Source organism: Carassius gibelio, chromosome B21 (assembly GCF_023724105.1).
Source record: "Carassius gibelio isolate Cgi1373 ecotype wild population from Czech Republic chromosome B21, carGib1.2-hapl.c, whole genome shotgun sequence".
In the NCBI taxonomy this organism is placed as follows: Eukaryota; Metazoa; Chordata; class Actinopteri; order Cypriniformes; family Cyprinidae; genus Carassius; species Carassius gibelio.
In genome coordinates this window covers 5,266,035-5,319,708 of record NC_068416.1, presented here as the reverse complement: position 1 = coordinate 5,319,708, position 53,674 = coordinate 5,266,035, and the positions used below count along the sequence as shown (strand labels likewise).

The 53,674-nt window shown below is 37.8% G+C and overlaps 1 protein-coding gene across 4 annotated transcripts; it reads left to right on the top strand.

Annotated features, from left to right (window-relative positions):
- Window positions 1–4,344: 4,344 nt before the first annotated feature.
- On the top strand, window positions 4,345–53,268 carry LOC127986631 (gamma-aminobutyric acid receptor subunit gamma-2-like). Of its 4 annotated transcripts, none has more exons than XM_052588945.1 (10): window positions 4,345–4,699; window positions 11,154–11,296; window positions 16,749–16,816; window positions 18,037–18,257; window positions 19,488–19,570; window positions 25,518–25,655; window positions 42,997–43,149; window positions 45,872–46,077; window positions 47,628–47,651; window positions 49,555–53,268. In XM_052588945.1, exons 1-10 carry the CDS (start codon window positions 4,581–4,583, stop codon window positions 49,831–49,833), a joined length of 1,434 nt encoding a protein of 477 aa, XP_052444905.1. In that variant the 5' UTR covers window positions 4,345–4,580; the 3' UTR covers window positions 49,834–53,268. The 4 variants fall into 4 exon arrangements, with proteins under 4 accessions (XP_052444905.1, XP_052444904.1, XP_052444907.1 ...); XM_052588944.1 differs by having other exon boundaries at window positions 49,552–53,268; XM_052588947.1 differs by lacking the exon at window positions 47,628–47,651.
- The last annotated feature ends 406 nt before the right edge of the window (window positions 53,269–53,674 follow it).

Sequence of the window (53,674 nt, the reverse complement as noted above, 5' to 3'; positions counted from 1 at the left end):
TAGGGAAACAAGATGCAGCAGGAATGTTTTATTTTTATTTTTTATGTCTAGCCCAGATCTGTATTTGGCAATATTTCTGAACTTTGTAGACAGTCCCTTTTACCTCATGGCTTGTTCGTTTTCCCCGATATGCAGTTTCATCTTTTAGAGTTTATTTAAAGACGTGTTCATTATCAAATCATGTCCAAGCAATTAATCCTTTAACTGTCACTCATATTTTTGAACATTGACTTTATAGTGCACGATTCAAACTTAAATTTTTATTATTCAGGAATGAAAACATTTTGTAACATGATATTGATGTACCATTTACATGGTAATGCAATGTCTGATTTTAAAATGGGTTTTAAAGGATGAATTTTAAGATTTAAGTTTTCAGTTGATATATAATTTCTCATGATTTCTAAAATGTGATAAAGGCAACAAAGAAGTGTTGATTTTTTAACAAAGGTCAATATTTTTGAGGTTGCACTCTTGTCATAAATTAGTCTATTACTTTTCCTACATAATTTTTAACAAAAAACATTGATAAAATATATATTTGGGAGTCTTAGACCTTTCCAACGATATATAGTTTGTCAAGATTAGATTAGATTTAATTGTAATATGGTGAAGTAAATGTAGGCGTCCCACAGAGTGGACGGGTGACAGTTAACAGGTTAAAGTTGCCACAGTTGGATTCAATCTTCTACGCTTCAGACAATATGCTATCTTTACAAATACATGTTAAATTTTCCTACTAAACCTAACCTAACCATCTATTAGTTGCTTATTACTAGTAACTATGACTTTTCTCTCAATAAATTCTTAATTTGCTGCTTATTAATAGTTAGTATGGTGTTGTTAGGTTCAGGTATTGGGTAAGATTAGGGATGTAGAATAAGGTCAAGTAGAATAAGGCATTAATATGTTCTTAATTAGCACTAATACATGGCTAATATTGTAGTAATATGCATGCATATAAGCAACTAATAGATGAAAAAAAAAAGGATTTTATAAAAGGCTGCAATATAGTTAAATGAAAACACAGGGATCTGAATGCTTCCTGAATGTATTGTATTTAGTTCATTTAATTTACTTGAGTCTCAAATAATCAGTGCTTTATTTTTTAACATGATCTTAAATCGGATTCAACCAAAGTTCAGAGAAACTTGTGGCCAAGTGTTCGAGCATGAATCACCTTATACCCATCCCCATGATATTAAAGCTTTATAATTTCTTTCTCTCCCTTTCAGATAATCTTTCATAAATATTTAACATGTTTCCCTGCAGAGATGATGATATGAATGATTTACGAGCTGAGTTTTAGAGATGCTCGACTCTTCACGAGTTTGGAGAGGAGCATAGCACAAGAACGAACTCTAATGTTCAGCTACAAGGATTTATTTGTTTGTATATCATTTCCATTAGTTAGCATCGGAAAATTCCAGTCCAGTCCAGTTGCAGGAAATCAAAAAAAAAAAAAAAGTCAGTGATCGTTTTTATTAATTCGGTGCAACAGATAAACACCTCGTTTCATTAATCCAAACATCAAAATTTGCATGATTTCTTTTTTTTTTTTTTTTTGCCAGTTTACATTACATTGGCAGTGTTGCAAAAGTCGATCAGCAGCACAACCTTGAGAATGAGATGACTGATTTGCTGAAGCATGGTGCATTTGTTCAGTAGTTCCCACCAAATGAGATGCACCAGCGGCAGAAGACAAATAAAGAGTCACTGGCTGAAAGAATTCACCTTTGAAGCACACTTCGGCCGAGCACAATCTCTACCCAACAGTCAAAGCGGCATTACATCACAAAAGCATGGACTCAGAGAAAAACTGTGAGGGTTTAGGATGCCATTAGGTCCCTAATTGTAAAAACTATACATATATCCATACATGAACATATAGGAATTATTGCAACATTTAAACATTTAATCATTTACAATGAACAGTTTTACGTAATGCTACAGCCCCAAAAGTGTCAAGTATGATCATTTGAAAGAATATAAACTGGTTTCACCAGTGAGCAGTTAGTGTCTAAGATGTGGACTGATTATCTCTTTTTTTTTACCACACATTGTTGTATTATTCATTAGAAATATATTGAGCCACGTGACAGCATATCCATCCATCTCATTGATCAGTTTGTCTTCAATGGGGAAACAAGTAACACAGATTTTCATTCTCATATATATTTTTGACGCATCATTTTACCCATAAAATCGATTTCAAATCTGAAATATATTAGGGCTGTGAATTGATTTAGAAAATGTAATTGTGTTAATAACAAATAAATTGGGCTATAAATACTTGGACATAAAGGTGTTTTTCTCTGAATAAGCTGAAAAGTGTATCTTTTTATATTTTTAAAACAGCAGTGTTTGGCACTGTGCAAATTCTGCAGATTTTTACAGCTTCACAGTTTGCATATGAAACTTGTAAATGTAGTTGCATTAAATGCTCACTTGATCCATTTTTTTTATTTGAAACTGATTCGAAATACACAATGTCAATAAGAAAGCTGCAGAATAATGTGCAGTCACTGTAGAAATAAAAACAATTTTTCAGCAATGTTTCCTTGTTCTGCAAACCTTTGGAAACAAACAGTGGATGGGATGAAGGCATTATCATTTATTTATTTACTTTTTATTATTATTATTATTATTATTATTATTATTATTATTATTAATCCGCAGAATTCTTCCGAGGAGAGATGCTCATTTATTTCTTCAGTTGGGATGTGTATGTCATAGTACATCATGTTTTAGTACGCTTCTCTTTCTCTTTCTATTTTATTTAAACAGTTTTGTGCAAACTTTCCCTTTTACCTCTCCTTTGAAACTAAAAGCGAGATACATGATTATATGAATACACAGAAAAGTTCAACATTTTAATATGCAAGTAACGGTCTCACCAACAGCTTAGTAAATTTGGGCAGGAGATGGCGACATGCATTTGATTTAAATGATTTTTGATAATCTAACAGATTAGAGGGAAATGAATGCATGTGCTAACCAAGCATGACCACAGGCACGACACGTCCCGCGGCTAACTTCTGCGTTCAGCACTAATACTGAGCGTTCATAAGCTGACATCAGTGGAAAGTAGAACAGGCCAGGAGCGTGAATTATAATCTGTTTTCTATTTTCTTCCTTCCCAGTGGCTAAAAGAAGTGGATGGACCATTCAACCACAATGTCTCACTTAAAAACATTAGCTAATTCATTAGACACATTATGTTATATAAGGGATATTCTAATGTTTTCTCCATCGCTAGAGGATAAGTTAACTATAATGTAATCATTTGACCAATTTATCTCTTTATTTTTAGGAGGGTTGCAAAACAGTGGTGAATTAATAATAAACAAACACATGCATGCATAGATTAATAGATATTGTGCCACCCTAAATATAGTGTCAAGTGTTTTTTTATTCTTCCTTTAGTTTGCCCAGAGATGTCACAGTGGAGACAGTCGAGGAGCTGTCCATGGTGCTAGAATACAATCCCCTCCACTAGATGCTTACTAGATGTGTACATGGTGCTGAAACTGAGTTTCTTCTTATAAATAGCTGTTGTCATTAAAATTATGTCACTCTAGCTCAGTTTAGACTCATATGTGATATCTGTAAACCGTACGCAGCGATTGGCCGCCGATGTCACGTGGAATTACCATGCTCTTCTCTTTCCTCATGCTGTGAGGAATGACAGCTTCCTGTGCTCACACCATTACAGTCTCTCTCTCTCTCTCTCTCTCTCTCTCTCTCTCTCTCTCTCTCTCTCTCTCTATATATATATATATATATATATATATATATATATATATATATATATATATATAATCTCCACATCCATTTACAAGAAGCTAGAAAGAAAATGAAATGCAATAAAAACTAATAATTAAAAAAAAAAAAAAAAAATGCATCAACATATGAGCAAAACATTCAAGGTACAAATGCAGAGAGCCAGCCTCTTAGTCAGAGAACAGCGTATTTTAATTCTAACATTAATAAATGCCCCAATACGTTAACAAAATAGCCTACATGAAACAGTATCTCATCAATTCTGATTGAATAAGTCGCGTTCGACGACACTAAAATACCGCGATAAAACACGCACATTCTAGTCGCTCGGGTTGTTTGTTCCCTTTTAATAAATATCATTGTGTTTAAAATTAATAATAATAAAACTATTACCAGCAAAAATAAATAATAATAAATAAGACTCCTTGATATGCATGAGTTGATGCTTTGTGTAAGACGTTGTTTGCGTGTTAGTTATAATAGTATCTGTATATAATGGAGAGCTTGTGATAATAGAAGCATGTGAGCTTGGGTTGCATCTCTACCACGCATGTGTTGTATTGCTGCAGCGACGTGCATCAGATCCGCTTTCACACTCTTCATCTGCATTCAAACATTTAGCAGTTGTTCCAGAGCCGGTCTTGCTTTTTTTTTCAGATAGCTGCCAGTAATATTTCAGTAGAGAAGGAGCTCGCGAAAGGCAACGCGATCTGCTATGTGTCACAGCGAAGAAAGGCAGTAAATAAAGGGGACGCGTCCGTCTGCGTGAAGAGAGAGAGAGAGAGAGAGAGAGCAAGATGGTGATCATGGCTTCTTCTTCTCATCGTTCCTCTATATGCTTGAATGCGATGATGATCCCCGCGATCTCGCTCAAGCTCTGTCTGTGGGCTCTTCTTATCGCCCATCTTCCTCTGAGGTAAGAATATCAGACGAATTTATCATGTTAACGTGCTGAACCTTATGTGTGTGCGGTGATTGGTGCTGCTCTATTTCACATGCATTCCTCTAATCTGTCCTCCTTGGAGTCTAGGAGTGCATGCATGTTTTCAGATCGCCTATTGTGACATTATGAAGATGAAATTTGATTAATATCTGTCGATATTTTTTTTTTTTTTTTTTTTTTTTTTTTTTACGTTGCTGGTGGCGAACCCCTTTATAAATAAGCTCCAGAAAATCACTAAATGAGGCAGAGATGTGTTAATCTATCGAGTAGTCCGTGTGATAATAATTATAATAATAGTAATAATTATATAACTAATACTAGTCATTCAGTGACCGTGTTCGGTCGGGAGGTGTGTCTTGATTCAAACAGCCATTAAACCGAATTCAGGACAGAATCAGGATAGATGTGAAAGCATGCTTTTATTTAGTCAAAGGCTAAAGTTCAAAGCTTTGCTGTGTACGTGACGCCATTTCAGTCAAGACGCTTGTTTGAGAAGATTTAAGTCAGGGATTGACTCCTCCTCTCCACCTGCTGATGAAGAATCAGGGATAATTCTGGCCTGTAACTACACAGTCTGAGCGTGGACAAGTCACACAAGCACTAGAAGAAAATAATGATATTAAAGTACTGAAATAAAGGAGGTTTTATGCGTTATGTTTTGTTGAGATGGCTTTACTTTACGTGTGTTTCCTTGAGATCCCATTGCTCTGTGTGCAAAGTAAAACTAATAATCATTTTGAAATGAAGCTATTATTTTGATATGCACACGTACTAATGAATCTTCTGATCACAAAGCACTGCTGGTGCTTGTTTTTAGTTTTGGGGGTATTTTGACCAAGGTGGGATTCTAAGCATACACATTTAAATGAAAACTTTGTGCATTTTGTCACCTTTAGCTTTTAGTTGCATCAGTCACATGGGCTTTCTACGTCCGAGGAGATTACTGGCAAAGGCATCTATTGTAATTATAGTAAAAGCCTGCTTTTGTTCCAGTACTTTGTAATATAATACTTGCTTTCCATTGTCAGGATAATGCTATCAATGTCATAAAATGTTTTTATCGTACAGTACTTCCCAGCCAGTTTCACACAGGGCATCCGTCCAGAAAGGCACCTGTATTTGAGATAGGCTAGCGATAATTGATTGGGAAAGGACAGCTAGACCTTGTGTGCAGTTATTGAGGGGTTCAGACTGTCAATACAGGAGCTGTGCAAACCTAGGAGCATAAATTGTATTTAACCGTGCAGAAATCATTGATTGATTAACAGTGACTTGCTGAAGGAATTGCATTGACAGAGCTGCTAATACTGACACTCAGGGTTATTGCTCTAATCTTCTCAAGATTATAGGTGTTCTACTATTTTGCACCTAAATTACTTTGTTGATTAGGCTGTTTGAAAGATATAAGAGTATATTTCTCTGACCAATAAGGAATAGCAGGTAGGTGTCAGATTCACAGGGATCAAAAGCTCATCAGATGGCTGTCGATGTGGCACGTGTCGGCGGCACCCAAAGACTACATGGCATTTTCATCTGGAGTCGCACCACAGGGACTAATATACACCGACTAGTGTTGAGATGAAAGCTTGCTGCTACCTTTGATATCTCTCATGCTGGTTTAAGAGCAAGGCCTGTGGTAACACCTCAACCTTATCACGGAAGATGTTCTGAACCTAAGCTCACATGTTTGAAAGTTGACTCCCAAATGCATCCGATGTGTCGCAGACGTACGTTATGATATTCAGAAGTGAGTCTCATCTTCCCAAGTGTCCAGAACACAGTAAAAGCACGTTTATTACTGATGCATAAACAGAAATATGTGATATGTCTTTGATTTCCTTGCTTAAAACAAAATGAAAAGGGCAGTATTAAAAGATACTAAGATGTACTAAAAAAAAAAGATTAAAAAAAGTCAATGTTGGTCCAGTTTCATAAATCAGTGGTTCTCGGTGAGTTGCAGCCCAAAATATATAATAATGCATATTGTAGTTAAAAAAGCAAAATAAACAGGCCTGAAGTGAAACCACTCAACAAAAGCTGCAATAATGTTTTTTTTTTTTTTTTTTTTTTTTTTTTTTCAAATAATTATTTTTTAATATTAAAACTGACCCTATTTAAACTCCAAATGGATCTTATGGTAACACATCATTTTAAGGACCAATTCAAACTATTATCTAGCATGCACATCACTAGCAGATTGGCTGTTTATTACTACTTATAAAGCACATATTAATGCCTTATTCTGCATATTTGATCTCTTAATCCTATACCATACATAAACTTAACAACTACCTTGCTAAATATTAAGCAAATAACCAGCAAATTAGGAGTTTATTGAGGAAAAGGTCTAGTTAGAGAATTGGACATCGAATTGGACCGATCTTATTTAGTTAGGATTAAGCTTTAAGACCTGTCAATATCCAGACTGTTTAAAGGTCATCTAATAAGGGAACTGAAGGCCATTACAGGTCAGCTGTTGAATTGTTAATAGCGCCTGGTCTTCAGGACACATCTGATTTCCTCTGTGGGCTACATGCACCAAATGATGTAATTCAGTGGAGGAGCTGCGCCCAATAAACAAAACTGGCATCAGCGTCCCATCATGGGAAATATCATCTCCTTTCCATTATGAGCTATCTTATACTGAGAAGCATCATGAAAGGGTTACGGTGAGCGTGTTCCTGCATCGCTGCATGGGCTGATTGTTGAATCGCAGGTTGGTTATTTCATTATACTCAATAAGGACGAAATGAAACTCTGATGCAATGGCTCTCATGACCACACAGAAGCCATTTGAGCCAAGTTATTTCTTCACACATTGCAAAAATTGAAACATTTTCAGAGCATATCATTGAATACCATTATATTGTACCATTATACTTTGCATGAAGAAAATTAAGGCTTTTTAGGACCTTCTGCATCCTTCAAAAAATATTAAACCAGGTATATGTAGGCGAGCTGATCGGCAAAGACCTTAGTCTGTCTTTAAGAAAGGTTTGGTTAACTCTGCAGAGTTAACATTTTTAGCATGCTAAACCATTGATATTAAATAAAGATCATTTTGAGTTTAAAGGGGTCATATGACGTTGCTAAAAATAACAGTATGTTATATATTTGGTGTAATGCAATGTGTTTATGTGGTTTAGGTTAAAAAAAACACATTATTTTACAAAGTTCATCTTTCTGAAAAGCAAGGTGTGCTCTGATTGGCCAGCTATTCAGTGCATTGTGATTGGCTGAATACCTCAAGCATGTATCGGAAATTGTTATTGTTATTATTGTTCATCTTTCTTTTCCTGCGTCCTCTAATGTACAGATGTGAATTTACATTTCCTTCAGCCTGAGGCTTATTGATTTCACATTTGGTCTGAAAGGGCTTTCACATTTGCCAAAAATATAAATTTCTATATTAAAAAAGAACAAGCAAGACCAGTCAGATGAGAAAAATTCAAAAGTAACACAATTAGTTACTGTTTTAAGAAGTAATGCAATATTGTGGTGCATTACTGTTAAAAGTATCTTTCCCCAACACTGATTCTGAATAAATGATGGTGTGGTAGGCTTCCTCATTAAACATCTTAAGATTTTACTTCTAGTAATTAATTTGTCATTTGACTGTCACTGGTTGTGTTCTTAGGGGGTTGATGAAGACCTACATCTCAAGTACACTGCAGGAATTTTTAATTTAAGACTAATTAAAAATCTTATTTTCCAATCCAGGCATGAGGGTTTATTAATGCTTCAAGCTGTGAACATAGTTCTTCTGACTTTCTTTTCATATTTTTCTAGTTATTATTATTCCGTTTCTTCCCTAAAACCATCTGTACATCAGAAACAGTCACAGAGCTTGGTGAGATTGTTAGAAATCCCGGCTGAATTTCAGGAATTACCCTGATGCTCCTGGGAATAACAGCAATTTCTAAAAGATCAGCTGTAAAACTAATGCTGTCCAGAGGAAAGCACATGATAGGAAATCCTCTTAGGTCTCAGGTTAAAATCTCCATAAATAGTTCAGTATATTGACATGTAGTGTATTTATATATACAGAGAGAGAGAGAGAGAGAGAGAGAGAGAGAGAGAGAGCCGCCATAGAGTAATAATGAGAAGAATAACAAAGTGCAGTAAAAGGTAAAACAGTTATACTTCACACCAGTGTGTTTATAATTAAGACAATGCTTTAAATATAATATGGTATGAAACACTGGTGTGCAATATTGCACAGCCGGAAGCAGATGACACTTGATGCCATGCACATTCAATTTACAGCCATTTTATGTGGAAAATAGAAGATGGATAGCTGTGCTACTGAAAACAATTCAGTATTATTTGTATCTCCTGCAATAATGCAAACTACAGTACTTCTATAATGTTTAATTGTTGTTGTTTGTATCTTTTATGTTGTTATTGTTTTTGCATGACTATTGTATCACTGTGTCATCTACTTGAGTCACTGGTCCTTGCCCTTTGAAAATCACCATTTGAGGCTATATTTATGGCTTTTATTTTTAATATGACAATTTCTGGAACAAGCCTCTGAAATGTACTGTTAATATGTGAAGTATAATATATTGTATTCTAAACTCTTCATGTGTAGTGTTCTCAGTAGAAGAGCAGCTCCAGTGCTCTCCAGCTCTCTGTGATATTAAGTTTCACATTATAGATGCAACAATTAAACTGCTGGGAAAATGTGTGAAATATAATAACTTCATCGATATTAGGCCTGTCACTAATATGCTGTTATCACTATTATTGCAGGCAATTAATAGTTGTTATGATAATTGTTGTGACCAGTGATTAATTGAAAGGCATAAGTTCTCTTGTCATTTCTTTTTAAGGCAGTCCAATTAAACCCACAATCTATTGCTCATTGCTACAAATATACCCCAGAGAATCAAGACTGGTTTTGTTGTCCAGGGTCACATATTACTCAAGATTTCTTGATATACAAAACTTAATTACACTTTATTAGGAGTACCATTTTTGCACAATGCACATTTCTTAATATTAAGCCTAAAAAATTTGTTTTAATGTCACTGTTGAAGACTGTATGATCTTTGAATAATACCAGCCTTTAAATGCAAGATATTTAATTTGTACCTGAAACATACTGTAGCATAATCAAATACACGTCGGTATATCTTTAGTTGGACTTTAGCACTACTTTCTCACCATTAAAGTGCATTAAGCACAAAATTATTTGTTTCAGTTTAGCAGACTTGAAGTATACCAGTACTTTATTCATACTTTATCCAGTACATAAATATGTAAATGTATTTGTATACTTAGCATGAAATAAATGTATTTCAAATACAGATTTTTTTTTTTTTTTTTTTCACTAGGGTCCCCATATTAATGTACAGTGAAGTGTCTTGAGAATGTTACAGTCTGGCCTTTCTGAAATGTTTCGTCAGAGCAGCACAGCTCTGTCATGTTTCTCTCAGAGATGTGCTTTCTGTCTTCTACTGACTCCATGGTTACTGCCTCACACCATCCATTGTCTGATTGCTTTGCCAAGGTCCTCAGCATTCATTTGAGAAGGATCTGGTATACTTTAATAATTCAATCAATTACATAGGATAGATAGATAGATAGATATATAGATAGATAGATAGATAGATAGATAGATAGATAGATAGATAGATAGATAGATAGATAGATAGATAGCAGCTGTGCACTTCTATGCAAACATAAACTCTACTCTTAACCCAAGCAGGTAGTTTATGAAACACATAAACTGTGATTAAAATGATTATAGCCTATTCTCATAGAACACATGAGATAATGCTGTAAATGCAAGACAGAGGCTTGTGTTTGTCGCACCTTCCCCTCACAATCTGATTCTGGGATCACTACCAGGCAGAAAGACGGAGCGAGAGCACATTTCCACTTCTAACGCAACACTATTATTGTACGTCTGTCTGTCTCCAGCCTCCTCCATCACACCCACACTCTGCAAAGGCGTTATCTTTGTCCTCCTCTAGATGACGCTCTTTTTTTATGGATCTAGTTAAATGGCCTTTTAAAGAACTTTGTTGGGTTTCATGGTCACATGTCCAATTAAAGCCCAGGAGAAGCATTGCTTTTCATTTTTTGTCATTTATAATTGTTATTTTAGACACCTTGTGTTTGTGTGTAATTTATTTCTCTGTTTTGATGAACATTGCTAACATTTTCATGTGGAAGACATTTTTCATTACCATACATTACAGTATACTCGCTTGACAGCTTGTTAACAGTAACATGGATAAGAGCCAAACCATATCAGATGGACGTATATTATGTTGTCAATCCAGTCAACATGAGCTTACACTCTAGAGACAACAGAAATAAATGTGCATTTACGAAAATGTAAGACATTTAAAAGATTGACAAATTAGCAAGTTTGATTCACCTTTTTTAATGTTGTTTTGTTTTTGTTTCCCTTTAGCTCTGTCCAGCTGGAAAGTGATGATGATGAAGTGACAAACAAAACGTGGGTTCTGACCCCCAAAGTGTACGAGAGCGACGTCACACATATTTTGAACAGCTTACTAGATGGCTACGATAACAAGCTGAGGCCAGACATCGGAGGTAGATTCTGTTTCTTTTTTTACATTCAGATCTGAGCTACTGAAGGTAGTTCAGCAAGTGTGTCATTTTGTTTAATAACTGACTCAAATGCATGTTTAATGTCCAAGAATACTGAACCTCTTTACATTTTGATTTAATAGCTTTAATAACACAGCAAACACCCTCTCAATTCCAAACCGTGATTCATTGTGTTTGTCTGACTGTCGAATCATACCACGTGTTTTGTGGGAATACTGCATCTTTCTGATTTACTCTTTCAGCTGGGGTTTTATTTAAGCGCACTTGTGTTTGAGCTGTGTTTGGTATACTATTTTAATTTTCAAAATCACTTTCCAAAAAAACAAATCTACTTCTTGTCACAAAATTATTTCTTTATGAAGATGTTCATTTGTGATATCCTCTGAAATCTACTAACTAAACTTGTAAGAACCTTCAGTCAATTAAAAAAGCAAGGTATAAACCCAGAACCCTATTTTATGAGCTCAACAAACTTATCAAACCACAATCTCCATTTCATAATGGATCTTCTGACCTCTGTGAAAACGTCCTGATTTTTTATACACAAAATGTTTTGCCCTGCCTCATTATACCTATCACTAACACAATGAATAGATCCCTTATAACTGGTTATGAACTTCCTGGACTGAAAGTAGCCATGATCACATCAGTATAAAAAAAAAAAAAACCTGGCTTTGCCGAAACTGTCCTGGGTAATTTTAGACCAATGTCCAATCTTCCATTTTTGTTTAAGTTCTTAGAAAAAGTAGTCGCCACACAACTACAGTCTCAAAAGGACAGAAACAATTTGCATGATCCTTTTGTTAGTCTGTATTTCTTCCTCTCCACAGTACAGAGACTGCACTTCTAAGAGTAGTGAATGACCTTCTCCTTGCATCTGATTCTGGTGTCATCAGTCTTCTAGTCCTCTTGGACCTGAGCACAGCTTTTGATAATGTTTGCCATTCTATACTCCTGTCTCGTTTGTCTGCAGTTGGCACTACAGAAACTGTCCTGCATTGGCTAAGCTCATATCTCTCAGACAGGCAACAGTATATTAGCATTTATACGCACAAGTCTCGATCCGTCACTTCTTCCCGTGGAGTGCCTCAAGGATCTGTTCTTGGTCCACTTCTGTTTTTAATCTACATGCTTTCCCTGGGTCAGATCATCAAGCGCCATCAATACGCAAATACATTTTTCTGCACAACTCAAATGTCTTTTCTTCTAGTTCTTTAACATCTTGCCTATATGATCTTAAAATATGGATGGCTCAGAATTTCTTAAAATTGAATACTGAAAAAACAGAGATTCTGTTAGTTGGCTTTGTCTTCTTTCATCTTGATTTTTCTATTAATATCAACAGAGTTATAGTACATCCTTCCCCTACTGTGCGTAATCTTGGTGTACTATTTGTTTCTGCACAATGCTTTGAACCCGATATCATCCAGCTTGCCAAGTCCTGTTTTTAACAACTTCGCAATAATTTCCGTTTATGACAATCCCTGAATTTTAAAGATGCTGAAACTTTTATTCATGGTTTGATAACTCAACGCCTGTACTATTGTAACTCTTTGTTAAATGGCCTACATAAAAAAGCCCTTAATCTTGCGTGTATTAATTATCTAGATCTAGAACATAAAATATTCCCTGTCTGCTTTATTTGGTTGATCATGTGACATTTTACATGTACTGTATTTGTGTTCATGTTGTCTATCAACTTAATGTAATGTGTCCTTGGGTTTTGAAATGCTCTACATAAATAGAATATTATTATTATCATTATTATTACAGTATTTATTAAACATTCAAGCTAAGCTTCAGTCATTTCTGTGCAGGTAGTTCCAGTAATCATCTGAGCCAAATGCTAATCATCGGCCAAAATTTGAAGGAGGAGTAAAAAATAAATGGAATACAGTGCATTTCAAAACGGCAGCAACTGCAATGAATGGGGCCTCAATGTAACATACTGACTTTGATATGCATGACATAAATTAAGATCTTAGTTTGTTTCTAGGACAAAGGGTTCGAAAAGTTAAGAATTCTTAAACTTGCGGTGGCACAATAGAGTTGGCCCTAGAGACACCAAAATTAATTATATTTCTATTGAGGGCCTTCCCTTTAAGTGTGCCAAATTTCATCATTCTCCTTCCTATGGTTCATAGGGCTGCCATAGGCAACATTTGGGGAGGAATAATAATTACAGTCCTTTCAGTGCTTGGCCCCTAATAAAAACAAGAGTTGCAAGCAGTTGTATTGGGGGCAAGCACCAAACATTCTGAAATATGTTATCAACGCTAGCTACAGTAAATCTTAACTATAGAAACATGAAAGTACTGCCTAGATGTGGTCTTTTGAGCTTTTTTTGTGCTCTTATGATGTCTAATGGGTTTGAAGGGGTTTATTTGGGTCTGAACTGGTTTGATATGGTTTCCGAAGGGTCGGTTGACGTTTAATGGGCTCTAAAGTGGTTTAATGTGGTGTTCATAGTGTTTATTGATTTTCCGGTCTTCATCTTACTTACTCTATGTCTGTCTGACCATAAAATCTTCAAAATTAAAACTTTTAGACAAAGTTTTATAAGCCGAAAACATCTAACCATCAGCAAACTTTATGTAGTTTGCATGGTAAAAGAGAAAATGATGCCTGCATCTTTGGGCCAAAAACACACATTGGAGAAAAAAAGTTATCGTTCCAGGACCACATGAGATGAGATTTGAGTGCACAGCTTTCTGCAGTTTACATTTTCAGCATGAAAGGAATGTAATTACTTTATGTACTGAACTCAGCATGCATTGCACTCAGAATAATAGACAGGCAAAGATATACTGTTACAGAAAGCCTAGATGAGATGTGATTACACAAACTCCTGATCTCTTCTGCACTTCATCATTTAACACAGGGGTTTGTGACCTCTCATGTTTTTGAATGCAGTCCAAAATATAAAAAAGTGTACTTTAGATAATTATGTTAGTCGATTAATGGAGACAGAAAATGAATAGTGGCCAAATAGCCTCAGTGGAGTTTTTGCATATATTATTAATAAATAAATACATAAATAAATAATTGTGTGTTTGAGGCTTCTTAAATTGGTGCAAAATTTTATAAAATATAAATTTTAGCTTTTTGTGAAAATTACTTTTGCCAATTTACCAAAATCAGTGCTTTTGTATAGAATACAGAGAACTGTCTCAGATTTGTCAAATACTAAATGATGCCTCTGTGATTTGTACACACTTTCAAGCTCAGTCTCACATTTCCACGCTACATCAATCAATCAATCACCTTTATTTATATAGTGCTTTAAACAAGATACATTGCGCCAAAGCACTGAACAACATTCATTTGGAAAACAGTGTCTCAATAATGCAAAATGATAGTTAAAGGCAGTTCATCATTGAATTCAGTTATGTAATCTCTGTTCAGTTGAAATAGTGTCTGTTTTAATTTGCAATCAAGTCAATGATATCGCTGTAGATGAAGTGACCCCAACTAAGCAAGCCAGAGGCGACAGCGGCAAGGAACCGAAACTCCATCGGTGACAGAATGGAGAAAAAAACCTTGGGAGAAACCAGGCTCAGTTGGGGGGCCAGTTCTCCTCTGACCAGACGAAACCAGTAGTTCAATTCCAGTCTGCAGCAAAGTCAGATTGTGCAGAAGAATCATCTGTTTCCTGTGGTCTTGTCCTGGTGCTCCTCTGAGACAAGGTCTTTACAGGGGATCTGTATCTGGGCTCTAGTTGTCCTGGTCTCCGCTGTCTTTCAGGGCAGTAGAGGTCCTTTCTAGGTGCTGATCCACCATCTGGTCTGGATATGTACTGGATCCGGGTGACTGCAGTGACCCTCTGATCTGGACACAGACTGGATCTGGTGGCCACGGTGACCTCGGAACAAGAGAGAAACAGACAAATATTAGCGTAGATGCCATTCTTCTAATGATGTAGAAAGTACGGTGTTATGTGAAGTGTTCCGGTTCCAGTTTACCTAATTAATGCAGCCTAAAAATCCTTTAACGGATTTGGATATTAAAAGCATATTAGTATGTTATGTGTATGCCAGGTTAAAGAGATGAGTCTTTAATCTAGATTTAAACTGCAAGAGTGTGTCTGCCTCCCGAACAATGTTAGGTAGGTTATTCCAGAGTTTAGGAGCCAAATAGGAAAAGGATCTGCCGCCCGCAGTTGATTTTGATATTCTAGGTATTATCAAATTGCCTGAGTTTTGAGAACGTAGCGGACGTAGAGGAGTATAATGTAAAAGGAGCTCATTCAAATACTGAGGTGCTAAACCATTCAGGGCTTTATAAGTAATAAGCAATATTTTAAAATCTATACGATGTTTGATAGGGAGCCAGTGCAGTGTGGACAGGACCGGGCTAATATGGTCATACTTCCTGGTTCTAGTAAGAACTCTTGCTGCTGCATTTTGGACTAGCTGTAGTTTGTTTACCAAGCGTGCAGAACAACCACCCAATAAAGCATTACAATAGTCTAACCTTGAAGTCATAAATGCATGGATTAACATTTCTGCATTTGACATTGAGAGCATAGGCCGTAATTTAGATATATTTTTGAGATGGAAAAATGCAGTTTTACAAATGCTAGAAACGTGGCTTTCTAAGGAAAGATAGCGATCAAGTAGCACACCTAGGTTCCTAACCGATGACGAAGAATTGACAGAGCAACCATCAAGTCTTAGACAGTGTTCTAGGTTATTACAAGCAGAGTTTTTAGGCCCTATGATTAACACCTCTGTTTTTTCTGAATTTAGCAGTAAGAAATTACTCGTCATCCAATTTTTTATATCGACTATGCATCACTAAATCGCATGTGAAAATACAAAAAAATAAGTGTGTATTCTCTAATTCTAAAGTTTATTCTAGAGTTGTCAAGCAATAAAAAAAGATGAATCTAATAAATCACAAATTAATCGTACATCAAATTTGGCTATGCAGTGACCACAAACTATTACATTATATTGCATAGATCAATTAATGGCACGTCATTAAAATATCAAGCAAAACATTTTCTAAAGAGAAGCTGGTTTGAAATTATACATCTACAGATTTAGTGTTGACAAACATTTTCTAGAAACTTCTAGAAACGTACATAGATTACCATAAAATCTCATTAAATCTAAGTTTGTCATAATTTACTCAGTGTTATGTTGTACTTATAACTTCATTTCTTCTGCAGAACACAAATAGTGATATAACACAACTAATGATTTAATGAATATCCTTTGAAGTCGGTATATAATGACAGTATGTTATCATTTACTTTAACAAGAGTGTCAAATAATATGTACATCTGGCTTTTTTTCATGTGCTCTGATTGTTTTTTGTTAAAAAAAAAAACAAAAAACTTACTCCATTGTTATTACCTTAATAAACCTTGTCAAATTTACTCTGAACTAACTGAACTAACTGTACATTTTCTCTCCTCTGCTGTCTACAGTCAAACCAACCGTGATCCAGACTGACATGTTTGTCAACAGTATTGGTCCAGTAAATGCCATCAACATGGTAAGAGATATCCTCTAACACATTTTTATGAATGTAAAAGTATAAAGTGTTTCTTTCAGGAAATGCATTTTTATTTTATAATGTATCAGTATATTTTTTATACACAAATGTTATTAACATTAGAAACTAAAAAACCTGTGAAGCTGAAATTCTTACACATACTGTATCTCAGAGTGATATTACAAATTGCAATCCAGTCTATTTTTTTTTTTTTTTTTGTAGCCAATTTTATTTTATTTTTTGTCTATTTTTTGGATGTTTATGAATGCTTGCATGCTCACATACTTTTTTTTAATTGTGTGATATAAATTCACAGTTGTGAGTTATGAATATGTAAATGTCAGATATGAACTCGTAATTGCACGAAAGAAGGTTCGGAGTCAATTCTGACTTTTCTCAGAATTTTGAGATATGAACCTGCAAATGTGAGTTATAAAGTCCAGTTCTGAGAGAGAGAGAAAAAAAATACTATTTTCTTAAAAATTATCTCACAATTCTGACTTTATTTCCCAGAATTGCAAGTTCATATCACGCAATCCTGACTTTAGAACTTTAAATTGCAAGCCAGAATTGTGCAAAACAGATTCGATTTTTGACCAATGACCGTTTTTTTATATATTCAGTTATTGAAACGGGCTTCTATACATACTCATTGAGAATATCTGCAGTAAATGAATATTGAATGTCCAAACAAAGGTCATTCTGGGAGATATCCAATTAAAGGAGTGAATACTGTTCAGTATTCTCTGTCAGTCCCAGGACTGAGGCGACTATCTAATTGCAGCTTTTTTTTTTTTTTTTTAAATAAGAAGATAATTAAAGAACAAAGTGACCCTAAGGAAACTACACACATACAAATGAACAAATAATTAACAGATATCAACTGAAACATATGACTATACAGTTGTAATAATATACAAACTTCATAATCTCTGGAAGAAGGAGGCAGGAACTGGCGGACAATCAAATCAAGATTTAATGACAAAATAAAAACAAAACAGCACGACAGCCCCTCACGGACGACTGCCATGCACAAACAAAACCAAACACAAAATAAAACATTTTTTCCTGTATGGTATGCATCTGTACGAAAAGGAGTTGATCCAATTCCCTTCTCTTCGTAAAGTTGAACGCTTATTCTCATTGGGACTAAGGGCTATGCATTCAAGCACTGGTTTTCACACAAATATCTGAAAGGTCTGCCCTTTCTGATTCCTTAGGAGTACACGATTGACATCTTCTTCGCCCAGACGTGGTATGACAGGCGGTTAAAGTTCAACAGCACCATGAAGGTCCTGCGTCTCAACAGCAACATGGTGGGAAAAATCTGGATCCCTGACACGTTTTTCCGCAACTCTAAGAAGGCAGATGCCCACTGGATCACCACACCTAATCGCATGCTTCGGATATGGAACGACGGGCGTATACTGTACACTTTAAGGTACATGCAATTTTTAATTGTGAATTATCATGCATTAACTGAGCGTACCCAGATAGCAAGCACTGAAGCAATGCAAAGTCATCGCTGAAGGCAAATTGCACTGAATTAGTTACAAAGCAATGTTGGTTGAATATCAGTTCTGCTCTCTCAGGTAATGTTAAAACAGTGTTACGTTTTTAATACTTGCTGATGTTAATTCTAGATTCTTGTTGATTTTGAATGATCATTGAAATTAACAAAAATAATAAACTGTGATGTTAACAACAACAACAACAACCACAGCAGTAGTGTCACAAAATCAACATTATACTGTGATTCTAAATCACTGTTTTTTTAAGACTGAAAAACAACTCAAATTTAACATTTCAATAGTTTGTTGTTAAAGTGCTGACCAGTTAAAGACAAAAAGAAGCCTGTGAAATAAAGAAAAAAATACAGTAAAAGTGGAACCAAAAGGAAACTAGTCCTAAAATACTGTATATGTATAAATATTAATGCTGTAAAATGATTAATAGCGATTAATCGCATCCAAAATAAAGGTATTTGTTTACATAGTATATGTGTATACTGCGTATATTTATTATGTACATGTACGGTAAATACAAACACATGCACGCATATATTTAGGAAAAATGTTGATAATATAAAAATATATAATATAAAAAAGGAATATGAATATATAAATGTATAAACGTAAATATTTGTAAAATATATACTGTATCTGTGTTTATTTATATATACATAATAAATATACACAATACACATACATATATAATGTAAACAAAAACTTTCATTTTGGGGGTGATAAATATACATATTATACTATACATACAATGACAATGCTTCAGGACTCAAATTTTACAGTATTATGAATGCAAGTGCCCAAAGTTTCAAGTCTTAAAGATGTTGTTTACTACCACATTATTTATTTATGTTTGTTTGTTACTGATGAAATGTCACCAGAGAGCAAGTCCATTTAATCGTTAGTATTGTTAACTGTTTAATTGATTCACCATGCAACTCTAGTATTATTTGCTTTTAGGAAGAATTCATCCAGTTATAACAATTATGATGCATGACTGCTGTTTATAGCACTTGATTTGTCAGTCGTTTCATTATTGTGCTGCTGTATGTACATCAGCGAATTCTAGCACCTTCCATATAAATGAGGGGTGTGCTAATGAAATGGCTTTTAAAAAGGAATGTAATTAAGGACATTTCTGTCTGTAGGTTGACCATTGATGCAGAGTGCCAGCTTAAACTGAATAACTTTCCGATGGATGAACATTCATGTCCCCTGGAGTTCTCAAGCTGTAAGTCTGGCCATACGCCCTACATGCAAATCCATCCACATCTCTTCCATTCTTTATTGCTTTTCCTCAACAGTTTTCTACACCTCATGTCTGCTTCCGCACTCAGATGCAGCTGAGAGCATAGAAACCATTTTTAGGATGCTAATACAGACATTGCACTTCTATTTTCGTCCTGAAATATTAAGGACGGATAATGAGGAGAGTGAAAATGTGGCCAAATGTGGAGAGACGTTTCTTCACATGCTCACACGAGCAAGCTGTGCCGGGAAGAAACCACCCCCATGGAATTCTTCCTGTCCTTTGACTTCTGGAGAAGATGTGGGGGAAATGGTTTATGATGGTAATAATGAAGCAGCAGATGTACCATGGACAGTCTAATGGGATAGCATCATCTGTAGTTTCAAAAGAAATGAAAAAACATAGTGGTTTTGTGTTATTTTATGAGAGTTTGCAAATTGTTGTAGATTATCTGTGGGAAGAAGCTAGTGAGCTTGTGTCTCCTCGTGCTTTGAAAACCACACTTCTTTCTCAACCCACATGGACTGACAGTGAGTTTGTGGAAAAGGACTTAAGATATCAATGTCTTGAAGCCATAAAACATGGAAACCCAACAAGTGTGTGTGTGTGTGTGTGTGTTGTGAAAAAGTGTTTGTCCTGATTTCTTATGTTTTTGTGTACTCCTCTATACTAACTTGTTTTAGAAATAGAAAAAAAAAAATCTAACATAAAACAAAGGCAACCTTAGTAAACACAAAATACAAATACATACTGTTTTTTTTTTATTATTATTATTATTATTATTATTATTATTATTGAAGCCAAAAAAAGTTATTTGATATCAGCTGGGCCTTTGTGAAATGTCCCCTGTAGTTACTAATTCCCAAATAGATGAAACTGCATTTATAATGGGGTCCAACCGGACTAGCGGGGACTCGTCCAAGAGTCACAAAAGACCCAATGACAACATGGAAGACCACTGATTCATTCTTTCAGTTGAGGCTTCAGGGCATCTGGTTTATGAAGCCAGACAACGATCCAAAGTGATTGGGATGTGGTGACAAGACATTACACTGGCAATTCATGCTCAAAAACCACTCAGTGTGCTGATTGTGCTGAACTGAAGCAGTTCTGATATAAGAGTGGTCCGAAAAGCACTGTGAAAGACCTTGACCAGAAGCAGTCGGTTGCACTTATTGCTGCTAAAGATGGCCCAACCAGATTGTAAGTTTCAGGGGGCAATTACTTTTTCACATGAGTGATGAAATTGCTTAAAAAATGTCTGTATGTAATCATGTTGCCTTTGTGTTAAATTTTTATTCATTTTTTTTTTGATAATCTAAATGATATACACACAAAAACAAAGGAAATGATATATTCATGTGCATGATATATTCAAAGGCATATTCACTGTGTATGTATATAAAAAGATATTATATAAATATATTCAGAAACCTAGCCTTCACTGCACTTTTTGCTGGAGTGGTACAAATCACTACTGCTTCTAGGCATCAGCTTGCATAGTCTAGCAGAGTGATGCCTCTGTGCTGAGCGTCCTAATGGCTTGATAAAGTCCATACAAATTCACTTGAATTGGACCTCAATCCGAGGGAAAGGACACAATGGTGCTTTAGAGGCAATGGGGGTTTTTTGTGTTCACGGGAAGTTGCACACCATCTGTGAACGTTACTGCAAATGCCTGGCCAGTAAAATCCTGTCATAGGATTATGGCGAGCTGCCATGAATGACACTTCTGAAGGCTCTGTGGTGGTAACATCTGGGTCACGATGTCTTTTGTATTTATGCTTTGAGTCACGTGAGGTCATTTATATTTGCAAAACCATATATTTTTATTTTACCACATTTTTTACCTTCCCCTTCCGCACCCTCACGCCTCTTCTTTCCCTTGAGCAGCATTTACACTCATGTTTCCTAATAATTGCAAAAACCCATGCCAGTTCGTCCACCAAATTAGCAGACGCCTGAAGTGAGGTTTTGACCCCTTGAATCATGATGGTCACTTGGGGTCAGTACACTGCATCCCTGTGCATGCCCTCACCTTGCGGTTATTACCCAATACCCCTGCTGCACTCAATGGTATTTAGTTCTGTCTGGCAGTTTCCACTTTTATAATGGGGCATTGGTCTTCGCTTCACAATCACCCTGCAACATTATGAAGGTCAGTGTGATTGTGAGGAGAGAGAGAGTGAGGGAAACAGGCAATGCTTGATGCATTTACTACCCCATTGGGTGGTGGTCATTAATGTTAAAGTGGGCAGAATGCTAGAACTAACGAGCTGTAAAAATAATCATAATTTTTAGCTTTTCGGTGAAATATTGTGCTACGAACATCGTTAACAGCTTTAACTTGTCAATGCTGGCAAATTACCAAAGTGGGATCGTGCTTGGCTAGCTGTGCATTAAACAATTTTAATGCATTTTGTGGAAACAACGACTAGGGTTGTAAGTAGATATCCCAATCTCTGTGGTCTAGACAGCTCTGCAGGAAGGCTATCTTGATTGTTATTCTGGCCTACAAGCCGTCATTAGCACTTAATGGGGCAGCTGTGGCCTAATGGTTAGAGACTTGGACTAGTTACCTGAAGGTCACAGTTTTGAGTCTTGGTGCTGGCAGGATTTGCAGGTGTGTGTGGGGTAGGGTGAATGAACAGTGCTCTCTTCCACCCTCAATACCCATGACTGAAGTGCTCTTGAGCAAGGCACTGAACCCCCAGTTGCTCCCCGGCGCTGGATCTATAGCTGCCCACTGCTCCGGGTGTGTGTTCACAGTGTGTGTGTGTTCACTGCTCCTGGTGTGTGTTCATGGTGTGTTCACTTCTCACTGCTGTGTGTGTGCACTTGGATGGGTTACTTGCAGAGCACCAATTCTGATTATGGGTTACCACACTTGGCAAATGTCATGACTTTCAGTTCACACTTTCATTTAAGAACATAGCTATCTGAGGATATCTGTGTTCTAGCTCAGCAGCTACTCTCATCACCTGAGATTTAAGTGGTGATCTCTTGAGCTCCTCTAGAGGCTTTCTAGTTGAGCCTCTTCATTGGTTTTGTGTATCCAGTCAAGTATTGCTTGATAGCATAGCTACCTAAGGTAAGCTGTGCTCTTTACTTGGGTGAGGTGTTCCCATTTCTGCCAGGTTATTTTAGGTAAGGTTTCTAAGGAAAGGCTTGGCGTATGCCTGTTGCATTCTTGGTGCTCTTCCACAAGGTGGACAGGCACTCGCCTCAGAGAGGCATGATTGGATTTCATTCCACAATGTGGCCCCTAGGTGGTGCAGTACGAAGTTCCCAAGAAGATGAACGTCTTGGGTTATCCATTCGGCCAGCCTATTTACGTCTCCTTCAGACAGTTAAGTTGGTTACCTATTTAGCAGATGCCCTTTTATACTTCCGGGCACCCCGCCTATGAAGTCATGGGCCATGTGCACCAATAGGATTGGCATTGTATTTGTAATATAATTGATATGAATTTATAACTTATACTATTTGTAATATGATTTATATGAATATAAATATAGACATATAAATGCGTATAAATATTTTCTAAATATATATATTGTATATGTGTGTATTAATATAATCACAAGAAATATACTTAATATATAACTTATTTTGTATGCAATTAATCGTGATGAACTGTTTGACAGCACTATATTGTGTAAATATTAATATTAACTCTTATTTTGATTAACAGTTAGCATAATTAGAGATATTAATGTATTCTCACTGTATGAGTCAAATGTAATGATTTTTCTTCTATGCCAAAAATCATTAGGACATCAAGTAAAGATCATGTTCCATGAAGATATGTTGTAAATTTCCTACCGTAAAGATATGTTTTTATAAATTGTATTTTGTGATTAGTAATATGCATTGCTAAGAACTTAATTTGGACAACTTTAAAGTTGATTTTTTAGCACCTTCAGATGCCAGATTTTCAAATAGTTTTATCTCAGTCAAATATTGTCCTATCCTAAGAAATCATACATTTATTTATTTATTTAGCTTTCAGATGATGTGAAATCCACTTTATTACTGCAGGTCACATATTAAACTGGCACTGCATATATTTATTTAATTGCGTCATAGCAATTTTGAATTTACTATGGCATAATGCTTTATTTTGATTTTAAATGGGTTTAATATATCATGCAGCCAGGAAAATGGTCTAATAATGTGTTTCATGAATTCTCATGCATGAAATGCACCACCTCCAGTAGTTTGCTGGTTAATTGACAAAAGTAAAATGCAATCGAGGTTTTTTTTTTTTTAAATCGAGTACTTGATTGGATTTGAAGAATGCTGACAGCCCTAATATTGACCTGCATTGTGTTGTCTATTTTTCTGGAGTGGCCTGGAACAATCACACTTAGGTTTGTATTGAAGCAAATATGCCTAGTTTGAAAGCAGCTTTAGACTAGACAGATGCTGTCCATCCTGATGCCCACATGACATGAAATTAATTTCCTTGTTAAAGAAAAGCTCCTTTCTCCAACAGGGAATGCATTTCCTGCCATGAGCTGGAAGAGTCCAGTGCTCCGAGGGCATTGTTAAAACAGGCAGAGGTGCTTCAGAAGTCTGACACAGTTCTTCAATTTAGCCTGTCACAAAATGGGAAATGTACAGCTTGACTCAATATGAGGGGTCCAGAATGCACCATGGAGGCATCTTGTTAGGGCACTTTGTTCATGTAAACTGAAGCACAGGTCCTAAGCTCTTAGGGTGTTGTTGCACAGTTTAATTGTTGTCATACGAAACCCAGCAGTGACAGAGTAGAATCAGTAACGGAGCAACCAAACACACGAGCCAAACGTTTTGTAGCCCATAGCAAGTGTAGGCCTTGCTTCCTGGTTTCATCAAAGTTTGAAGCGGCAGTAGAACAAAAAAATATATATGAACTGAGTTATGAAAAATATGAAATGCAACAGTCTCTTGACTGAGGAAACAGTTCAGTTTGGACTGAAGACCGATGAGCCACTGATATGTGCATGTGTGAACCCAACACTTGAATGAAGAGGACAAATTAACATTTTTATGGTTTCTCATGGTTAATGTAAAAAGATGAGCTGATGAAAACTAGTTTATTCACTTTATTTGCTTAATACAGTACATGTAAAACAACATTATTGGGTTCTTTAAGAAATAAAATTGCAGATAAGTTTCATCATTGCATGATTATGTAAACGAATCAGTTATTTGAATTAGTTTGTTGAAATGAACTGAAAGAATCAGTTAATGGAAAAGAATCAATTTTCTCCGTTTGCCTGAGGCTCTGAATTACAGGTAATAATGTTGTAAATAATGTTCAGTTTCATAAGAACTCAATATATCAACAGAAGCCATGGGGATTAATTTTGTGTAGCATGATATACTTGTTTTACTCTCAAAAGCCACTGAGTTGCATTTTATAAATCACTAAGGAATATGGTTTCAACTTTACTGTTTTACTGAAGAAGAAAAAAATCATGTACATCCTGGATGGTCAAAGGATAAGAAAATTAATAGCAAACTTTCATTTTTGGGTGAACTATCCTTTAATGTATTGAAAATTTAAGGCTGTTTTTGATGTATATACAAAATTTTTAAACACCATAGCTATACATATTTCATAATCTCAATTTGCAAAAGCTTATACATTCGATGGAAAAATCATGTAATTGTTTATTGATATTAGGCTTTGAATAAATTACATTTTTCTCATTTATCTTTGGTATCTTTTGTAGATTTCAATATAAATTATAAAAATAAATATTTTTTTATTATTATTTTTATTGGTAATTAATTGTCTCTCGCTGAATGACATTTACATATACATACATGTATGCACTTATGCATTTTATCCAAAGCAATGTTTTTATTACTTTCCAACAGCCGCTAGTGCAGATATTTGTTGTTTTTTTGGACCAACTCCATTTCTTTGTTTGTGCAGATGGCTACCCCAAGGAGGAGATTGTATACAAGTGGAAGCGCAGCTCGGTGGAGGTTGGAGACATCCGCTCCTGGCGTCTTTACCAGTTCTCCTTTGTTGGCTTGAGAAACACCACAGAGGTTGTCAGGACTGTGTCAGGTATTACAGCTTTTTTTACATCTTATATACTTGCATGCTTTTTCTTACATTTCTAAAATTTGTTGCAAACTTGTTTGCAAAAGCAAGGTTAACTGAACAGAAAGGCCCAATTCTTTAGATTGTATACCATTTGTAATTTAAACGTGCAGTATGGAGTTTTTGGCCACCAGGGGTCACTCAATCAAAATAATAACATAAGACGTACTTTGATGACGTCGGGAAAGAGCGTAAGACTCATGGGAGTTGTTGTTCATTGGAACACGCGCTCTGTCGCTTCCCACATTCCTCACTCATTCTAACTTAGTATTTTGACAATCACGTCTTTTCGAACGGAGAGATATATGAATTATGAGACCCCTATCAAATCAATATTCCATCTAGCTAGTAGTAATAGATGTTAAAAAACACGGTCGCCTTTCATTAATAATAATGATTAGGTTTATACTATGATATTGAACAAGTTAGTGAACTGCATTTGAAGCTACTTTACCCAGCTAGATATAAAACAAATGTAGATTTACATGAGAGCTAGTCCGTCTGCGTTTTACACAAGACATCATCATTTCACAAAATATACAGATAGATAAAGTTAGCTGAATGGATTTATACCTGTTTATCAGAATGCAAGCGAGTTCTGCATCTCTCTGTAGTTTCAGCTTGTCACGAAGCTCTCTCTATCTTGGAAATGCAACTCCAATATTTACCCGTGTCTTGTTGCTTCTCTTGTCCCAAAACCATCTCGGGTCATTCATTTCACCAGCACGTTTGTGCTACACAGAACGTGCAGGCAAAGCATAATCATGATCCATAACTAAATTATTGATTGAGGTTTAAATATGAATATAAACAATATAAATATAAAATATAATAGTCTCGATCAAGGCTAGCTACTACTTTTTCTTCTTCGTCTTGTCTTTGCTTCTGTTCACCTTTGTATTTGGCGATTCCACAGGAAGTTAGATAAACTAGAGGGGTCAAAGAAATGGAAAATAAAGAAACGTGTCGTGTCTTCTAATTAAACTATAATTTTCTCTGGATTTGAAAGTTCGTGGAAACTGTCGGGATGATGTAAGTTCACAACTAAAAAATATATATAACATAGATATAGTGATTTCTGCTATTTCTAAAGCAGAAAAATTACATATTGTGCCTTTAATTAACAGTAATAGTTAGTTTGTGTACTAAAATATATGTTAAAGTAGTTCTTGACAAGCATATTTTAATAGGTTTTTCTATTTGGTCGATAGCTGCCACAAGTGGCTCTTTTATAATAAACTATGCTTTGTGCACTTGGTCAATTGATCAAAAAGCTTTTAAACTGAGTGTCTTGACACATTGATTTTTTTTTTTTTTTTTATCAAGTGTCTTAGCAGTTGGTACCTTGGTTTCAGCATTTCCCACAGTGAGCAGCAATGGCAAAATATTTTTTTTAATACTAGTGTTTTTGTCACAAAATGTCATTTTAAGAGTAAGAATGTATTTCTACACTGAAATTTGAGGTAAGTTTTTAAATATAGCTTTCATTTGAAAATTTACTCCAATGTTTTCAGAGTTGTGAGGACCAAGTGATCACCGGACGAACCCCCGAGAACGCTCTTATCTCAATTAGTCCTTTTGACATTAGCCGCTGGCTCAGATGTCTCTGTAGTGGTTAAACATGAGATATACTTAATTTGGGGTATATCTAATGCTTCACTTCATGGAGATCAATGCATTGGCCTACGGCTGAATTACAGCTGTGGCGAAACAGAGCCACATCACACGACAGCAAGTGTGATCTCATTTACCAGCATGTAGCTTAAAATGTACCGAAAACATTGCAGGGTGGTGTGAGATGATGAATTGAGTGAGACAGAGAACAATGACAAAAATAACAAGAGAGAGCGGTGATTGGCTTGTGGAGGGAGTCAGCCACCATTCTCTTGCATCATGGGAATCGCTTTAAAAAGATTGTGAAAGGTGTAAGTGTAGATACATGCTTCCTTTTTCGGATTAGAGCTATTCTCAGAGTGACCTGATGCTGTGACATGCAGTCGCGCTGTTGTCTGTGTGCATCGGTCTGTGTGATTTGGCTCGAGTCATGAATGCCCTGGGACACATCAACTTCCTTCTCGGTTTACAGACACCCACGGTTTGCAGATGAGACTCTGGTGGTGCTAATCTGGAGGCAGTGGTGGTGAATGAACATGCCTCTTTTTGAGGGCATGAGTATACATTTTTAGGCTCTCAGCTCTCTTGATTGGTTCAGATTTACAGAAGATATGAAATGCCCTTTTACCACCATACAGACTAATATTTTCTACATTGGTTTTCTTTCCTCAGGCTACAACATAAAGACAAAAATATAAAGCTGGTTTCTGAAAGTAGCAACACTATTAAGCAGAGATGGAAACCGTGACTTGGACTCGAGTTACACTTAAGTCTACACTTAAAAATTGATGATAACTACTAAGATAACTCTAAAGATAATGATACAAACACTATCGTTTCTATGCGCCTTTCCTGTAATAGCTGTAGTGCGGACTCTGCTGTTCTTCAACACGGAGAACAATTTTTAAAACTATATAAAACTTTATCTCAATCTTTAGTTATCTTGATTGGTGTGAACGGGCCTTTAGACTTGAAGACAAAGACTCATCAATACTAGTCATTGCCGATTATATTCTCTCTTTCACAGCATCAAACGGCATATTTTTCTATTCATTCCTTATTCTTTCATTCTCTGTCAGAGATGTACAAATATACAACAAATATGCGATAATATTATTATAGTCTTACCTTTTGACAATCTTCATGTCATTTAAGTTTAAATGCAATCCAGTGTTTCCCATAAATTACCTTCTCTGACGACCAACACAGTTTCATAAAGAACTTTTTTTTTTACACTTATCTTAATAACATAAACTGTATTTGAAGTTATTTATTTGGCAAAGCATCTGTCAAACAAACTAAAACCAAAAGTATGATATTGCTTTGTGTCATTACCACATTACGAAAGGCTTCAGTTGCACACAACACGGACAGTTAAGCATTATTTTCACATTCACGATGAGACACATTTGTTCACATGTTTTCATTGAAACTGCAAGTTTCTGTATGAAAAAAAAAGAATCAGCAAGTGAAGAAATTATGACAACAAAAGATAGTTTGCTTATTGTTAAACTGTATAATATATGTATTCTAAAATATAGATTTTTAATTAACATTTATTTTACATTGCAGTTGTATTACAGTATAATATATTGCTATATACTACTAATAATATGAATAAAAATCATAATTGGACCGGACTTGGTCCTTAGTGACTTGTGCTATTAAGTTGACATTTTTTCAGTAGTTTGGTCATTCATCTGTTTTAAAAAGATTGTTGTGCCTAAGAAAGATCAGTTGCTGAATTATGCCTAAATTGCAATCTCCCAGCCTGGCCAGCTAAAAAAAAGTGTTCAAAAGCCCTCTGAAACCAGGCTGAAATAACTAGATTATATAAGTATTCTGACCTGTAACTCAGCTCTAGCTGTGATTAGAGCCTCAAGTCTTTTTTGGATATGATTCAACAAGCTTTAATCATCTGGGGATTTTCTGCCATTTTTCTCTGCATATCCTTTCAAGCTGTGTCGGGTTGGATGGGGGCTGCCAGTGGACAGACATTTTCAGGTTTCTCCAGATTTTCTCAAATCCAGGCTCTGGCTGGGCCACTCAGTATTTATAGTAATCTCTAAAACACTTTTGCATTGTCTTGGCATGCTTAGGATACTTGTCCTATTGAAAGATGAACCTATGGCCCAGTCTTAGGTCCTGAGCACTTTAAGCAGTGTTTTCATAGAGAATGTGTCTGTATTTGCACATCGCATCTGTATACTTCTACATTTTGCAACTCCTAATGAGTATAGTGGACAATATCTATGCCGTGGAAAACCGGGGTTCGATTCCGTGCCCTATTCAGATTATAATGTTTCACTGAAGCGTGCGGATTGAATACACCCATTCAACAGAAAACAAAGCAGAGAGACTGAGAGGAATAAGACATCATTCAGCCCAAGAAGATGTGATGAGGATTACCTCAGGATTTGAGATGTCCTCAGAAAAAAGAATGAAGCACTTTATTCAGCAGAGATCATAAACATGAGTCTCTTTTTATTTATTTATATACTTGTACTAGTTTTCACATAACGTATACACATTTTACTAAACTAAACTATAATTCCTGACTAAATTTATAATCAAGTGAAACATTATGAAGTTTCAATAACAATATACAATACTACTGTAGGTGAGGAATGTATATTGTCATTCCTTACCTACTTATTCGTATATATATATATATATATATATTTATTTATTTTATTTTTTTTATGTGTTTTTTGTTCTGTTGCTGTCATTCTGTTGCACTGCGGAGCTTCTGTAACGAAGAAAAAAAAAAATCCTCGTATGTGTGAACATACCTGCCAATAAAGCTCATTCTGATTCTGATTCTGATATTATTATACTTTTCAAAAGCTTGATGTAAATAAATAAATGTAAATGATCTTTCAATTTATCCCACTGTTTAACTCCACTCCCAAGTGGATATTGAAGTACGTTGTGGGATAATTAAATATATTCTAAATAAACTACAAACATAAAATTATATAGATTTATTTTGACCTCACATTTTATCTTGTAACTCCTCCCTCTCAGTGACACAGCTGACTGAAAGGCTCATTATGCAGCTCATTATGCAGGCCTTTGTCTTCTCAGGTGTTAATCATAATGATATTCATGACAGTTGACGCCTACTCACATATGTTTTTCACTAACCACGCATAAAATTTTTTTTTCAAAGTTAAACTCAAAGTTTATTTATTTAATTTTATTAATTTTTTGCAGTTAAAACTCTTATCGAAGGTTATGTGCTTTTTAGGCTTTTCATAGTTTGAAAAAGATACATGCTTTTATCTCATCTCGTTTAGATCTGCAGTCACCGCAGATCACTGTCTTAAGAACACAAATGGGAGAATTAGAATTTCTGACATGAAGATGATGATGATGCCTCACAAACTTTTAAGCTTCTCCAGGCTGCAGTTTTTCTTTTATCAAAGATCTTCTGCATCAAACCAGTTCTCCCTCTCTCTCATCAAACACCAACTGGATCCTCAACAAACTGACAAAGGACTCTCTCTTTCAGATGGGTGAGACATGCAAGTATCAAGTTTAGTCTTATTATTTGATGCAGTAAGAATTACTCCCCTCTTTTCAAAAGACGTGTTGAAAATCAGGATGATTCATTCACGCTGTTGATCTGCTGTATTGCAGATTTTGGCAAAACTGCATGATTTTATTCTTTATTCTGCTTAACTTTATTCTGCTTAAACTTTCCTAGTCATGCCAATTGTTGCTGCATGCTCTTAAATAATGTTGGTCAGTATTAGAATATTATTATCCATGGCAAAGAGTGTAATATATCTTACTATAGTAGGATTTTGGCTTTTAGCTATCTAGCAGTATCATCATCAAAACATTGCCATCTTCTCATTGGCTGGAAGTATGCAGTGCCTCGTTCCCTTCTCAGGGAACTAAACTGTACCTACAGGTAATTAGGCTGCCCCTGAGCATTCACTTAAAATAACTGCAACCTATACTTAAACAAGACTGCATAAATAATTATTGTAGTGTAAAAATTATGGGTATACTTATAAAGAAAGACAAAGGAAAAAATATGCAAGCCATGACACCATTCTCCCCTCTTATGTAATCAGCCTACTTAGTGCAACAGTGAGTCGAATCTCGCTGCAGAACTATGGAACTACACATGCAATTACTATCAACACATGCATCCCTATTACTTTATATAAAATGACTTATGATTTATGTCTGGAGGAATGGGTGAAAAGTGTTATACTCTTTTACTCAAGCGCAGAATATTACAGTGAGTTGGAGGTGCTTTTTCTACACTTAAAAGACACCTTTATCCAAACTGACATGCAGTGCATGTAATAAGTATACATATTTTATCAGCATGCATGTTCCTCTCGAATCTAACCTTGGATGACCCATAGCAAAAAGTCTGAATACTGAATGTCAAAGTGACATTTCAGTTTTTTTCCATTTGATAAAATGCTAAAGTTCCCTATCTGTCGGTCACTACGAGGTATGTCGACCGACAAATGGGGGGGTCTCACTTGGGAGGCCAATCATCTCTGAATTTAAGAGAAAACACCAATGAAAATTGGCTAGTGGATTAACATACCTGAGCCACTCCTGTGCCGACGGGTATAAATAGGGCAACAGGTGCATCCACTCATTAGATTTTTGCTTCGGAGCCGAGTGGTTCTATGAAAGCTGTTATACTCCACAAAGCCATTCATCTGCTGTGTCGGGAAGCTGTTCTGGTTAGCGGTACGGCGCAAACAGCGGTGTCCCTTTCAGCGATTCCCCTGGGCGATTCAACTAAGAGAGCAGATTTCCTAAAAGAGCAAATCGCGGACGATTCGCGTCTTTTTCAAGACGCCGTTTCGTCCGCGTCCTTCTGGATGCGGTCGTTTCCTGTTCTCTGACAACGGCCACGTTCGCTCTCTTCCGTGTCTGGGCATTCAGCACGCTGAAGGCGCGTTCGTGGATGGTTCATGCACGCACTGTGTGTGTGACCATGGCAACACTGTGATCGCGTCTCCCCTTTCTTAAAGGGAAGTGAGCAGACCCCTCTGTCACTACCCGTTCTGGTTTCTCTGTCTCGAGCAGAGGACCGCCGGCTAGTGCTCTGGGAGATTTGAAGGCGACAGTGAGAGCTTCTCCGCCAGGCCACGCCCCACGGACCTCTTACCCCTTCCACAGTGTTTGTCCTGCTGGGTGATTTTGCTGGGCTGTCTTATGGCAGTCCCAACGGGTCATTCAGTTTGCCGCCGGAGATCAGATGTCGGTTGCAGCATCGGGGATGGCCTGTTGACCTCTGTGGATGAAGATTTGGCGGGGCTGCCCACCTCGTGTGTTGTCGCCACTGCCAAATTGGACCCAGAGTTGACAACCGTGCTTGCCCGGGCAGCTGTGAGCATCAGGATGGAGGTGAATGCACCGCCCAGCACTGAGTGCTCATGGCTATTTGATTGGTTCTCGGTGTGGAGCGCGACTCACAACCGCATTTTACTCTGGTTCCTTTCTTCCCGGATGTGCATGGGGAAGTGATGTAGTCGTGGATGGCCCCTTTTACAGCCGGAAGCAACTCATTTCGTTCCTCCGTCCTCACTACCCTCGATGGCGGAGCAGCTAGGGGTGCGTTGACATTCCCCAGCAGGAGAGTGCGATTTCGGTGCACTTGTGTCCGCAAAATAGTCTGTGCCTCTCACCCAAGGCCTGTAAGCTGTCGGCCACTCTCGCTACCAAGGCTTACAGTGCTGCGGGCCAAGCTGTCTCTGCTTTGCATGCCATGGCTATCCTGCAAACCCAACAAGCCAAGGCTTTAACAAATGCACGAGGGTTCAGCCTGGTCTGCATGAGAGACATTGACAAAGTGAATGTCCCAGGCTGTCCTGTGTGGCGACGCTGTCAGGGGCTGTGCCTAGTAGTTCCTGACAGAACAACAGCAGACTGAGGCCATACAGCAGATCTCGCCACGACATGATCCTCCGGTTGCCACCATTCCGTCGCAGGCAGTGCCTCAGCCTGCTCATCACCGTGGGTGCCCCCCTGCGTCCTCCACACCAGCTCCGCCCCGTGCTGAGAGTTCTTCGAGGCCAGCGCGTCGAGCCACGTGCAGGAGAGCAGCACCCACCGTGTCACTCACGGATGCGAAGTCCTCAAAGAAGTCGACTAAACGGCCCTGACACGGGCAACTTGGAGTTGGAGTGGTAATCTGCTCTTCAGGAGCTGGCGAAGACAGCGCCACTCCTTCCCCCGGGGGAGGGCCGGGTGGAAAATCTTCAGTTATGTTTCTGTCTGTTCCGCCGCTGGTCAAATGGCCAGTGGCACCCACTTTTTCAGTGAAAGAGCAATTTCCCTTTCTTTCGAGTTGCAAGGCTCATGGGTTGACGATGAGCGACGCACTGCCTACTCATTCTCACCCACGATGCCCCCTTTTGCCAGCAGTCGAGAGGTCGTGGTTCGGAGACCCAACGCCTCTCCACGCGTCTCTGGCCAGTTCCTCCGGGAACACGGGAGTGTGGCTGTGATGACCCAGGACGCAATGCCTTCTGGGCCTTCCGACACGACTCCCCATCGCTGCACCACTGCGGGTAAGTCTACTGTCCCTTTGGTGCCACTTGTTCGGAGTCTGGGAGCGCGGCTTGCTCTGCCCAACCTGTCACGCTGGCTTATCCGAACGGTGCGACTCGGCTACGCGATTCAGTTCGCCCGGTGACCCCCCAAGTTCAATGGCGTGCTCGAGACTTCGGTGGCAGTCCGGGACGCCTCTGTCTTGCTCGAGGAGATTGCTTTCCTGCTGGCGAAGGATGCAATCAAGCCGGTCCCACCAGCTGAGATGAGGACGGGGTTTTACTGCCCTTACTTCATCGTACTTCATCGTACTCTGCGGGGTCCTCCCCTTCGGGCTCTCCCTGTTCCCTTGTGTCTTCACGAAGCTCATGGAGGGCGCCCTTGCCCCACTCTGGGAAGTGGGCGTCTGGATCCTCAACTATCTCGACGACTGGCTCAACTCCTGGTCTGCTTTGGAGGTCAGCAGAAGAGGAAGGCTGTCTCTAAGCAGAGGTTGGCACACTGGATAGTGGACGCCATCGCCTTGGCTTACCATTCCCAAGGCGAGCCGTGCCCCCTGGGGGTGAGGGCCCACTCCACACGGAGTGTGGCCTCCTCCTATGCACTGGCGCACGGCGCCTCTCTGGCAGACATCTGTCGAGCTGCGGGCTGGGCGACACCTAACACCTTTGCGAGGTTTTACAACCTCCGTGTAGAGCCAGTTTCTTCCCGTGTATTGGGTAACAGGTAATTGACGGGAAGGGCTGGTTGGGTATCACGCTTGCTGCGCCATTCCCCCTAACACGGGGATGTGAGCGCCTTTCTTCTCCCAGTAGAGTTCCCCGGTTGGCGTACCCTGGTCGAGCATCCTCCAGCACTTGTCGGAGCAGTCTGTCGCCAGGCCCAGTACTGGCTTTAGCATGCCCGGAGTCCCGGTCAGCCCCTGTACTGGGCTAGGTGTTCATATTGCTTGGTTCCCTACGGGTAATCCCATATGTGTATTCTTCCACGGTAAGGTTTCCCTCTTGGCAAACCCGTGTCTTCCCTTGACAGACCCGTTCTGTCTCTTCTGGCAGCCGTTCCATACCTACTCCAAGGTAGGACCTGCCTCAGAGACCCCTTCCATATGTAGTACTGCCCCTGGGTCAGTCCATATCGGTATATCCACATGTCGCTTCCCTACGGGTAGGATGTGGTCTCCGTAGCAACCTTTTCCTAAGGCTCGCTTCCCCATTGTCTTGCCAGCTGAAAGAACAAATAGGGAAGATTTGAAGCAATCTTTCTCTGAAGGTTGAAATCCCTTCCATTAACTTTATGTGGGCGGAACAGCAGCATGGCCTTCTCCAGCAGCGATGTACTCACCCTTTGGCCCCTTCGGTACCAAGGTCAGTGAATTTGCACTGGGGCTTTGGGAAGGTTACGACCTTAAGCGTAGCTTTTGTGGCACGCCAGGGCTTGTCAACAATTGCAGCGCCACAGGGTTGTGACGAGGTTCAGGTTGTGGCATTTTCCATAGGACCCCATTTGTCGGTCGACATAACTCGTAGTGACCGACAGATAGAGAACGTCTCAGTTACATACGTAACCCTCGTTCCCTGATGGAGGGAACGGAGACGTTATGTCCCCATGCCACAACCTTGAACCATTCGCTGTTGCCGGGACACGTTCTCGGCTCCTCAGCGTAAAACCTAATGAGTGGATGCACCTGTCGCCCTATTTATACCCGTCGGCACGGGAGTGGCTCAGGTTTGTTAATCCACTAGCCAATTTTCATTGGCGTTTTCTCTTAAATTCAGAGATGATTGGCCTCCCAAGTGAGACCCCCCCATTTGTCGGTCGACATAACGTCTCCGTTCCCTCCATCAGGGAATGAGGGTTACGTACGTAAACCGAGACGTTGTGTTGTGTCAGTCCTGTGTCTTGTGTTTTGCTCCCCACGTGTTCCATGACCCAGTTATCCCTCATGTTTAATTATGTTTCATTAGTTCCAGGTGTGTCTCGTCATCCCATAGTCCAGTCATGTGTATTTAAAGTGTTTCATGCTCTTAGTATCTTTGTTCGGTTTTGAATGTCATCTTTTCCATCCTTACAGTACGTGTGATTTCCTGGTTCCTCAAAGATTATTAAGAAGTCTCCGTGCTTGAATTCAACTCCTCGTCTCCTCGTTCCACACTCCCTCACAGTAGTGTGTGTGACTTGTTGTTGTTGTTTTGTTTTGGCTTTGTTGTTATGGGGTTTGAAGTGTAGGAAAACATATTTTAAAGCATTTAAGCATAAGGGGTAATGCACTTATTACATACCTTTATCACTTCTGCTCTTAAAGGTGGAGGACATTGTTTACATTCATTGATCTGGCAGATGCTTTTATCCGAAGTGCATTCGAACAGTGCATCAATATTATTATTATCTACCAGCTCACAACATAATGCACAATACATTATTCATACTGGCCTTCCTGTTCCTGATGCTTACCACTGCTTTGCACCATGTAAACCTTCTTTTTATTTTTACTTCGATGAAGTCCTCTGGACTTTGGTAATAAGACAGTTTATTCTGTAGTGAGCCTGGCCTGTTGGTGTTTCTGAGCTTATCAGTTCACCAGTCCTACTTTTTTATACATTAATGCAAGTGAAAAACTTTACAACCAAAGTAAACCAGTGTCTAAATCACAGGTTTTCTATTCATTACACCCTTACCCCCCACCCCCCTGAATTAGATGATTTAGATTCTCGTTTATAAAACCATGCAGCTTTTTGTTTGACAGAGTGAGAATCCAATGCTTTTATTTGAGTCTAAACCCCTGCCTTTTGCTTCCTTTCTTATGCAATGAGATAATCGCCTGCATCTCTGCTTCTCTCAGTTCAATCAGCAGTGAGTCTCATCTGACGTCATCATCACCTTTTAACTGTGAGACTTATTTCTACTGTAATAGAATATTGAAGAAATAATGCAGACACTTACTGCTTTTTGCCAGATATATCTAAACCTTATCCCTCTCTTTTTTTTCAGTGGAGAAGGAGATTGCTAGTTAATATCAGCTTAAATTGACAGACAAATAAATATTGGCCAAGAAAATATTTCTGTAAAAGAAAACAAAAGCATAAAGGTTTGGAACGACACGAAGGTGCATAAAATACAGAATTTTATTTTCTTTCTTTTTTTCTGGCATATAAACAGCTATATAAGATTCACATAACATTTCACAGTATCCCAGCTTCTGTAACATATTCCGTGAATTAGACGAGAGCCTGTAGTTTATCACTGACTAAAGCTGCAGCTCTTTTGCTTTTCACTAATTAGATCACGTCTGTTTGAAATGCACATTATTATTATTTTTTCTCTCCCCCAGCACATATACAGGATTAGTTTGTTCATCAGCGCCCTGATTGTTCTGTGAAGATAAGCCTCTTTTAAACCAGTTTAAAAGGGGAGAATAAAAAGGATCTTCGGTGTCTGGACGGGTTTGCAACACAGCTTGACAGAGCTAGTTATGTAACTGTCATGGAGCTTAGACGTAAAGCAGAGGAAAAATAAGGTTTTTCCACATTTGAAGGTCAACCAAATTTGGTTTAAATTCAGTTTAAAATGACCTTTAAAATGCAAGCCATTTAACAATAATGCTTAATCATTATTATGTTATTTTCCAAAGGGGAAGTCGTGGTCTAATGGTTAGAGGGTTGGACTCCCAATCGAAGGGTTGTGGGTTCTAGTCTCGGGCCGGACGGAATTGTGGGTGGGGGGTACAGTTGTACAGCATGTACAGTTCTCTCTCCACCTTCAATACCACGACTTAGGTGCCCTTGAGCAAGGCATCGAACCCCCAACTGCTCCCCGGGCGCCGCAGCATAAATGGCTGCCCACTGCTCCGGGTGTGTGCTCACAGTGTGTGTGTGCTCACTGCTCTGTGTGTGTGCATTTCGGATGGGTTAAATGCAGAGCACAAATTCTGAGTATGGGTCACCATACTTGGCTGAATGTCACTTCACTTTTCACTTCACTTTAAATTTAAGGGACAAGGATTAAAACAATTCACATGCATTTGATTAGGGAGACTTACAAAATGTGCAATGCCAGGGGGCTCCAGAAATAAAGTCGGGAACCCTATAAGACTGCAATTGCTATATGTGCTAATACATTGCAAAAATAATTTTTAAATAAAAAAATCTAAATGCAAAGAACACACATTTTAATGACCCTTTTGTGCATAAGCAACATTTGTACATAGAGGTCCCTGCCCTGTGCTGAAGCTATTTTAACCATCTTTTGGCAAGCTTTCTTTCTGTTCATGGTTGCTTGTGATTTGCATATAGGTCTCAACAATGCATGAAAGAGACAGAAGGAAAAGAGAGATATAAAAAACGCTGCCCTCAAAGAGAAGCCTGGGAATGTTCCCACTGTGCAGAGATAAAAGGCAAACAGACATCTCATATCATCATTTTTTTTTTTTTTTTGGTGCACCATTTGTTCCATTACAGGCAAGCAGACTGTCAGATGAGATCTCCTGGCAGATTCAGCCTTTGAGGTGCTGCGCTGTGCTCTCATTAGGGACAATCTGAGCACTGGGCTGCTTTGAAGTCCGTGAGCTGAGAATGAGATAAATGCAGTGGAGATGACGCAGCTACTTCAGTCAAACATTCACAGCATCTGAGAGAGATACACTTCCCTGTACCTTCTTCTAGATTTCATTTGAAAAAAACAAAAACAAAAGCAGCAACAGGAAGAAATCATTTTTAGTTCAAAAATACATTCCGCCTCTGCAGCTTTGACATCAGTGATCAGTAATGCGTAAGGGATTCAAAATTATGTTCTCCTTAATTCATACATTTCCCTCCTCATTTATTATGCAATTTACTGCAGTATAGACAATACAGAACATTCTCGAATTTTTTTTTTACTTTTTACTGTTACTTGTTATAATCAATAAAGCTTTTTATCATAAAATTACACACATCAATCATAGTTTTGGCTATAGAAAGTCTGTTTGAAAGCTATCTGGCTATCCTTCTTTCATCGCCAATACTTTGTTGAGCCATGGGTTAATGGGATTTAATGTTATGAGTATGTTTCCCCAAGATGAATGTCTCCTCTAATGAGTTTTGCAAAACCCATCAAACACTTTCAGCCGGTGATTTTGACAGCAGGTCATGGGAGCCGTTTGGATGATGCCTTATTAGTAAACACAGACAGTAATGGTCCTTGACTTTGACTTTGCTGAGTATGCTAAATTAGGGTGTTTTTACAGCAATTTGCCAGCAGAAAAAAAGACAGACTGTTGCTTAGGGGCTGCATCTAATGCAGGTCGTAATGAATACAAATTGAAATGGTGGACCACAGTAAGCATAATTTGGGAGTAGTCCATCACAAAAGTGCCCTGTCAGTAGAAAGAGTAGGCTCAGTATTTATGAAACACTGCAGGTGTAGGTACCCTAATGATACCATCAGTAAGCGAGAAATAAGGAAGGAAGTGTTGTGTCAGAAAAGCGCAAATAGGTTGCTGCGCTCTCATCATTAACTTTTTAAAAAGGGAAGTCTTTAAAGGTGCATTAGGAAAGATTATTATCAAAAACATAGAACAACTGCAGAGATTCTGCAGTAAATAAGGAAAAGCAACCAACAAAGCCTGTGCCACAACTATTACTATTAGCTATAGACAGATATGCTGTGCACAGAATAGCATTTGCTAAAGAACACATTAAGACATGTTACACTCAATTAGGTCTGTCCAGTTACATGCAAGATACAGTAACACTTTATTTTACGCTGTCCTTTTTACAGTGTAATTATACATTTAAGTACTGATAATATTAATTAACTATATGTACTGTTCTTACTATATGGTTAGGGTTGGGATTAGAGTTTGGCTTTGGAAACATGTTAGCAACATGCCAGTCACTTGATAATCATGCTAACAACATGCTAGCAATATGCTAGTAATTTGCTAATCATACTAATTACATGCTAGAAACATGTTAACAACATGCCAATAACTGTTAATAATGCTAAAGACATGCTAGTGACTTGCTAATCATGCTAGCAGGATGCTACTTGCTAATCATGCTAACAACATGCTAGTGACATGTTAGTCACTTGCTAATCATGCTAGGAATATACTAGTCACTTTCTTATCATTCTGGAAACATGCTAGTGACGTGCTAGTCACTTGCTAACAATGTTAGCAACATGCTAGATACTTGTTAACAACATAATAGTGACTTGCTAATCATGCTAATGACATAACAGTAACTTACTAGTCATGCAAGCAACATGCTAGTCACTTGTTAATCATGGTAACAACATACTAGTCACTTGTTAATCATTCTAGCAACATGCTTGAAACATGATAACGACATACCAGTAACTTGCTAATCATGCTAGTCACTAATTTCAAATTAGTTAAAACTGAAAACCCTCAAATTTTAAGCTTTTAAAACTACTTCTAACTTCCTGGCTAGGCTTTTTCATGCCAACTTAAAGTTTGCCTACAAACGTTACTATTTAGTTGTCATTATAATATTAAGTATATGTGACATGTAACATTTATTAATAAGAACAAATCTTTGTGTGTTTACATGTAAAGACACTCGGCCTGAACTTGTCCCATAGGCTGCTCTGCCCATGTAAGTGTATCTGGGATTGTGCTCTTGCTGGGTGTTTTCGCTTGACAAATGACTGCTCCTTGTGATTCCTCTCTTAGAAGACACATGCTTTTCCCAATCTGCAGTGTTGTTGAGGGAGGTGCAGATTGTACAGCCATGTTGTTTTTCATTTGCTTGATTTTCTGACTCCTAAATCATTTGATGTTGACCTTTAGTTATTGTTATTAAAACAATTAAAACATATTGTGATGCAATCATGATAATTTAATGTAGGCTGAATTTGGGATCTGAATTCAGGAAGGAAAGGATCTCTTTCATCATGGGAAAACACAATTCTTTGGCCCTGAGGAGCAGCTCTCCAGCAATGGGCAGGTTTTCTGTTTCATGCCAGTATAGTTCAGGATGAGTTTAGCACAGTTGGAGTTTGCCTTCTGATTCTTTATTACATTCAGCCTTGCTTCTGTAGCTGAATAGCTTCGCATTACAGCATCCATAAACACTTTAACATACTCAAATTATCCTTTCTTGCTTCTGTGAATATGTGCTTCACACAAACTGTTGATATTGTGTCTGAATTAGGTACCCAGTACTGCCAGTACTGAGAATCGAACAAGTCTAACTTTAACCATTAGGCCACAATTGACAATAGAGTTTGCCAGAAACCTGAGGTAGTATCCAGTTTTGTGAATACCTTGGCGTTTGCTAATATTTTGAATGCCTGTTCTACAGCTAGGAAGATAATTATATCTTGTCACACCCACTTATTTACATAAGTCAAATCAATGCACAGCTTGATTTTTGTCTTGGGTCTTGGGCTCTACAACCATGCTGATACACAACAGGGTGGGTTGAGTTAACATTGGAAATCACCTCCATGTCCTCTATGCATTTCAGCTACACTCACACCTACACTTACACTCATGTTTGGATGTCCTCCTATTGTGTTTCTGTGTGGAATGTGTTGTATCAGTGTGAGGAGACCTAATAGTGGCTTAGACCCGGCAACTTAGTTTTATTTAGTTTTATTTTAAAATGTTCTTTAACATCCATTATATGCTGAGGAGTCCTGTGATTTATCTTGGAAAAGCTGCTGCTTGGAATTGACCTATAAGTAAGCCCCTCCCCACGGACACAGATGGGCCAATGGTTGTCGTGTATCAGTTGCTCGGGGAGCATAACTCAGACATCTTTAAGTTTCTGCACCATAGCGAAACATTGGAAGATCTGAAGCTTGCGTGTATTTGATGATGTTTATGCGACAAAAATTGGAAAACAATGTTCCTGGGGTACTTATAACACTGATACCTGGTATCCTGAGAGGATGGGCAATATACATTATTTTATTACATTTCCTATACCCAACCAAACAGAGCAAAAAAAGCATTCAATCCCAATCACAATGAAGACGAAAACGTACATTTTCTGGTTGCCATACTCTCATTAAGTTGCAATTCTCATCTGCTCAAACAGAACGTTAACATCATCGTGTGCTTCAGCAAGGGTTCTCTGGATGAAACTAATGCTAAAGTTAGTGAGTCAATGCTAACGCACAAAAAGAAATAGCAAACTGTTCTCACGTCACGTACACAAAAACGAAGGTATACATTTCAGTGCCTCTCCATATTTGGTTAAATGTAAATTAATGTAATTTTACTCTATGGTACATGAATAGTGTTGATCCGGGATGTTGTCGCGGCAATAACAACTGTTACATGGGACTTCTCCTGTTTGCACTGTAATTTGTATTTTTACATATTTATTTTGAAATATTTTATACATCCCTCCATGGTATATTTAAGTCCCACTTGAATGATGGTCCTTCTGTGTCTGAAATGTATCAAAAACCTCTTGGGACAAGGTTTTCACACTGACAGCTGTCATTGTAAGACAGTAGCAACTCCGTTTGTTTGTGCGAGTAAGCAACAGTGACTAAGGAGGGCGGGGCTTACCTGTTGTAGCAATAAGCTTCTATAGTCTTTCGGGCAAAGCATTGACTCATGTCTTCATTCAAATTTCAACCATTTACTGAATGTTCATGTAAAATGAACAGGAGCCAAAAAAAAAAAAAAAACTCTGTTGTTGCTCTGTCTTTCTTTCTTTCTTAAAGGGAGTGCCCTTCCTTAGTTAGGTGCTTAAAGGCAATGCAATTAGAGAGCAAACCATTAAGGAATAAACATGGGGGGGGGAGGTTAACTAATGTACATATAAATCTAAACATATTAAAATCATATATACTCAAACACATATAACTTTAAAGTTAATTGTAATTATTTTAATTATGGCTCTTACATTACCAATAGGTCAATTGACAACAGCCGCTGTGTCCGACATTCAGTCAAAGGTTCTTCTACCAGTCAAACATTTGGGTGAACTTGACTGAATTTGTTTCTTGTTATCTTAAAATCCTTTTGATTTAAAAGAAACATGGTGACTCAGTAGTGTTGATCGCATTTGTTAATAGAATGCCTTGACTCCACTAGGCAGTGCTGGAATGGTTTTGAGGGATTTTTTTAAAGAAACCCAAAATAATAAGGAGAGAGCAGGTGTGTACATTTGTTTATAATATGATTTTCTTTCCCCAGGAGATTACGTGGTTCTGACAGTCTTCTTTGACTTAAGCAGAAGAATGGGTTATTTCACCATCCAGACATATATTCCTTGTACTTTGATCGTTGTTCTGTCCTGGGTTTCATTTTGGATCAACAAGGATGCAGTGCCAGCCAGAACTTCTTTGGGTAAGACTCTCTGTTTATATTCTACATGATAAACAAACTTTGTGTTATGAAACACAAGTTGTTTCTGTCTTTTTATATACAGTAAATCCAAACGTCCTTAAAACAAATTCACTTGAGAATAAAAATTATGTGTAAATTTGATTTTTTTTTTATATCTTGTCTTACTTATAAACACCATTTGTCTTATTCAGCATTCAGCAGTTTATCTTTCCTGCAATGACTTCTGACGTCACCAAAATATAAATATCAGACCTAAACTCTTAATTTTTGTTTAATTAATATGTAATTTAAGCCTTCTAGATGTGCAAAATGATGGCCAGTTACACACCAATCTACACCAGTTTATTGGCAGATGGCACAAGCTCTGCCCACCGAGGTGTTGCATCAATGATGCTTCATAATGGAGCCCTCACAGTTCCGATTGTTTGCTCTCCTGTTGACAGCCCTCAGTCAACCACACCCTTTCAGCCACATACTGACCTCCCTACTCAAGCCAGTCAACCATCCGGCCTGTAGCACCCCATTCCTGGAGAGGTAGCCTGCTACTGCCATCTGTGCCCCATCTTGTAGCCCACCTTGAACTGAAAGGGCTGTAGTGCCAGATACCAACAGGTGATCCACACGGTGATGTCCTGCACATGCAGTGTTTGGCCTAAGTATTCTGTCTAAGATGGTGGGTGTGGGTTCCATGAAGATCCTGAAAGAAAGCTTTTTGTCTTTTGTCAAAGTCTTTTGTTTGGACTGAGGCAATAAGTAGATGCACCACCAATCCAGGGTTCATTTTAAATTGCTGCTGTATGTGACCAATACAACTGGCGAGACTACATCTATGAATTCATCTTGCAGTTTGGCAAGTGATCTAAGATAGTGAGAGGTGATCCTATTGTGAATGCGATGAAAAGAATTGCACTTTGAATTCGCCTTTGTCCCCAGTTCATCCGCTGCACTCACTGGCATCATCAGTACAATCAGAACCTTCTCCTTATGTTTAAGGAGGTTGAGATGGTACACTTGACATGTCCTGCTCCCAGAATGCCCACCACACACCAGCTTATTGGTAGAGAGAAGACAAAGTGATGAAGCAATCAGCAGATATGGGCATTGTTAGGAGGCCATGATGGTCAGAGGCCAATGGGCAAATGTTTTCCCATGCGGTCTCCCATCAAGGTACTGACCAGGCTCAACCCTGCTTAGCTTCAGTGGGTGACCATTCTTGGGCTACAGGGTGATATGGCTGCTGGCAGCTTCCGAGTTCAGTTGGAAAAAAGTACTAAACTGAAAAGGACTGAAATGTACCCAAAAGTACTGAACTTTTCTGAACATCTGAACCCCACCTACCATGTCCCTGTCTTTTTTCCAAAGAGGCATCTGCACATAGACTCTCCCTAAATAATTATAGCTAATCCTTCCCTAAAATTAGCATTTGCCAGAGGCACTAACCACCACCTTTACGCTATGCCTTTGTCCCCAGACAAAAAAGGAGAGATGGAAGCCACTTTTCGAGCCTTGTCCCCAATTGCAACAGTCAGGAAGGCATGCTACTGCACAACCTGGGTAGAGGGAGAAGTTGAGGGTTGAGAAGAGGAACTGAGTAAGGGAAGGACTGGAGAGGTAAAGCAGGAGAAAGGGAGACGTCAAGTGGTCAAGGGGGCACGTCAAGTGGTGGCACTGGACCCATTTGGCTACATCTTTTGGAAGCTCAGCAATGAGCTGGACCACCAGATTGGCAGGTGTCATAGACCTGCTGGATCATCACAAATGGCTGACTGTTTTATTCCCCAGTTAAATGGACTCACTGTTGCTTTTGCTCTAGGGCATGATCCAAACAGGATGACCTTGATATTCATAATCCAGGAAGTTCTGCTTGGTTATCTGTTGAGATGCTACTCCAGACACCAGCAGGTGAGGCACGCCTGTCACTGAGCATGCGGCCATCCACATGCCTCTGCTGTCTTCTCGAATGAGACCACAAATGTGTCTTGTTTATCCTGTGGACCATTTTTGCTGAGTGGCACGTGGGTAACAATGGACTCTATGTCTACAGCCCTGCCTTTCTGGCTCATCATGCTCCACAGCATCTCCACAGTTCATCCCAGGTTTCAACACCACTGTCGCAAGTTTGGAGTTGTGCTAAGGAGAAAGTCTGAAGTCCAGGGAGTGAAGGCTTCATCCTCAGATTGTGAGCCAGAGGTGTCAAACTCAATTCCTGGAGGACCAAAGCCCTGCAGAGTTAAGATTCAACCCTAATTAAACACACCTGATCCAACTATTCATGTCCTCCAAGCTTATTTGAAAACTACCTGGTATGTGTGTTGGAGCAGAGTTGGAACAAAACTCTGCAGGGCTCTCGCCCTCCAGGAATTTAGTTTGACACCCCTGCTTTACACCAATGAGCCTCCAACCAGAAGCCCTTTGAAGAGTATAGATTTTGTGTCAAATCTAGAGGAACCTCCTTCCTTTCAGGAAAGATCTGGTTTATCTGTCCCAGTGCAGGTTTTGGTATCCTCAGATGAAGATATGGAGGCTTTGGATTTGGCCCTATTCTGACTCTTTAAGTGATTATTGCTTTTAGCCTTGACTTTGTGCAGTGGGAAATAGCCAAACCACAAACATGACCTTGCTATGTAAAAGATACATATCACTGATAACCTCACTAATCCATATGAAACAGATAATGAAATCTCCTTGTTCTTATTTGAGTACTATTTACTTTTCTCCCCAGGAATCACGACTGTGCTTACCATGACCACTTTGAGTACCATTGCTAGGAAGTCCTTACCCAAAGTGTCATACGTCACGGCTATGGACCTCTTCGTATCAGTGTGCTTCATCTTTGTTTTCGCCGCTCTGATTGAGTACGGAACGCTCCACTACTTTGTGAGCAACCGCAAGCCCAGCAAAAACAAAGACAAGAAGAGAAAAAATCCTGTGAGTACACTTCCGGAACAATTAACATTATCGACTACCAATACCACATTATAAAGTCTATTAACTACTAGTATTTCTATTACTACTAGTATTTCTAATTCTAAGATTAGCCTATTTGAGAACTGCAATTTTTAGGGTTTTTTAGGGTCGGGATTAGCTGCTAACTTAAAGTCTATTCAAGATTTAGTTCTTCAAAGTGTTACAAATAATAACACTCTTCAACAAGTTAGCAAGCTACCTAGGCAGCATTTCTAGGCTGTGTGCGCCCAATGTGAAGATTATATCTCACTTTGGTGAAATTCTAAGGCAGCATCACTTCTGGATGAGAATGATATTACTTTGAGCTCAGTGTAAAGAAAAAAAAGGTAGCCTGTTTAAATACATAGAATTAGTTTTGTAGTTAAATAAACCTGCCTAAAAAGCTGCCAGAAAGTGTCCAGCAGGCATGTGAATTATGTGTGCTTGCTACAGTTTTGTGTTGTTAGCTTAGCAATTAAGTCTTTATTGTTAACTCTGTAGGAATCCACTTTGAGTGCTTTGTGTGAGGAAAGCAATTTGTGATGCAGCTAAGTGTGATCGTTGGTTGTCTATGAAGAGCATTTCTAATCAGTCACTAATGGGTTTCCATTACGCCTGAGTAGGCGGTACACCGTGAGACAGCTCACTAGGTTTTGGAACATAAGTGTGCATACTAGAACCTTTTTCTCTGAGCTTCCTCTACATGTGGTCAGATTTGCAATCGTGGACCACCTCTGTCAAACAGTGTCACTGAGCAGTGATGTCCTTAATCTGAATCATTTCAGCAGCAGGTTTGAAGTGCAGCCTTAGATTTTCATCTCAGCGGGGCGTTCATATCCGTAGTGTGAGGAGGGCTGATCTCAGCAAATGGGTCGTTCCACTTTCAGATGATTAAAGGGATGCCAGAAATGTCTTATTTGATTTGGGGGTATAGAATGTCAGGCAGATTAATGAGTAATGATTTTCAAACTACATTCGACAGTTCGGTTCCCAGTCAAAGGCACGCTCTGAAGTAAAACTCTTCAAATAAAAGACCAAGAAGCTTTTGCTGAAGAAGAGTTTTGATCCCTGCAGAGTTGAAGAGTACCAGTCTCCTCCTTAGATGATTATGTTCATCTTTTGTTCTTTGGTAGTGATTGTTTGCCCTTCTATGATTAGAGACCTGATTGTTCAAAAGCTCTAAATTCTGACAGGCCTAATAGTTTACACTATATGTGATTGCATTTTCGATCATATGTGAAGTTAATGCACTTTGTAGATGTGTTTTCCTTAGGAATGAGCAGTCATTTTCTAGTCTGTATTTTAAGATATGCAGTGAACCTCTCAATATATGCTGTCTTGCACACCCTTCATCTGTGTCTATATATATGTGTGTGAGGTTGGAGTAATCTGTTCTCTTTCCACTTTCAGAGTCTTTTTGGCATTATTACTGTATGCCCGTTTTATGTTGTTGTTGTTGGTTTGTTTGTTTGTTTGTTTGTATTTGTTTGTTTCAATTTCAAATTTTCTTTTGTTTCCTGTGTGGACAAAAGCTCCTGCGGCTCTTTTCCTCAAAGGTATATTGCTCATGTAAAGTTCACTAATAATGCATGTTTCTGCATTCTGCGCTGCCACACTGCTCTTGTGTCTGGTCTTTAGATTCACTGCACTAACATCTAGTCAGTTTAGCACTGAACCTCCTGTGCTGTGAATAGCAGTGGGGCACACTCACCTCTTATTTTACTTCAATGCAATAAAACAACAGCGATGGCTGAAAGACTTGCTTTATTCTTTTAATTAAAAAGTGGCCGCTTTCCTCCTTTTCTGCGTGTTTGAGGCTTTAAACCTGACAGAAATAGTCGGCAGAGCCTTAACAGCTTGAAACAGACAACCACACTGATTAGCTTAATCCCAATTAAAGAGCATGAGCCTGATGGCTTTGGCAGATTTAGCCGTAGTTATCTTTTAAAAGTCAATGTGCATGAGGGCACAGGCCTACATTTAGCTTCTATTAAGAATTAAAAGATAGTTCTCAAGAATTCGGAAAACAGATCAATGTGAAATCAACATACCAGACTATTCCAGTGGTTCTCAACTAGTTTTGCTTCAGGACCTTGATTTAAAAAATGTGACAAATTATTAATTTTCTATACAAATGACATCTTAAATTTTGCCAAACTGATGCGAGTATGCACATAAATGTGTGTTCCTTACCTTACTCTAATTATGAATTTCTAGTAGTATTCTAAGTGATTTTATCATATCACATATTAATGTGCTTATTGTTTTCCTCCCGCGATCCTTTCAGATGTACAATCTATTTTTGTCTCACAGCCCACCAGTTGGGAACCACAGTTCAAAACAAAAATAAAATCATAAATGTAGATTAATAATGTAAGACGGAAGAGGAAGTTTCTCTTTGAAGGTTGTCGTATTTCATTCAGTTAAAGCTGTCAATTCCACTGTATTTGTTTCTTTCCACATAGCAAGCTATCTGTGCTCTTGTGCTTTCCAAACGCTTCTGCGAAACCCTTTGAGAAGCGAGTCACATGACCCGTTTCCGCACAGCCTCAGGTGGCTCTGTCCTAAATGCTGCATAGCGTGCACCCGGAGAAGCCAGCGTGAACAGCTGGTCATGCTTCGTTTTTCAAAGGGATCTGAAGCACTCTTCCAGTGCTGGGCAAAATGATTGTGAATCCAGAAATGTGGATATGTCCCAATGATCCCATGGTTTTGATGGGAAATATTTACATGGAGGTCTCATAACATTTGTGTGTTGCAAGTGCGTTTTTAGACTTCTATTTTAGTACTGATGCTGGCCAAGATTTAAGATTTAAGAATCATATTATTTAGCAGTTCTGTGTTGACACTTAGTACCATGTTAGACAGAAGCCATGTGGTCTCACATGGGAAATGTTGCTGTAGTGACTTCTAGGGTCCTAATTTTTACATAAAGTGGCCTTAACTACTATGTACTTACATTTAAATTAATAATTTGGTACAATGCACTTATTGTGTACATACATGTTTGTACTCACATTTTAAAAATACCTGCATGTAATGTGTTTTCCAGTAAAATATGAACAACATAAGTACATTGCACTTATTTTCTGATGTATGTGCATAGGATTTAATGCCACTTAATAAAAAGTGGGACCCCATTCTAGTAAGTAAATAATAAAGTTATGTTTTATTTTTGCATGGTGCATAAACTAGTGTAATATAATCATTGCACAACAAATATAAAACACAGGCAGATAAATGTGCAATGAAAAGCCATATACATAATTTACTTTTTAAGTATTAAAGAAAGAAAGTAAACTCAAGAAGCCTGTTTTACAGCCAACTATTGCATCTGCACAATGCACTCTACCTGCAGTATTAGGTGTAAAGTATCCACTGACAGACGTTTGAACGCAGCCCCGACAGCTGGTCGAGATGTCGGACTCTTACTGTTTTTGTTTTCTCTTCTAAAAGCAGGCCCCCACTGTGGACATTCGCCCGCGCTCGGCCACCACCATCCAGATGAACAACGCCACCCACATGCAGGAGCGGGACGAGGAGTACGGCTACGAGTGTCTGGATGGGAAGGACTGCTCCAGCTTCTTCTGCTGCTTCGAGGACTGTCGCTCAGGAGCGTGGCGGCACGGCCGTTTGCACATCCGTGTCACTAAGATAGACTCTTACGCCCGCATTTTCTTTCCTACTGCATTTGGTCTATTCAACGTAGTTTACTGGTTTTCCTATCTTTATCTTTAAAATATTTTGAAAAATATAGGCTGGCCTTATTTTATGTTACAGATTCCAGCAAGACCCTTTCTTGGAAACATGCACCCACTGAAATAAAAATTAGTTGCATTGTGTTGTTGTTGGTTTACCATTCTATGTGTTTTTTTTTTTTGTTTTTTGTTTTTTTTTTAAGTGCATTTTAGGATGTTTGTGTGTGTGTGTGTGTGTGTGTGTGTGTGTGCATTTATTTAATGTGGAATTGTCAGTTTGTCTATGTTTACTTTTTTTTTTTTTTTTTAAGTAAAAATACATTGTGCATAAAGCAAAAGTTGTAGCAAAAAAGAAAACATTAAAAGCGCCGACGGGGAGGTCGATGAAAACCTGCATCTGTAAGATTATTCCTGAATCGTGTAGAGCAAGCAGCAGAAGATCTGAGGACTGCATGCCTACATGTCCTTTCAGCCCCTAAAGAGCAAGCACTAAAGAGATTTTGGGAAACTTCTTCAAATGCATGGCTGTCAGGCCTATGTGAGGTAAAAGCAATCAATCAAATATAAATAAATGTGTCCGAGAATTTATTTGTATACACTCGTATTTGCTCTTATTATTTGTGCGTTCTGTGGTCACGGCTGGTCAAACGTGCGGTCACCTGTACAGATGTTGTAAATAGATGAATACTGTATAATGTAGTGATCATACTGCATGCACCTTTTAGGCCAAAAATGAGCAAAAGTCTTCTATTGTCATCAATTAATAAAAATTAAAAAAAGGGTCAGGAAAGCTTAACTAGAACAGTTCAGGCTACATTTTACTATTAGATGTCAGTCATTTCCACAGTAAATACACAATGATATTATTACATGTATAAATAAGTACTGTATTATTTTTTTGTATAATTTTGGGTTTCAGTATGAGCCTCCTTTCCATTTTTTGATATATATAACAAAATTTGTAATATATACATGTAACAGAATGTTGTCAAAAAAAATGTCTTTATGTATTTGTATTTTTCATTCGTGTATTAATTTATGTTGTTATAATAAATTAGGCTCAAACGTAGGAGGAGGGTCACCCTTGCACTCAATACTATACAATTCAGTTGACAAAAAACAAAACTGCTTATTTCAGTGAATTGAGTAAATAATCTGTAGATAGATATGTTTATGTGTGTTACTCAGCTTCAGTTTTGTTGCATTTAGAAAATGACATGCATGCATGTAGTAAATATTATATTTAGACAGAACATTAACATGCATACACAGGAAACAAATTACAAACTGTCAATAATAAAATGTAACATATGCAAGCACAACCAACTTTCTATTTTAATAACCCATTAACTTTAGAAATCTCACCCCGGGTTAGTAACTATGCTTATGATATAATTATGTTTATACTGCTCAAGTTTTATCACTGATCAATTCAAGTACAAAACACCGAAACAAATGCAACTAAAACACTGTGGATAGAAATCAGAGACTTGCCAAAGTATGAGGGTATAATCAGATGTATAGGTCTGTTCTCCAGTGATGGAGTTAAAATCAATGCTTTTTTTCTTCCCAAAAGAAGAAAGTTCAACTGTTTGCTAGCAAAATTGACAGATAAGCTAAATGTTTCAGCTACATCAGAAATACATAATCTAGACCTGTATACAGTTTGATTTCCAATCCCTATGCATTAACCTTCCACCTGAACAAACCAGCATATGGTACGCTTTTGTATTTTTTGGCTACTTATGCATCTTGATATTTTTGCATCATACACGTGAGCATGGTTAATTTTTGATTTGTTTATACTCGTATTAAAATTAGACTTCTGAAAAATCCTCTTTTGAGAAATATCAACTTTACTATCAGCCCTTTGTAGAATCAGTTTGTTGTTTGTGTGCCACCTCCACTAGAATAATCACAGTAGTAGAGCGATGCTCGATTTGTTTCTCTTTTGAATAGTTATTCTGGATGTTTGTCCTGAAAATCAACACCCCAGAGACATCACCTAGCCATTCGTAATGCACTGTTTATTGTTTGCTGTAGGACACATGGATGTGGTAGCAATAGAAAACTGTGTGAATGTGGATCGCTTTGGTGCCAAACTATGAATCCTTTTGCTTTCTAACATCGATTTAAATAGCTTATTTCAGCAAGCTTCCTGTTTTTACACCCAATGCTTTATCCATTTATTTTTTTATGAAATACAAAGAGAAAATTGGACATACTACTAATTTAATGTAGAATTACCATTTCTATGTCAAGTGCAACCTTAAGTGAAATTAAAAGCCCTTTTGTCTGGTTGTTAACCCTTTGTTTTAATACATATTATCAGTACTTTTAAAGTCAAAATGCTATAATTCAATACCGGAAATAAAGTTTCACTCTAAAAGCCACCATCGGGACATTGCTAGAGATTTTCATAGAGCTAACCAGCACTTTTGTTTTGTTCTCACTATTTCTTGGTTGTTTTGAGGATTGTTATTATTATTTTAATGTAAGTGTATTATTTTGTGGCATAAAGAAAAACTTGTTTTACAATATCAAATTACAATGTAATTGTAGTGTGTGTGTGTGTGTGTGTGTGTGTGTTTGCTGACATTACTCACATGCCTCAAATGCTTTCTTAATCAGAATTGTAGTCTTATTTTCAGGTAAAAAGATGCACTATTTGAGAAGAAAATTGTAAGATATGAAGACTTGTTTCCGGAGGATATTTCTTGATTTTTTTCCTCATATAAACCTGAATATAGATTGTTTTATTTATGCTTAAAACAAAGGGGAAATTTTTGTTTTACACTTAGTTTTATTACATTATGCAATTTTGTTTCTCAAGTAACTTTGTGTTTTGTACATGTGAAATCTGATCTAATGTGGTATCTCTTTTCTTTTATCTTGTTTGTTTAGTACAATAACTGTAACTGAGCTTTATTGCTAATTGTATCTTCCAAACATGATCTAAATTGTTAAAAGCTTTCATATTGTATAATTTCACTTAAGCGGCAGTTGATTGTTTGGGTTTGCACAGAAAAAAATATTTGTATGGATAAAGCATTATTAAATTCTGAATATGTTTATATATTATATAAATATATATTTCGTTTCTTACTTGATTGCACAAATATAATCAGATATATAAATGGATAAATCTCAGAAAATGAAAGTGTTTTAGTAACAAATACAATATTTGTGAAGAGCACATGTAAATAATAAATATTGTTACATTCTTTATTGCCTGTGGGAAACACTAAATCATTTACCATGCTTCTATAGCAGTAATGACAAGCTGCAAAGCAAAAAGATTGAAAGTAAGCTCTCAGCTGTTCAGCGTATCTATATATTTATGGAGTAGTGTACTAAAAGGACACTGGTGATTTCATGTAAAGGTTTGCATTGTATTATTATATGTACTGAAATCATTTTACTGAAGGAGAAGCACAGAGCTGTGGAATTTTTCAATAAAACATTGCATTCATAAGGTGTATGGATGTATTTCTTAAATGAGAAGAAGTACCAGAGATTTTTGCGATTGTATTCCACTACAATATTCATAATGAAATAACCTTGGGCAAATTACCAAAACAGTATTTGGTGCAAGGTATTTCCAGATTTTATTTTGGAGAATAAGTCAACTGGGAAGTGTAGTGCAGTTTTTATGGGTCTCAGTGCATGCTGGGTTATAAGGGAATAAAACAGCAGACTAAGTGGCTAAAGAAGCACTAAAAATGGATAATATTAGTGTAGCAGTCACTTTAAGCAGGTCAGAAGAAAAGTCTGTGATTATTAAACAAGTATGTAGGAGCAAATGGCAAAAATACTGGAAATACTGGAAAAATAAGACATTTTTATAGAATACAAAGGAACAAAACAAGGTCAAATCATCA

What these genes read in the sequence shown, in the direction of transcription:
- LOC127986631 (XM_052588944.1), top strand. Translation starts at nt 4,581, where the DNA reads ATGGTGATCATGGCTTCTTCTTCTCATCGTTCCTCTATATGCTTGAAT. An exon ending in CAGTAAATGCCATCAACATG is followed by an intron (nt 16,817 to 18,036) that starts GTAAGAGATATC and finishes CTGATTCCTTAG; the next exon opens with GAGTACACGATTGACATCTT. An exon ending in ACAAGAAGAGAAAAAATCCT is followed by an intron (nt 46,078 to 47,627) that starts GTGAGTACACTT and finishes TGTGGACAAAAG; the next exon opens with CTCCTGCGGCTCTTTTCCTC.